Source organism: Cryptomeria japonica, chromosome 9 (genome assembly GCF_030272615.1).
Source record: "Cryptomeria japonica chromosome 9, Sugi_1.0, whole genome shotgun sequence".
NCBI classification, from domain to species: domain Eukaryota; kingdom Viridiplantae; phylum Streptophyta; class Pinopsida; order Cupressales; family Cupressaceae; genus Cryptomeria; species Cryptomeria japonica.
In genome coordinates, this window is record NC_081413.1 from 641,423,768 (window position 1) to 641,495,856 (window position 72,089).

At 34.2% G+C, this 72,089-nt stretch overlaps 1 protein-coding gene across 1 annotated transcript; it reads left to right on the plus strand.

Annotated features, from left to right (window-relative positions):
* The first annotated feature begins 35,540 nt into the window (after nt 1-35,540).
* On the plus strand, nt 35,541-37,000 carry LOC131030981 (GRAS family protein RAM1-like). The gene has a single exon (XM_057961969.2). It carries the CDS (start codon nt 35,562-35,564, stop codon nt 36,717-36,719), a length of 1,158 nt encoding a protein of 385 aa, XP_057817952.1. The 5' UTR covers nt 35,541-35,561; the 3' UTR covers nt 36,720-37,000.
* Nucleotides 37,001-72,089: the final 35,089 nt, after the last annotated feature.

Genomic DNA, 72,089 nt, shown 5'->3' on the forward strand with positions numbered 1-72,089 from the left:
TTTAGACTAGTTCCTAATTTAAAAGAGGCTAAATGATGAGCATAAAAATGATATGAAAGATTGAATGTATTTGAGCATAAGTGTGATGCTACAAATTTGAAGGATGATTCTTATGGAGGAATGAGAGCTCTATTTATAGCAAGAATAGGGCAATGGATGGTCAAGATTGAATGGTTTAATCAAGGGTTGAGTTTGAAAGTTGGGGATCCATGTTTGTAATTGGTACCAATGAAATGGTGACAAGTGTCAACATAGGGTTGGGTTGAGAGAAGGGGTTGGAGACATTAAATGCCTGAGAAGACCTCATGGTTATCTAGAGGGTAAGGGTCAAGCTTAAATTAGGATTACCCACTAGATTAAGAGTTAATCCAAGGATAAACCTTTGTGCAAATGATTAAGAGATAATCATGGTCAAAGCATTAAAGGCCTGATGAGACCCTTGGGTTGGATGAAGGTTGAGTCAAAACAAATGTTTTAACCATGTAGGAGGGTTTGAGTTAACCATTAATGGTTATTGGAGACTTTGGGGGATTAAGTGGTTGAAAGTCGGAAGCCTTTAATGGTTATCAAAGACTTTGAGGAATTAAGTGGTTGAAGACTTGAAGCCTTTAATGGTTATCAAAGACTTTGAGGTTTTGAGAAGTGACTTCCCTTTGCTTAGGGATGTGACAAAGTTTAGAGGAGGGGTCAGGTTAATTAGAAGCGATTAGAAGATTCTAGAAGGGATTAGAAAGGGGTTTGGGATTTTGCAAATGGATGGAGGGATAATAGGATTTAATTGAAATAAAGTAATTTAATTCAATTTGGTTGCAATTTGGAGAAATTAAATAAATTAGATTTATTTAATTTAGGATAACTATTTAATTAAATTTGAATTTAATTAAAAGTGGATAGGGGAGTTTTATTGAATAAAATGATTTATTCATTAAATGGGTATAGTGAATTTAATTTAAATAAATTGAGTAATTTACTTAATTAAATAGAGGAATGCGGGTAATTTAATTAAATTGGATTTAATTAAATAGAGAAATGAACATAAAATATTCATTTAGGAATATGGTCATTTTTATACTTCTACAATAGGCTAAAGGTTTATGTAAGAAGCAGAGTAGCAACTGGTACTAGATCAGGCATTATAGTTGCTATTGTAAAGAAGTACAAGATATTGGATTTGTATAATCCTCATTGTAAGTCAGTGAGACTTCCCATTGAGCAGTGAGCTCTAGGCAGTTGGCCTTACTGCATGTGCAGGCCCCTATTGTAAGTAATATTCTCTTATTGGCCAGTAAGTGAATATTGTGGGTCACAAATCCCACTGAGGTTTTTCCCACACCGGGTTTCCTCATTAAAACTTTGTGTTATGGTGTGCTTTTCATGTGGATGTTCTTAATTCTGTTTATTTCATTATTTCTTGCATACCGGTACACTATTATAATATGTTCTGCATGTTTTAATTCAATAAATTCTCACTGGTCAGATACTGATTCACCCCCCCCTCTCAGTATTTGTGGGATTCCTAACAATTGGTATCAGAATCTGGTCCTCTATTTTCAGAAGCCTAACAACTTGAGGAAGATCTTGACACTGGTAAAGATGGAGAATCTAATGAAGCAACTTGAAAGAGCTCTTTCAGACTATGATGCAGAGAAATTGAAAAATATCAAACTAGAAGATGATTTAAGGGCAGCTCAGGATATCATTCAGGCACTTCAAAAAAATCTTACTGTTGCAAGAAATAAGAGAAGAGAACTTTGTGAAAAATTGCAAAATGAGAATGATGAAAAGGAATCACTTAATGATCTGATAAGCAAGTTGAAACAAGAGAACATGACAACAAAGAATGAGATGCAAGATATGACTATGAGATTTTGCAAAGAGATTGAGGATAGGAAGAAGAATGAAGAAGAATTGACCAGAAAACTAAGTGATGCAGCAAATGAGAACACAAGACTTAGCGATGAAAATGACATGTTGAAGACAGATCTGATGCATACTCAGAATGACTCAAATGAACTAATGAGACAAAAAGAAGTCTTAGAAAGAGAAGTAGAAACTGCAAATCAACATAAAGAAAAATTCAAGAAAAGCTCAGAGGAACTTGGCACCTTGTTGAAGAATCAAAAACATAAGGTGACACTTCTGGAATTGGCTTTGAAGTTGCTGAAAGCTCCGGTACTGCAAATACTCAGAATCACAGCAAATTGGTAAGACAACCTAATGCTTATAAATTCAATGGAAAATGCTTTAACTGTAATAAGTATGGTCATAGAGGAAATGAATGTAGATCTAGAAATTATCAGAATATCAACACCCACCGGTCAATGTTCTAAATGCAACAAAGTTGGTCACAACTTTGAAAATTGCAGAATGAATGTGAGATGTTATGTTTGTGGAAGATTTGGACATTTATCTAATAAATGCAGAACACAAACTGGCATAGGTTATGGGAAAGCTATTCAGAAGAATAATGTAACTTGTTATGCATGTAACAAGATTGGGCATATTGCAAAATTCTGTAGAAGTAAAGGAACACCGGTAGACAACAAAAGTTCTAGCTTGAAAGGTAAAGAAAAAGTTGAAGAGGTTAAGCAAGAATTCTCAAAACAATGGATTAGAAAAGATTATCTAAATATTGGGAATACTCTTCCACTGGTAGAACAAATCAATACTTCACCGGTAGAACAAATTAATGCTTCACCAGAAGGACAGAGTGATGCTTCACCGGTAGGATAGAGCAGTGCTCCATTGGTAGGAAGCTCTTCATCTAATTGAAGAAAGTTTCATTGAGGGTTTGGAAATCTAATGACACATGTGCTATTATTCCCTCGGTTAGAGATAAGAAGTTGAAAATTACTTTTTACCGACAAAGAATGTTAAGAGAATACTTAACCAACATGCATTTAATATGGTAGATGGCAAAATACACTATAAAATTAAGATTTTGGCTCCATTCCATTTCACCGTGATATCAAACCTACGAAGAGCGCGAAGATTCTGAGCTAAGGCATCTCGAGCAAGAGGCAAGAACACTCCAAGCATTCATCCATCCTAAAAGAAGTAAAAGGCATTTTATCATGGCATCCACCTTTGCAATTGAATATATAGCAAACCCTACTATTGTTGGAGTAATAAAAAGACCTGGGCTCGTATTTCAGTTAGTTCCCGAGGTAGCAAAGAAAAATGATACCTTAGGTGCTTTTTCTCAAATTCCCAAAGGAGTTGTTTATGCTGAAGACCCCAGAATGTACATCCACTGCAACATTGAGGAACTAGGAGATGAAGAGATTAAAACCATGTTTAAAACTATGATATGTGATAAAACCAACAATATAAAAGATGAACACAAGATCATTGAAACCCTAGGATTTATAGAGATCCTTAGCATTCCTGAATTCCCCAAGGATGTGATTAGGATAGTCTTAAGCAGGGTACATGGTGAATTTTTCTGGTTAGATGTAGTCCACAAAATCACTAAGCTGTGAAAGCTGTCACAGGGTTAGCGACCACCGGTAAAAGGCCAGATAAAACCAAGAAGGTATCCAATGACCTAGTTACAAACCTAATTGGTGCAACATTTGACAAAAGGTCCCTAAGAGTTAATGATGTAACAAACATTAATATGAGATTTATCAGCATGATATTAGGGTATAAAGCTACTCATGCAAATAGACTCAATTCAGTTTCAAGTTTATGCATTAAGAGTGCTTATGATATGGTCACAGATAATGCAAAGATTGATATATGTGAGTGGTTAAAAGATGAATTAATTGACAACCTTGGAAAGATTAAGAAGGACAGGAAAGGAACTTTCAGGTTTGGAAATCTATTAGTATGTCTGATGCTACATATAACCAAACAGGTTCCTGGTATAGGCTACAAAGAACTTGGATATGATATACCGGTAGGTAAACAATTAACATAACTATTCAATAACATGGGAGAAAATAAGGAAAATAATATTCATGACTTCTTTCAAGCATTAAAGGCCAAAATGAAGAAAAGAATCAGGTTATCACAAAAGATTGTCGACAAATACAAAGATGAAATATGCTTTATAATCAAGAAGGATGAAATCTGGATGGAAGCAATCATCCCTAGGACAGTTTGGGTAATCAAGATGGGCTATGAAACAGATGATCATATAATTGAAACATATGCTAAAGCACTTCTAGAATCCCCCAGAGAACCTAAGGAAGAAATATTTGGTAGTGCAGAAACTATTGAAAGCCAAATACATTCAAAGAAAAGAGTGAAAAAGGTTGAGGCAGTTGTAAGGAAAGGTTCCAGACAAGCAAAGGCCATCAAAGAAGATGTGTTGAAGAAAACTGGTATAACAGAGGATGAGTTAGCAGCTCCACAACCTGAAATTCACCTATCACCGGTAGGTACTTCTTTGGGGAGTGACATGCTTGCAACTTTCAAAAGAGTTGTAAGGAAAAGAGATCCCTCACTGGCAACCACACCCTCACCCAGGAGGACAAGACAAAAACAACAAGCAGTGAGATCTCCGGTAAGAAAGGCTACACCAAAGAAGAAGAAACTGACACCCAAAAAGAAGAAGAGGACAAACAAAGACTTGGCCCCTCTTGATATACTGCTGAATGAAATTACAAAGGAAGGTAAATTGAAAAATATAGAGAAAATATATGACACTTTAATAGCTGATGAAAAAGAACAAGCTGAAAATAGTGTTATATTGCATATGGATATGTATAAGAAGTTTTTGATGGAAGTAATAAATGAAATTCCAAATGAACTATTTAAGAGACTGGAAGCAAGAAGACAAGCAGTAATAGAACTGGACAAGAAAATAAAGATTGAAAAGCTACTTGTTGTTTATCTAGTAAATTCACCCAAAGAAATTGATGACCTAATTGCTCAAGCCAACCGGTTAGTATTTTCTACTGCACACCAACACATTGCTTTAATGGTTAGAAGAGTTAATGAGGTGACTGAGGAAACAGAAAATGGATGGGATATATTCCTAGTTGAAAAAGAAAAACAAGAAGAATACAAGAACCCCAAACCCATAAAAGTTTATCAGAAAGATAGAGACAAGGGTAAAGGTAAAGTTGGTGGACCACCTAGTATCAAGGTTAGAGACAACTTACCCCCACCTCCTTTGATTGCTCCACCAGTAAAAACAACAGCTACAGAAGATCAACCGACAACTGGGAGTATGGATGTAGAGGATGGTAATCCTAATCTTGAAGCCTTATATACTGTGGATGTTGATACTCAAAAGATCAACATAGTGGTAGACAAAGATATAGTTGATAAGACTGACATGGCTAGTGAGCCTCTGGTAGCTAAGCAAACTGAAAACACACAGGAGAAACCGGCATAAGACAAAGAGAAAAAGGTAGAGACTCAGACTAAGATAATGCAACAAATGGAGCAAAAGGCTCTGGAACAGGAACAACAACAATAGCAACAGGAACATAAGGAAACAGTGTCGCTGGCAACTGGAGAAATAGAAAAACCATTGCTTAAAGAAATGCAGACACAAACAGACCTACCAGAGGTCAATACAAGCTTGGTTACTTCCACTGACGGTACTCAGAATGTTGGTTCATCATCAAGCTACAAATCAACTAATGTGACTAAGGTACTATTAGATTTAATCAAAAAGATAACAGACTGCAGCTCACAATCTTACAAGGTAATTGATGATACCATACCAATTTTGAAGGTAATTGCTCCTAACTGTAATATAGACAATAAAGATTCTTTAGGACAACTTGATACACTATGTAAATGTATCACAGAAAACATTGAGAAAATAAAGGAAGAGTCATTGAAGGATAAAGTAGAAATTGAAAAATAGAAATTCTTTGATGAGTGAATAAAGAAGTGTAACAGAGATTTTGACAAACTTCTACCAGAATTGTGTAATTTATTGAAAGAGTACAAAACTCTATACAAAGACACCTGTAAGACAAACTTTTTGACTGTAGATATAGACAAAAAGATGAGCAAGGTACAGGATGAGATCAATAAACTTGCAGACAATTTTGTTAACTCACCTGATACACTATCAGTTTTTGAGGAGAAGATAACCAATTTTGAAGAAGATTTACTTAAATTGGAAAGAGAGAGAGAAAGAATAGTGAATAAGGAAAAACATTTGAGATTAAAACTAAGTCCAAGATTGGACTATCTAGCATCACTATGGAAGGAAGTATCTGAAGCACTAATACAGGGACAAAAAACACCGACAGAGCATTTGCAGCATCTCACCGGTACAGTGAAGAGAACAAAGACAACAATAAAGGATAGCAAGAAGTTTATGGACAGTATAAACTTGATTTTGGGAGATATTTTTCAAATTGTAACCACCCAGTTACAAGGTTGAAACTACAAACTCTACTGACATCCTGACAACCTTTGTCATTGATGCCAAAGGGGGAGTAGTGGGATGGGAAAATTCAATATCACGAGAATCATATGCTCAAGGGGAGCACACACATTTTTGGTAACATTTTTTGGACTTCACATTTTTGGATACATTTTTGAAATTTCTCATGAGTGTTGCCATCAATGCCAAAGGAGGAGATTGTTGGCATATGCACACTCCAATGATACATTGTATGTGATTGAAGGTTTTGTCATTAATGGCAACCTTACAATCCTATGGCACCGGAAAAGGCATTATACCAACATCAGTAGATCACACTCTACACCGGCACTCAGGACACCGACACCAGCACAAAGAAAAGAAGTATACCGGCACAGAGGCCGACAGGATTTTGTTATATTATATTTTGTTTATTATTGTAAAAAATTTGTAAGCCAGCTTGGCAAATTGTAAAATGACTCTTATATATAAAAGAGATCATTGTAGACATTTGTAATAGGTGAGGTAGCAAAAAGGGAAAAATATTAGGCAGACCTATTATGTGAAATATAGGCTAAGGGTTTATGTAAGAAGCAGAGCAGCAACCGGTACTGGATCAGGCATTATAGATGCTATTGTAAAGCAGTACAAGATATTGGATTTGTATAATCCTCATTGTAAGTTAGTGAGACTTCCCATTGAGCAATGAGCTCTAGGCAGTTGGCCTTCTTGCATGTGCAGGCCCCTATTGTAAGTAATATTCTCTTATTGGCCAATAAGTGAATATTGTGGGTCACAAATCCCACCAAGGTTTTTCCCACACCGGGTTTCCTCGTTAAAACCTTGTGTTATGGTTTTCTTTTCATGTGGATGTTCTTAATTATGTTTATTGCATTTTTTCTTGCATACCGGTACACTATTATAATATGTTATGCATGTTTTAATTCAAGAAATTCTACTCACCGGTCAGATAATAATTCACCCCCCCCTCTCAGTATCTGTGGGATTCCTAACAAATATTTGGATCAGAAGTGATCATGGGGTCTATATCTCAAACCCTTTTTGATGTTCATGAGTTGCCTCTCATGGAACATCTTTTTCTACCTGGGGTTTTTGATGTAGGAGCATCCCCGATCTGTGAGCAATTTTGCATCAACCAAACATATTTTCTTTTACTTTTTTTCATGTTCAGTTCAGTGTTGCAGTTTCAGTGTTCTTCCATTTTGTTCCAGTAGTTGTTCCCTTTTTGTTATGGATCAAATTTTCTATTTCTAGGCTTGTTCTTGTTCATCTTTCTATATTTCTAGTTCATTTTGATCCTTTTCCTGGCAAGTTAATCCTTCCGGAGTATCTATTTCTACGTTCATGAGAAGTTTTGAGCTTAATGACTAGTTGGAGATTTCTTCTCTTGCAAAGTGATTTCATGGCTTGTGGATCTAATTGACACCACCTGCGATGTTCCTAGGCCCTTGGCTGACCTTGTTTGGTGGTTCACACTTCATTATTGTCTTTGGCAGAGGATATCTTCACATTTTGGGGCCGACCTATATTACATGTTTCAATTTCGTGTCTTGGAGAATGTGATCTTTTGTGGCTGACCCGAATGTGTTCTAGATGATATATATATTGTTGTATGTGATCCTTTTGGATATACTGAAGTAGTATGATGATCTAGATTCATAATTTGTAATTTGGATATGTCTTGGAGATCTAGATGAATTGTATTCTAGAATGTAGTCTGTAACTGGGCATGTGAGCTTGCATGTAACCAGATGTTACCAGATGTTCTTTGATGAATATATGATGATGCAAATGTCTGATTTTGCATATTTCATATGTTATGTTATTGGTTCCATTGTGTTACTCTTACTGCATGATCTAATTTTTTTTACTTTGAGGATCCTCTAGATCATGGTTGTGCCAGAAAGTTACTTGTAGCAATCCTATTGACTATCCATGACAAGTGACATAAGAGGTGACTAAAGCACACATGTACCCCTAGAACATGGTTGGAGATTTGGTGATTCAATTTATTGGAGATAGATAGTACAGATCAATTTCATAGCAAATATGTGGTATGGAAATCCTATAGAGGCATGGTTGCATGGTCCACAAATAGGATTGAGCTACCTAGGATGCAAAAAGATCAATTATAAGCATATTAATATGATCACATCATTATAAAATTATACTAGAAATGAGTAGCATGATAGTTAAACCAAGTGTAGAGAGTGTCCAAGGCCACCCCTATGTACATGCACTTGCATCAAAGCACTGTGAGGGTAGGGGTTTAGCCTCGATCATTGAGGTTGCCCTTAGCGATGTAAACAAAAATGATGATGATGAAACACAAACACTTTATGGACCAATGACATAGAGGTTACACTAGGTTTTGCACACTAGTGGAAGACTACAAGTCTTATTCCCACTTTTCTAAAGGATGCCCCCAAAAGGTATCCTAGGGAATAAGGGCTAGACAGAGACTAGAAGAGTAGTGAGGGGAAGGTGGCAGAACAAGAACCTTCAAAGACTCAAGATATGCCCAAGAGATGACAAAGACTATCCTCTTTAGTTAGAGCACCTATGATCTTAGTAGTTCCTCTAGGAACATACACAATGGCTCCTCCTTTAATTGTAGCGAGAGGATTGAGTGTGGTGTTGAGAAACATGACTGCTTTTGGGGATCCACACTAGCAGTCTAACAATATAGCTAGAAATTATGTTTTATTTTTTAGATGATGTAGAATATTTTAGTTTAGTTTACATACAAGCCTTGATTATTATGATTAAGTACTAATATATGTCACACTCTCGGTGTTTGTAGTGTTCACACAAGATTAGCATGAATTTATCGATCAAGTCACAACAAAGATGGTCCCAAATATCCAACCTTGGGGTCCCACCTTAGATGCTTACATGCTAAAATAGATGGGTGGATGACAAATCTAATTGTTCAAGCCTATAGTATAGTTGAGGATGGACTATGAGGAAAGTCAAGTCCAAGTAGTCTATAGAGCTATAGAGCTGAGCATGATGGTGCACTAGTGAGATGAGAGGGACAATACCAACTGTACTCATTGGGAGATATCTAGAAATGATGAGAACAAAGAGTGCGGAGAGGACACATGATGCTCTATAGAGTTAGATTGATGATCTTGAGTTGTGGGTCGATACTGCATGTAGTAGTGTCCCCATTGATTTACAATATCCTTGAGTGAGTAGTTGATGGATGACTTGATGATAGCATGAGAATGAGATGACAAGTAAAGAGATCAGATAGCCACTCTAAGAGAGTAAATAGTAAAGTTGAGAGGGGAATTGTATAGGCTATGCTCATGTAGTTTATCTAAGGCATGCTCATGGTCAAATGTCTTAGTATGCCAACCACCTCCTTTTGACCTAGATCCACCAAGCCTATAGATCTTTGGGGTACATGCCCCTTGATGTAGATTTTTGTACCATTTTTGATATATATATATATATATATACATACATATATATATATATATATACATATATACATATATGTATATATGTATATATATACATATATGTATATATGTATATATATACATGTATGTATGTATATATATACATGTATGTATGTATATATATACATGTATGTATGTATATATATACATATATGTATATATACATATATATATATATATACATATATATATATATACATATATATATATATACATATATATATATATATACATATATATATATATATACATATATATATATATATACATATATATATATATATATATATATATATATATATATATATATATATATATATATATATATATATACCACATTTTGTCATAGTGGTGATAATACATGTACATTAAGACCATTATATATTTTAAGATATATTGATGATATTTTGGCTCTATATGATTTAAGCATATATGTTTCTTTATGTATGTTATGTATGTATATTTTATGATATATGATCATTGATGTATGTTGGATTAGATGCTATTATGATTTAATTAAACACGCATGAGACATATGATTAAATAAATACAATGATGATCTAATGATGCATAATGTAAATGTACAAGATAATATACTTATACAAATATAACGTTGAAAATGGAATTTAACATATTTGAAATGCTAACCATAACAAGATATGTTACATTACGGTAAATTGAATTACTTGATGCATTATTGAAATACATTGTATAGAATGTAACACATGTAATTATAATCCTAATTAAAGAAATACAACATACACACACATTATATAGCATGAATAAATATAGATGTGTTGATGAAGGAATGACATAACACAACAAATTACAAACCTTAAGAATGGATGATTGATGCACATGTCAAGTTGAACAATTCTATGCATACTATCAACAAAGGTGTATTAAGTTAGCCAATTCCTTTAAGGGCTTACCATCTATTGAAGATAGGTCATAAGTACCAAAACCATAATCTAAGGTGATTATGTAAGGTCCTAATCAGTTAGGGCTAAAATAGCCTTTTTGATATGGAGGTGCATTTATATTTGTCTGGTTTGAAGATCATAGAGAGAAATATCACCTACTTTGAAAGTTTGAGTGAGAATGTTTTTATTATAATGTTTAGAAAGATATTTTTGATATGCTTGAAGGAGTTTGAGATCCTTTCATTGATGCTCATCAAGAAAATCAAGATGATGAAAGTGCTATTCATGGTAAGTATCATCATCAATCAAACATTTAAGGGAAACTCTCAAATATGGAATTTCTAACTCTAAAGGAATAATAGCATTAGTGTCATAGACAAGATTTTATAGAGTTTTACTAGTAGATATATGAATACTCATGTGATAGTCCCATAATGCATAATTTAATTGATTATGTCGATTTGTATGTGCTTATTTATAGTTTTTCAAAGAATTGTTTTAATAGTTTTATTGGATGCTTTAGCATGACCGTTATATTTAAGATGATAAGTTGTAGATAATCGATGTTGAATATGAAATTTCTCTAAGAACTAATTCACTTCTTCTTTTTTGAATGGTGTACCATTGTTAGAAATAAGAGTAGAAGGAAATTTAAAATGAGAGATGATATTGCCTAGAATAAAACCATACATCGTCTTATCATTAGTGGATCAAAGTGGAATAGATTCTAGTACCCACTTCGTAAAGTAATCTATAGTTGTTACGATAAATTTGTGTCCTTTAGAAGAAGGGGAAAATACTTTTTCAATAATGTATAACCCCCATGTTGAAAATGGCCAAGGATAAGCTTGAGTGAAAATTTCCTATGCAGGAGCTCGAATGAGGTTGCTGCATTGTTGAAATTGAGGATACTTTTTTGACAAATCCAAATGAGTCTTGCTCTAAGTAGTTTACCAATAGTATCCAATAAATGCAACCATTTATTTACTAAGGATTTACCACCAGAATGTCCACCCTTATATCCTTAGTGGTTATCTTGAAGAGCAAGAGGTATCTCACACTTAGTAAGGAATCATAAAAGAAGAGCATTATAAGACATGATAGTTTTTTTAGATAGAATAATGTATTGTGCACTAAAATCATTCTTATCTAAAAATGAGTATTTTACTAACATTATTAGGAAAGTTTCCAGTCTTCAAATAGTTATAGATATGAGAATACCATTCTCCCAATTCTATGTTTCCACACATAAGACTATCAGGATTAGGTTAATCCAAGACAACATGAGCCTAGGGTACGTAGATCACAAAATTATACACATCTTCCCCATCATCAGAGGGTACAAGGGAAGTTGATCTTACCATTATATTTGCATGACAATTTTCTTTGCTAGGAACATTATCAATAATGAAAGAAGAAAATTGCTTAAGCATGGATAAAGATAAATCTCAGTTTTAAGATAACTTATTTTTCTTAGCTTGATATGTCCCAATGATTTTGTTTACTATTAACTTAAAATCTCCATAGATATGAATATTTTTAATGTCTTTTCTATTACAACACATAAGCCATGAATAAGGGCTTCTTTCTCATGGATGTTTGTACAATGAAAATTCAAGTGAAAGGATCTAGAGTAATTGGTTTACCGTCAGGTGAGATTATGGCTACACATGCTCTGGAACTAGTTTGACATCTCAATCCATTGAAGTATGTTTCCCATGTGTAGAATCTTATTCCATTGTAAATATATTTTCATCAAAAAATATATCAAGATTGGGAAAATAATAAGGTGAGGGAGCTTCCACTAATTGATCGACAACAAAATGATTGCTTATTTCTGTTAAGAGATGAAATTAAGATCAAACTCAGATAGAAATATCGCCCATTACACTAATCTACTTGAGAGATTAGTTCTACATAATAAGTGTCTAAGAAGATCACACTTGACTATCACATGAGTTTCTCAATGAAAAAGATAATGCTGGCAGGGTGGACTCACAATACCGGTTTCCAATGTTTGACCAACTTTGATACTTAGATGAACATTTTGAAAAAAACCTTCACTTTCCAACACCTATAACTTTTAAACCGTTAAGAATTTGAAGATGATGTCAACTAGTTATTTATAACACCTTGTTTGTAGATTCTAAATATATTTTTTTCTTTTTTTTTTTGAATAAAATTTTACTAATTTTTCCATCTCCCTCAAAAAGTAGTTTTTTACATGAAACAATATTTTTTAAGAGTGATGTGCATCCCGTAACACATAAGTTTTTTTTATAAATAAAAAAAACTTAATTCTTTTGAATTTTGGTTTGTAACATCTATACCCAGGACATGCAGTTGGTTTGATAGTGATTTGTTGAATATTTTTCATTTTATTAAGTTTTGAAGTCTGACTAATTATAAATTAGATATAGGTGTACATTTGAACACACAACTTGTTTTATATATATATATGTATATATATACATATATATATACATATATATATATATACATATATATATATATATGTATATATATATGTATATATATATGTATATATATATGTATATATATATATATATACATATATACATATATACATATATATATACATATATATATATATATATATACATATATATATATATATATATATATATATATATATCAAAATTCAATTTTTTTTTTTTGTTAGAAAGAAGACATCAATACCTAGGGCATATATATTTTTTAGATTTTTTTGAATTACTTTACTATTTTTCCCAATGCATTGAACAAAGAAATTCATGTTCGATGAAGAACCTACATTCATAAGAAATAAAATAATGATATATTAATGAAATTAAATATATTAAAAAATATACTATTTATAAAGCTTAGAATAAGGACTAAATACTTATAAAAACAAAACTTCTAAATGAATTCATTTGACCCCCCAAAAGCTAATGTAAAATTGGATTTTTATCAGTATTTGATAGATGCAAAGGAGACTCCATTGCAAGTATGATTTAGAAGTAGAGAGGTTCTATCCAAGAAATTTTTATCTTGGAGCCTTTGATCTAACTCTCTTCAATTAATTACTTCAAATGAGACCTCTTAAAGCTTAAATCATTATATATTCTAAAAAATGTATGATTTCAACAAAAATCAGGATGTACCAAAAAGTGGGAACCAACATTGTGAAAATGAGAGCAATGTATTTATTTTCCATAGTAGAATAATGAGTTTCATGGTCAAATAAGATCTATAATTTGCAACTAATGTAATAGACCACTCTTTTGTTAACATGATCATCATACGAAGCTAGTAAATCTACCAAAAGGTGATGCTAAAATGTAAAGCATAAAGGTTCTATCTTACATATACAATATTAAAATGGGAGGTTCTATCTTCCCTTGAAAACTGTAAAGATGAGAGATATTCTTAGATGGAGAATGTTAAAAATTGCATCAATATCAACCTTGATTCCACAATGAGAGACAATAAATACCAAAAAAAATTCAACATCTATGACAAAGTCACACTTAAGGGGATTTAGTCTCATTTATAAATTTGAAGTCTTTCAAAGAGAAGACGAACATTCTTAATGTGATCTTGGTGAGTTATACAATTAGACAAGATGTCATCAATGTAATATTCTAAGATAATATGACTAAAATCATTAAATATTAGATTAATTACACATTCATAAATTGTACCAACATTATTATAGCCCAAAAAGACATCTATAAAATATAACAAGGAATGTCATGTAGTTGAGTCTACAATCATATTGATACTAGGAAGTGAAAATAATATTTAAGTAAAGCCTATTGGATATTGTTGGCATACGATGAACTGGCATGTTGATCTGATGATAATGTATGTTGTCATTGATGTCAATAAAGTATAAGTATATCAATATAAATGAAGTTGGTGAACCAATATGAAGAGGTATGAAGAGATCCAGTGAACCGTTGTCGAGATTTCACTAAGTGTGACTACTGGTTGGTAGTCTCAGCTCTAGGGTTTCCGATTTGGTAATCCAGCCTATGTGATGCAACCGATGATACTAGGTGATGAGTTAGCTAAGAGATGCGAGTGAGATCGAGGTGCCACGTCAGCCTTATGCACGTGAAGGATTTCTTTGAGGATCTTGCATGAGAAGATCAACTGCATTAAAAGCCTACCTCGGGAATGAACACTCTTCTTGGCGGTATGAGACGAAAGCGTGATGAGTTACTGATTCCCATGTGCGATGAAGAATGAATGATGGAGATTGTCTTGTGATCTATTTGAAATTGTAACACTCTATGCAAGTGATTGAACGATCAGGATTGGACCGCTTGTACTGTAAACCTAAGATGCTTAGGGTTTAGGGTTTATGCTACCGACCTAAAAGTTGTCTATAAGGTTGATGATGTTTGTTGTTGTAAGTTGTTGGAAAATTTTGTGTGTGTGTATTCGAGTGATGAGATACATGCCAGACCAGTAAGAGGAAAACTGCAGAGTGTGATTGCAGAGTAGAGGAACTGAAAAGGATCTGCCTTAACATGTAGTTTTGTTATCAGATCAGAGTTTTACCTATTGTCTTCTAATCATTTCAATAGTTTGAAAATCCCTTTACCAGGTAGCTTTAACAGGTTCGCTATAAATCCTCTAACTGGGTGACTCAAGATCATTGTGTTCTTCAAATCCTCTAGCGAGGTAACCTTTGACATGGTTTCAACCTTTAACAGAGTATATAGCCATCCCTTAACTGGGTGATCTTTAATAGGATCGGTTCCTAGCATAACCTTATTCTAAAGTCTTTAACTGGACTAGGCTCCTAACAGAGTGAGCTTCAAAAGAGTTCAAAACAAGCTTGTGGGTATTCATCCCCATCGTGGTTTTCCCATTTGGTTTTCCACGTGAAAAATCTGTGTGTCATGAGTTATGCAGTTTTTATGTGATGATTATGTATTCTTTGTTTGAAATATTATGCATGCAGAGTTAATAGGTTATGGTATTACTAGTATACCACATGCATATGTTTATGGGTAAAGTTATTATCAAGTATTGAATGTATTTGAAGTGTTCAGACTTATTAGTATATGTTGTTTGAAGTCTTACTATGTTTAACCGGTATTGCCATGGTTAAGTTCAGTAATGAAGACAACCGATTGATATTGCTTTAACTTGATAAGTTGTCGGGGAAAGTTTTTGTCTGTACTGATTCACCCCCCTGCCCTCTCAGTACCAATTAGGGTATTTGTTGTTCATCATTATTCATCAATTGGTATCAAAGCGCCTCTAGGTCCTCAGTGATATAAGCTTAACCGTTTGAGGTAAAAGATCTCGTTGTAATGATGAAGAGGGAAGGTCCTAAGTTCAATAGAGATAACTTCAAGATATGGAAGGATGGAATGAAGATTTACATCAAAAGTATGGGTGCTCAACACTGGAGATATGTTGAGAATGCCTATGTGATTCCCACTGGCACTCTGACCGATGATCAGAAGAGAGAGATTCGGGAAAATGGGCAAGTCATGGAAGCCCTTATCAACAGCTTGTCTAATATTGAGTTTATTGATGTACAAGACAAGGACACTCCTAAGGATGCATGGGATGCACTGGAAATCATTTATGGTGGTGATGAGCATGTAAAGCAAGCTAAGGAAGAAAGCCTTAGAGGAAAATTTGAGGATATGAGGATGGTTGAAGGAGAGACCATTCATCAATATGGCATTAGGATTAAGACTGTGGTTGGTGATATCAAAAGTGTTGGTGGAATGATTGAGGATGCCACCGTTGTTAGTAAAGTCCTTAGATCAGTGTTACCGATTTATGCAATCAGAGTTGTTGCTATCTAGGAACTAAGGTCTATTAATAAAACCAAGGTATCCTTAGACTCTATCATTGCAAAGTTGACTGCATATGAGTTGAATAGCTATGATGGCAGTGTTCATAAGACTGAGTCAACCTTTAGAGCATTTGTTGCACCGTCTAGAAAAGGAAAATAAACTAGTACTAGTTATGAATCTAGACAATGCAGAGATATGAATGATGAAGAGATTCTGATGGAATTTGAAGCTCTTCTAGCTAAAAGACTTCCAAAAGGAACCAGTAAATATAGAGGTAAGCTTCCTTTAAAATATTTCTCTTGCAACAAGATAGGACATATAGCTATTAATTGTCCTAACAATGATAAAAGGATAAACCAGAGAGGTTTATAAAGTATAAAGGAGGAAACAGGAGAAATTGTCCTGTTGATGTAGATGAAGGTGTTACTGATGAAGAATTGGAGGATGAAGAGAGTGAAGATATAGTGTTTGTAGCTGTAAAGGAAGAAGTGTCTGATAAGAAAGCACTTGTCTCTCGCATTGACAACTCCAATGAGTGGATTATTGATAGTGGTTGTTCTCACCACATGACTAGTGATCTGGGAAAGTTTTTGTTTCTAGAAGAATATGATGGAGGTGTTATCAGATTTGGAAACTATGCACCATGCTTGGTAAAAGGTAAGGGATCCATCTCAATGAATGGAAAGAGCAGTGCAGATGATGTCTATTGGGTAGAAGGTCTGAAGCATAACCTTTTAAGTGTTGCTCAACTGAATGACAAAGGACTCACTCTGAAGTTCAAAGGTGGAATCTACAGTATAATTGGAAAGAGTGGTGAACTTATTGCCACTGGTAAGCAGACTAGGGGTAACCTATTTCAATTGAATGCCAAGATAAGTCAGTGTCTAATGGCTAAGTTTGATGATAGTTGGATATGGCATAGGAGACTCTGTCATATGAACTTTGACAACATTGTTAAAGCCAGTAAGATCAAGGCGGTAAGAGGATTACCTTTGCTGAACAAACCTAAGAATTCTTTGTGCAGAGAATGTCAACTTGGGAAGATGTCTTCCTCAACTTTTAAAAGTAAGTCCTTCTCAAGAGAAAATTTACTTGACCTTGTGCATACTAATTTGTGTGGTCATATGAAAACTAGAAGTATTCAAGGAGATAGGTATTTTATGATTCTTATTAATGACTACTCAAGAATGATGTGGGTCACATTCTTGAAAGACAAGTCTGAAGCATTTGTAAAGTTCAAAGACTTCAGAGCATTAGTAGAGAAAGAAAGTGGTAAGAAGATAAAATGCCTAAGAACTGATCAAGGAGGAGAATTCGCTTCTGATGAATTCAATAAGTACTGTGAAGATAGCAGTATCAAGAGGCAGTTGTCTGCCCCAAAGACACCACAATAGAATGGCATAGTAGAAAGGAATAACATGATTGTAGTTGAAGCGGCCAGAACTATGCTGATCCAAGGAAAGGTTGCTCACATTTTTTGGAGAGAAGCGGTGAGCACTGCAGTCTATACAATGAACCAGGTACTTATCAAGAAAGGAAAAGATAAAACCCCTTATGAGTACTGGACTGAAAAGACTCCCACTATGTGTTACTTTAAAGTGTTTGGTAGTAAGTGTTATATCAAGAGAGGTGAGCATCTGAGCAAGTTTGATGCAAAATGTGATGAAGGAATATTTCTGGGATATTCCACCAAGAGCAAAGATCTCAAGTGCTACAACAATATAACTCAAAAAATCATTGAAAGTATCAATGTCAGGGTTGATGAATCCCCTAAGGAACCTGAGGAAACATGCAGTGAAGAAGTGGGAGATGAACTGGGTATAGCCTTCTGGGAACCGGTTAAGAAAGAAAATTGTAAAGATCTCAGTGTTCTTGTACCAGTAGAAGCTACAGTAAGAGAAGAAGAAGAGGTAAGTGAAGGAGGAGAAGAAAAGCTAGCAGATCAGGCTAGAGTCATTTCTAGATATGTGAAACTGCATCATGATCTGAAGTAAATCATAGGAGATAAAGATGCAGGGATACTCACAAGAAGAAAAGTGAAGGAGAACTCTTCCATGATTTTTAAATTTGAACCCAAGAATTCCAGAGAAGCTCTTACAGATGGAGACTAGATTAAAGCAATGGAAGAGGAGCTAGACCAAATAGAAAAGAATGCAACATGCTCTTTGGTGCCCAGACTAGAACACAAAAATGTCATAGGTACGCAATGGGTCTTCAGTAATAAGCTGAATGAAGAAGGCGCAGTTGTAAGAAACAAGGCTAGACTTGTATGCAAGGGATATGCTCAGGAGGAGGGAGAAGACTATGGAGAAACCTTTGCTCCTATGGCTAGACTAGAAGGTGTTCTAATGCTACTTGCATTTACAACATTTAAAGGATTTAAGGTATATCAGATGGATGTGAAGTCTGCATTTTTGAATGGAATCCTAGAAGAGGAAGTATATATAGAGCAACTAGAAGGGTTTGCCTTATCAGAAGATAGTGACATGGTGTTTTGATTACACAAAGCCCTGTATAGAATGAAACAAGCACTTAGGGAATGATATGAAAGATTACACTCTCATCTTGTGAAGATTGGATTTTAGAGAACAAGTGAAGATAGCAACATCTACTTGAAATCAGAAGGTGATCAGATTTTGGTCTGTGAAGTGTTTGTAGATGACATAATTTTTGGAGGAGATGATAAAATGAGTCATGTGTTTGCAGATGAAATGAAGAAAGAGTTTGAGATGTCTCTGATTGGAGAGATAAAGTTCTTCATTGGTTTACAGATTCAACAAATGAAAGAAGGTATCTTTATTACCTAGTCCAAGTATGTCAAAGAGGTATTGAAGACCTTTGGCATGGAGGAAAGAAAACCGGTTAGTACACCGATGGTGACCGGTTGTAAACTAACTAAGGAAGATGATTCAGCATTGGTGAACAAGAAGGAGTATCGGTCAATGATCGGTAAGCTGCACTATGTGGTGCACAACAGACCAGATATTGCTCATGTAGTGGGCATAGTAGCTCATTTTTAGAAATGTCCTAGAGAATCCCACTTAGTAGCAGTCAAAAGGATTCTTAGATATCTGAAAGGAACAGTTGACTATAGATTTTGGTATCCATATAATGGTGACTTCAATCTCAAAGTGTATACTGATGTCGATTGGGCAGGTAATGTGGATGACCAAAAGAGCACAACTGGTGGAGCATTCTTTCTTGATGGAAGACTAGTATCGTGGACAAGTAAGAAGTAGAGCTGTACTTCCCAGTCTATAGCTGAAGGAGAATATGTGGCAACATTTGTGAACTGCACTCAAGCAAGCTGGATGAAACATGTATTGAAAGTTTTCAAATTATCTGTATCTGAACCGGTGAATATATTTTGTGACAACACAATTGCAATAAATATTTCCAAGAATCTAGTATTGCAAGCTAGAACTAAGCACATTGAGCTTAAATATCACTTCTTGAGAGAGAAAGTTCAGAATAAGGAAGTTGTACTTCAACATGTTTCCAGTAAGGAGCAACTAGCAGATATATTCACTAAGCCCTTACCAAAGACTACATTTACCTATTTGAGAGGTGAATTAGGGGTTCTACCCCTTCATGAAGTCAACTAAAAGTTGTGTGCTCTACATTAGCTCGGTACTACAGTGACAAATATTTCAGGATTGATGTGTTGAAGGATGCTACTCCATAGGGGGAGCAGCATAGTGGAGTATGGAAGCTTGTGCCTCCACTTTGGTATTGTTGTCAAAGGGGGAGAAGATATCGGATGTATGGGGGAGAAGATATCTGATGTATGGGGGAGAAGATATCTGATGTATGGAGGAGAAGATATCTGATAATGCAGATACACTGGTCTATGATGTTTACAGTTGCAATGCTACACTGAGTATTTTCATCAATGCCAAAGGGGGAGATTGTTGGATATTATTGGCATATGATGAACCGACATGTTGATCTAATGATAATGTATGTTGTCATTGATGTCAATAAAGTATAAGTATACCAATATAAAAGAAGTTGGTAAACCGATATCAAGATGTATGAAGAGATGCAGTGAACCGGTGTTGGGATTTCACTAAGTGTGATTACCGATTGGTAGTCTCATCTCTAGGGTTTCTGATTTGGCAATCCAGCCTGTGTGATGTAACCGATGATACTCTATGATGAGTTAGCTAAGAGATGTGAGTGAGATCGAGGTGCCACATCACTCTTGTGCACGTGAAGGATTTCTTTGAGGATCTTGCATGAGAAGATCGACCCCATTAAAAGCTTACCTCGAGAATGAACACTCTTCTTGGCGGTATGAGAAGAAAGCATGATGAGTTACTGATTCCCATGTGCGGTGAAGAATGAACAATGCAGATTGTCTTGTGATCTGTTTGAAATTGTAATACTCTATGCAAGTGATTGAATGGTCAGGATTGGATTGTTTGTATTGTAAACCTAAGATGCTTAGGGTTTAGGGTTTATGCTACCGACCTAACTGTTATCTATAAGGTCGATGATGTTTATTGTTGTAAGTTGTGGCAAATGTTGTGTGTGTGTATCCGAGTGATGAGATACTTGCCAGACCAGAAAGAAGAAAACTGCAAAGTGTGATTGCAGAGTAGAGGAACTGAAAAGGATCTGCCTTAGCATGTATTGTTGTTATCAGATCAGAGTTTTACCTGTTGTCTTCTAATCATTTCAATAGTTGGAAAATCCCTTTACCAGGTAGCTTTAATAGGCTCATTGTAAATCCTTTAACCAGGTGATTCAAGATCATTGAGTTCTTCAAATCCTCTAGCAAGGTAACCTTTGAGAGGGTTTGAACCTTTAACATGGTATATAGCCATCCCTTAACCGGGTGATCTTTAACAAGATCGGTTCCTAGCAGAACTTTATTGTAAATTCTTTAACCAGAATATGCTCCTAAAAAAGAGAGCTTCAAAAGAGTTCAAAACAAGCTTGTGGGTATTCATCCCCACCGTGGTTTTTCCCATTTGGGTTTCCATGTGAAAAATTTGTGTGTGATGAGTTATGCATTTTTCATGTGATGATTATGTATTCTTTGTTTGAAAGATTATGCATGCAGAGTTAATAGGTTATGGTATTATTGGTATACAACATGCATATGTTTATGGGTAAAGTTATTATCAAATATTGAATATATTTGAAGTGTTCAGACTTATCAGTATATGTTGTCTGAAGTCTTACTATGTTTAACCAGTATTGCCATGGTTAAGTTCAGTAATGAAGACAATCGGTTAATATTGATTTAACTTGATAAGTTGTCAGGGAAAGTTTTTGTTTGTGCTGATTCACCCCCCCCCCCTCCCTCTCAGTGCCGATTAGGGCATTTGTTGTTCATCATTATTCATCAAAGCCTTGTTAAGATCATGAAAGTCAATGAAGACATGAATATGCCATGAAGTTTACTGACATCAATTATATTATATATCCAAAGTACCAATAGTCCATGGGATGGATAAAAATATCTTTTAATTTTTTTTCTTTCTCAAAATTGACCATTAATGTAACCTTAGGATTAGTTGTGTGGATCTTGTGCTTAACAGGATTGATAGTGGGTTATATAATGATATTATGAACCATACTAAATTATCAATACTATGCATATCCTCATAATACCAGACAAATATATCATAATATGAATGTAAAATATCAACATGTGTTTTAGATTCTTCTAGAGAAAGGTATTTCCTAGCTTTGATTACTTTTTTAGATGTATCTCCCTTAAGAAGAGTATTCTAGTCTTCAGGATATGGTGCAAATAGATTTTAATTATCATTAAAAAGATGACCTTTCTCATCAAAATTGTTAACAAATTATCCATAGTATGTTTGACTTTTCAGACAATACAAGAATCAATTCTTATGATGATAAGTAGGTAAACCATAATAGATCTGTAATAATTCTTCAAAAGATTCCTCTAAAGAGCAAAAATCTAGAGGAATTGCATTAGAATCTACATCACTTCCAATTTACTCAAGATGAACAAGTTTAAGTTAAAAAGGTTAACAAGAAACCATATGGACATTCAATCATAGTCTTTCTTTAGAAGTGGTAGGGTGGTATCCAAGTCTTGTCTTAGAACCTTGTGGATCAAGTTCTAGAAAAAATTTAATACCAAGTGTTCATCACTTCCACAACCTTTACCTCCACATCTAATTTTTTAAAGGATATCAAAGCCTAAGTTGTATCTCGATTATAGATCTTTGAAAGAAGGATCACTATTTATGACATAATTGATATTATATGTGTCATTATTCTTTACAAAAGCATAATTATCCTTTATAGCGGGTATAAATGAGATTTTTGAAATGTTAAGGTAGATTGGATTAACTTTATATTTTTGGATGAAAGCTTTGGTGAAGTCCAAATATCCCCAATCATCACCCAAAAATGCATTTTGTTAAGAATAAGGAGTAGATGAATTAATGTTTTTAGCTTTAGGAGGGTCTTTAACCTTAGGAGAAGTATTTTTAGATACATCACCTCCATTAGATACAATTAGAGTAGAGGTAACTTGCATATTAGAAGATAATGATGGAATGAGATTTTTAAAGGTAGGAGTAACCAAAGTCTAACCAACTACTATGATTTGACATATATGTATGGCATTAAGGTCAACTTTGATTGTAACTACCTCATTGTTAGTGATGAACTTGATAGAATGATGCAAAGTAGATGTAAATTCTTCTAAAGAATGAATCCATGGTCTCTATAAGAGGATATTATTACATGGTAAAGTTTCTAGGATAACTTATACTAGGGTGCTAATGAAACTAAGATAACATGTGCCAACTTCAAAGACAATATAACTATGCCTAAAGCTTGTTGACCAACGTTATCAAATCCACAAATAATCAAAGAAGAGGCTATAAGAGAACTTTAATTTAAATAGGAAATAGATCGATATTGCAAATCAATTTCTGAAATGGTATCAATGAGAGTACCCTTAATGCTATTGTAATTCACATAAACTATTATCATTAAAGGATCTATGTGATTCTATGTTTTGGGAATTGTAAGCTCGTGCAAATGGTATGTAATATTTTGTGTATTTTCATAATATGTTCCATTAATGCAATTACATCCATTGGACTAGTAGAATAAGGTAAGAGAATTATTTTCAAAGCTTCCTGAAGCATACCATGACAACTCAGACCAATCTAAGTCAAATCCCAAAGTGAGATATTGCCAAGAGTAATGCAAAGTTTCTCTATAATATCATACTCAATTTGTAGCCTAGTCACAAGTTTATGTGCTTGAGGAAGAGTAGGTTGAGATGGTGGTTCAAAGAAGTTGGTTGATCAACATTTTTCTTATTTCTTCTAGTATTGTAAGTATGGGCTATTTCTCCATAAGAATGAGGCATAGATGTTTGAGAAGTGATGTTTTGTGTGTATTTAAATAAAAGCTAATGTAGGTGATTTATGAAAGGAACATCATAAACATAGAGTACTCTCCTTGGAGATGGACTAGCTAAAGTAACGTAAATGACTAGTCTCTTATGCCTACTAGGAGTAGCAGAGTATGAAATTGCTTTAACAAATTTCTCATCTTGTGAAGAAAAATTATTATGAAGAAGTTTGTTTAATAATTTTTTGAATAAAAGGAGATACCTCTAAGAAAACATCCATAGCATCATCTAAAATGTCAAAATATTGCTCTGAATATACATTTTCAAAAACACTAAAACATTGAATGAAAACAGTGACATGGTTTACATCCAGTTCAAAAAATATATAAAAGAGGGGGTTAAATACACTCTAGAAAATAGGGTCTCAATGAGAAAATAGACATAAATTACATCAAATGATAAATTATTGTGCTAAAAGGTTATATTTTATGCCAACTTGGAAGGAGTACAAAGTAGAAAATATTTAATTACAACTATCTATAGAGAGATGAAAATGCTAAGTTTATATAAAATAAAAGTATAGAGAGAGGAAAAGTTATCACCAGACAAAGTGGCTCTCGACCATTGATTCCAATGCACCCACATTGTCATCCATCTTAGAAGGACTTGTAAGATCCTAGATAATCGTAATTTAATTAGTTGAGCCTTCAATCTTGCACACAAGAAGACATGAAAAATGTTAGGGGTTGTTTAGGGTTTTACCCTCTAGTCAAAACCCCATTTTGGCCTTTTGGCCTCTATCAATAGTAAAAAAAGATAAAATATAGATAATCTAAATGAAAGACATCACATAAATAGACTTGTGGTAGAAACAATCACCACTGTGGAGAAAAATCCATATCATGATAAATAAAAGACATTTAACTAACAATATCAAAGATAATGTGCAAGAGAGCACTAACAATACTCTCTGTGGTTCCCCCCTTGAGACAATATAATAGATGTGATATCATAGAAGACAAGGATGAGTTTAGCTATTGTTAATATTGAGATCCAAGAGTGTTTTGGCAGAGCTTCACTAGTGTGAATGAGAGTAGAAAATGAATGAGAACCCTCAAAAACAAGAGAAAGAGAAGGGATTTTGTTTCATCAAATGGATGGGGGGAGTTGTTACATTCCTGTTTGGTTTCTATGACACACATTATGGACAAAACATGTAGAATATTCTTCTTTGAATCTTGAAAATTCCTAGGATGCTAGTGTGTTACACAGGCGTCTATGCATAGTGATTTGCCGTCCACCAAATTTTTGTTGATTTTAAAACTAGAGGTTGTTTATGCTTCATAATTTCCACTTATGAGGTTAGGACTATTAAATTCTAAATAAAAGTTTTATCATAAATGATACAAGAAAAATGTGTAAGTGTGAAATGTCATCATGTGCAATTTTTCACACTACATACAGAAAAGGGGATACATTATAGTGGATAACTTGTGCATACATGGGTGTGGTAAATGAGTAGATATTGTGAATGTATGGGGACATGTGAATATATAGACGGGGATAAGGGGTAAGTGCATAAAATAATGTGTAATGAGTAAGTGGATAACATAAGGTAAGAAACTTGACTGGATACATAAAATTATGCCATTAATTAATTTATATTTATGTTTCAAATAATTATCCTAAATAGACAAAGAAATACATGAAAAATGGCACGAGTATGTATAATTTACCATTTTATTTCCCACGATAAGGTGCATTTGAATTTTAGAATGGTCATGCATCTAAAATTATGTAGTACTCACAAAAAAGAATGTAAAGTAAATATCTGAACACATAAGACTATCACCATGGGGTCCATATAAAGTAATGCATTAAGCAAGGATATGATCATGTGGGTTCACCTTTTGTGCATGTACTATCTACAAGAACAAAAGATGAGTATCTATAATAAATGTACTTTTTTTCATATATAAACATGAAAATATTAGTGATAGATAATGGTCCTCAAGTTTTTGTTGTATATATAAGATGTAAGAAATCATAAGAATATAAAAAATGATACATGGAAAATATATAGCATAATCTAAATTTGTAAGAGTGAAATCATGTAATCATAAAGGATAGAACAATTATTATAAGAGAATGTACCATGCATTGATCATTTAAATATGTCAAAAGATAAGAAAGATGAACATGTCTAGAGATAGCAACAATGACTAACAATGTTTTCCCTAACATGGGAAACTAATGGTGATTTGGCTCTTAATGAGTAGGAAAAACCATGTAAATGAAACATCATGAAACTATGTTAATGTATAAAGGGAAGTACAATACACTTAAATAGAATGATATATCTATGAGGGTGTAACATGTACAAAGATGAAGTGTAATGCAAGTTCAACTAGGAAGAGTCAATTCCCCGAATACAATAGTGAGGGAAGACGTGATTGAACCCCTAAACAAGAAGGCTTTATACCCCCAAATGTGATAAAGGGAAGGTGTGATACCATAGACACTATGATAAATGAAATGTGTGATACCCAACAATATGGTAAAGTGGATATGCAGTATGTGAATAGCTCACATGAGCACAATAATGTAAGATTTAAGAGTGAATGCTCATGTTTCAAATACTAGACCATGTATAGACAAGATAATATAGTAAAGAACAATGTATGGAAGAGGAAAGAAACATGATAGCCTCTCGATTCCCTCTCAATGTGTAAAGATATAAAAATGATGGATAAAATATAAAAAGGGGACATATGATGCCCCTTGGTGTAACTCAATATATACAAGTGTAAGCTCATAGTCATAGTGTAATAATGTAACAAGATAACCTTGGATAACCAACATTGTGTGATATAAATAATACTACCAATAATGAAAGTGTGTGTGTAAATATGATATAACTATATATTTTTCAATTAAGAATTAATATCATGGTCTAAGAAGGATTATCTAGAACATGCACATGGTGCATGGCATGAATGACATTAATGATAAATCATCACATATGTAGTCCTAAGATATGTAAATGTGTATAGATAAGTACCATAAGTTAATTAATCCTCAATATGTGTCATAGGTTGAAAGTATCATTTGTGTAAGATAAAGGGCTATGATAAATGCACTTTGCACAAAAAAGAGCATAAATAGAATTAATTCAAGTGGACCACCATGAATATTATATGAAATTACCTATAAAATTTTATTTTTATACATGTTTAAGATTTATACGCATGTATGTTGGAATATGAAATTTATTTTGAATAATAGTATCATACACATGTAATATATGGTAACTAATAAACTATAATACTATTATGAAACTCTAGAAAGATGAATTAATTGAAAGTCCAAAAGGAAATTTATAATAAATATCACATGTAATTAAATAACAATAAGCTTTAGGGTAAGTGCACTAAGATGGTGAACAAAAAGGGGGGTATAAGTGACCACTTTTTTTTCTTTTCTAAAATTCGCTAAATTTGAACTTGGAGGAGCAATTTGAGACTCGTCCACTCAAAATTTGTAGATACCAAATGAACACTTGAATTGTAGTACCTTGAATCTAGTTTCCAAACTACTGAAAGTTTTCAAAAATGGATAAGATTAAGGGGGTTTAAACTTTCATCCACACAAAAGTGTTTCTGATTTTTTCAGCAAAACATAACATAGTGTTTGGTGTGTGCATCAAAAACGTTATAGTTGCATTTAGTATTTTGAAAAACCATTTGGTAAAAAGATAGTTAAGAGTGATTATTAGAAGTTATGATGTATTTTTTTGTAATTTTTTTTAAATGAGTTTTCAAAGTGGATGCATCTTGAAAATCAAGTACCCGTTCATGTGTATCACATAACTTGCACCAAAAAAATTAAAAAAATCATTTTTAAAAAAATTATAAAGATTGAAGTGTAGAACAATAATATATAATTTATTTCAGCCCGTATGGGTAGGCGAGTTGGCTTGGGTGGTGGGTTTGCTCCCCATCGGTCTCGGGTTCAACTCCCTCTCGGATTTAAGAGGGAGGACTAGTTGTGGGCTCTGGATTCTCTCCCTAGGGGACTAGTCTCACCTTAGTTTTCCCCTTCCTAGCCCCAACTTGGCAATAAAAGTAAGCCCAAGGTAAGGCAGGTTGGGTCGTTGGACTGGGTCACGGGGATACCCCTGGCATACTGAATATATATATATATATATTGTTTATTTCAAATTTGGACAAGTACTTCAAAAGTTATTAAAAATATGGTACACATATGACTTTGAGTGCTTTAGAGACATTGGTAAAAGAAATAAATAACGTGTAAAAGTGATGATGATGAAGTTGAGAAACCAGATTTTAAGAAGAAAACATGTAAAAAGAAGGGAAATGAAACTCCCAAGCATAAGGATTTTCATCCAAGGCTAAGTACAAGGAAAAACATGTATGTGTTATTTGAATTAAGAACACATACACATTATTTGAAAAAAAAAAACACATACATGCTTTTATGAGAAAAAAAACAAGAACACATTATAACACCTACATGCTATGGTAAACAAAAAAAAACATGTACAAGTTTTACTGACATTAAGCTAGAATTTAAGGAACATGGCCTTAGATGCTAAATACTTTGGCTTTCCCTTTATTTTTTCATCAAGATATATACATAAAATATAAGATCTAAGTAGAAGTTATATTTGATAGAGAGAGAATGATAATAGGAGCTTAGTGATTATTGAAATTTGACTAGGTTTGAGAAATTATAAGATCTAGAGCTTGGGGAGAGAGGAGAGAGTGGGTAGAGAGAGGTAGAGAGGGAGGAGAAGGAGAGAGATAGGAAACTAGATAGGTCTAGAGCTTGGGGGAGACAAAGAGCATGAGATAGAGAGATATCAAGAGAATGATGATAGAAACCCACTGATTACAGAAATTTGACTAATTCTAAAAAAATGTAAAATCTCCTAAAATCTAGAATCTACGTTATGACTCCTAGAGATTTGAAACCATTCTCAAACATCCTGCCAATATATACATAAAATATAAAGACAAAGAGAAAATATAACTTATACTTAAATATTATATTTTATGTACATATCTTGATGAAACAAACTAAGAGAAGGACAAAGGAATTAGGAAATAAGGCCATGTTCCTTTTCTATCTTAATGTTAGCAAAATGCGCACGTGTTTTGCTTGTTTACCATAACATGTACGTGTTATAACACATGGATGTTTTTTCTCATAAAAGAACATACATGTTTTTATTTTAAATACCACATATGCATTTTAAATTCAAATAACATGTATGTGTTTTGGCTCGGATTTTCCAAGCCTTAAAACGTACATGGTTTTTTAATTTATCAAAAAGATGCACGCGTTTCATTAGTTTTAGGTGTTTTTTTGCTAGCGACCACTTTTTTTGTTCACCATATTTGTGCACATACCCTTCATTAAGATTAGAATTAGTTACAATGTGAAGTTCTTTTTTATTTATTTTTTTCCACTCTTTTAACCATCAATTCATGTCCTTAGTTTGGTACATATGCTTTATAGTTTTTTTGGTTCAAGAATTTCATTTATAACCTTTTTCATTATTTTCAATTTTGGTTCCTTTTATATTTATTATTTTCATAAGATTTATCTTAGATCATATATATGTTTAAATGATGGTTTAGGAGGAAGTGTTGGTGACAAAAAAGACATATCACTCTAAGAATCACTTTCTCTTACACATTTCCTTTATCTCCTTATATGTCTCGAGTATTTTTCCATAGATAAAAAGATCCATGTACAAATATGGGATAACATAAGCCTTTAATCCACATGATATTCACCAATATCACAAGCTAAAAAATATGACTAGGTAGTTGTCGTAATATAAAATTTTATCATTTTGTTGTTAACAAATTGTTAGATTTCCCATTAATTAATATTTTTTGTAGAGTTGAGGATCAAGAGGCAGGTGAAAAATATTCCGTTTATAATAGCATCTAGTTCACATTGGTGTAGAGTAGAGGGAATTGATCTCATCACATGCAATAATAAATGCCCAAGAAGGATATTATAGTTTAATTTTAAAGGAAGCACATGAAACACTATATCTAGTTGTCATTAACTAGCTTGGACTAGAAGAGCAATAGTATCCAAACAAGGTCCAAGTATGTTATCGAATCCTCTAATATTAAGATCCAATATAGTTGTATTTTAAAACTTAGTATCAGTTCTAATTGGTTTAACCAATACCTAGTATATATATGTTAAGGCTAGATCTATTGTCAAATAAAGGTTATTTAATTTGCTTGCTTTACCATATTCTACCATAATATGCAAAGGCCCTGCTTCCTTAAGTACTTTGTCAAGTAGAAGTTCTTTATTATTAAATGATATGTCATAATTTTCTATGTGGCCAATAGAATTTATCAAATATGTTACTCAATTCTAAGGACTAGTGTCACACATAGACTAAATTTTGTCTATGGTTTTTTGCATTATCTTTATAAATTAGTGATGTATACACTAGGTACCATAGAGATATTTTGGCTTGAGTATTTTGTAACTATTGAATGATGTTATACTCCTTTATGATAGATGTATCTTGAGGTGCATGTAAAATATGTACATTAGTTGGCAAGATATGTGGTGGTGGGTTAATATCTTTCCCTTATCCTAACCATTGATTAGTGTTCCCATAAGATATATAGTCATGTGAATTATGGGGAACATAAAAGGTAAGTAGAGGAGATGAATAAGCTATATTTATAGATGATGAATAGAGATCAAAAGATATATTATGAGGGGTCATATGTACATTCCCAATACACGAGCATGTAAATTAGGCCTAGAAAAATATTCAACAAAACAAGTTTTATCTAAAATCTCTATGTAAATAGTTTATCTTTATAAGATTTTTGTGAAAGCTATGAAATATTAAAAAAATTAAATCTATCTTAATTTACAATGTAAGACTTTGTTTTTATTTTTCCAAGGCAAAAAGATTCTTTTCTCTTCTCTTCTCTTCTTTTTGTTTCCCTCACCTTCACAATTTAAGAAGTGACATTCCTACATTATTTTATATTTAAAATATTTAATCAAAATATATTTCCTAAATATAAATAACATTAATTAATAAAAACCCAAATAATCTCTAATTTAGTTCACCTCTAAATTTAAGTCACACTCATTAAAATAAATAATCTGAATCATATTAATTTATGTTTATGTAAGTGTGCACGATTATACCAAACAGCTGAACTCAACCAAAACTCCAAAGTGAGCCCTTGCGTGAGACACACAGATTTTGATTTTCTCTTTAGTTGCTTACACACAAAATTTTAACTGTAATGAACAAGGCACTTGAAAAGTTGAAAGAAAACCTTTATATTTCCCTTTCCAACAAAATGGGGTCTCCATACAAAAGAAAAATTTGGTCTATTACTTGTATTTTTCTGTGATTCACAAAAGTATATTTGCAACCATTGTTGATTTGGATAAATCAGTTTTATCTTTTACTAGTTTTAATATATTTGCCTTGTTCATTTATTTCCTGAATCGAATTAATTACCTAATTGTCACAATCTAATATATATATTTGTCAGAGTCTAATAGATTGAAATCTTGGAATAACTTTTGTGGATGATTGTATTGATCTCCAAAGAATATTAGAAAAATGGAGGCATACCAACTCGTTTTTGTAGCATCGAAAAATATGAGGCAGTCCATCACCATTTTCTACGTGGATTCTATCTTTGCTTCGTCAAATTCATCATGCAAAACCATTTTGTCATATTATATTCTCCTATCAGAGTTCATTCTCTGCAAAACAAGAATAAAGAATAATTCTTTCATTTAGAAAATGTTTATCAAAGATGTCAAATATTTTAAAATAGGAAGTTTACATTGACGAGGAAAGGTAGCAGAAATTTGTCTCTTTTCTTGGGTTTAAGCATTTGTATAGAGAGGAACGTCCACATACATACATTGTTGGGATCGGCTAATGGCCTTTGCGGGGTCGCCTTTGTTTTGTACTCAAGTGCACAAGTAAAGTCCAAATCTCAGACTGCGGGTAAATCCAAGAGAAGATTTACGTGCAGACGACTTCTCCAATACAATGCTTTGTCTTTGTTACTTTTAACTGTTGTACCGCCCTGTATTCATCTGTAGCCGGCTTTTGGATCGCGGATTACTCAATATAAGTTCAATTATGGTCCCATTCATAAGCTAGTTCAGTGCTCTTGTATGACTCTGTATTGGTCTAGATCCATTTCAATGCTCCAGTTGAATTGAATTCATTTGTGTAAGTGTTTTTTTGGTTTGAGATCAGATCTATTATCAGTTAAATATATACATACCCATTATCAATTGAATTGAATTCAACTGTTTATTTTGTATCAACATTTTGGATCTGATCCATCATCGCTTCAATATATATATATATATGTGTGTGTGTGTGTCCATTTGGTTGTGTGTTTTGAGTTGTAATTTATTTGGTCTGTAGTGTGTCAGCCTCTGGTTGGCAAGGTGTTTGTGGGTTAGTAAATATATGTCAAAATGATAAACTCTCTGTGTGGCAGCATGGTAGTAGTTGGAGAGTCTCCTAAGTCGTCGAGGCAGCCAGTGTCTCCCACAGCATCTGTCTCTGGTTCGAATATCTCTGGGGAATACGACAGTAGCATGGTGCAGTCCAAGTTCAATGGTAACAATAGCAATAATGCTCAGCCACAATCTCATGATAATTATTTCCTTGATAATTCACTATGGGACTCAATTTTCAATGAAGTGATGGTGGATTCTCATGGGGATTTAATGATATCCTCTCCTGCACGGATCTCTGCAATAGTCAATCAGAACTATCCTGGGTTTTCTGATCATTTGCAGGCTGAAAATGGCCACATGTTGGATTCCACCACTTCTCCACCGATAGGAGGTTTCAATTATGATGACCACACAATATTTAGTTTCGACCAGCACAGCAAAGTAAATCAAGTTAAGCAGGAAGAGTTATCGGATCTTCCATCCATGAGGCAGTTTGATAAGTCTTACTCACCTTCCAAGAAGCTCACCAATGCAGTCTCAAATTCCTCTTTGTATGTCGATTGTCCAGGAAATTCAGAGATCAATTCTGGCCTGCATAAAGTTCCCAGTGCTCCTCAGCTGGGCCTGAGCAATCATCTGCGTTCAAGGAGCCTGAGTAACAATGTAAATAACAGTCATCATCAAATGTCTATTGCAGTTCCAAATCGCCATGGAATGCATGCTAGAAGTGCTAGCAATGATTATGGTTATGGATATTTTACACCCACTTCTACGCTCAGTCCAGTCAGTCCTCAAACCTATCATACACAATCTCTGAGCCCAACTGCTTCCTCACTGGATTATTCCAGCCCAAATACTATTAGTAATCATCACAGGAGCACGCAGCAGCAGGCTCTCAGTCCTCCAGGCGCCATGCAATATCACAATAATTTGCATGCAATGCAACATCTGAGTCCCAACTCCTCTAGTCCAGAATCCCCTGAGGTACACCATTCTCCCCCTCCTTTTAATTGCTCTTTTAGAATGAAACAGTGTATATTTTACATCACAAGAAATAGGCTATAATTATCAGCTCTGTACTTTCTGAAAGATCCATTTTTTTTTAGTTTATTGCCAACTTTTGTTGGTTTTTTCTTACGTAAGCAAATGTCTAGTTTGTTATATTACCAGAGCTCACTGCGTTGTTATTTACTTCTAGAAATCGAATCTTATGTGTATGAAACGGTTAGTTTGGCTGCAGAGACATTAAATTTCTATAGTTTATGTTGATAATAACTGTTTCTTGGATTCAATTATGTGAGTTTTTTTGTATCAATGTTTCGGATTACAATTCATAGATCTATTTCTTTCAATTTTCTTTTTCATTGTAATGATAGATCATAGACTGTGATCCCAAATATTAATGGAAAAAATTCACATAATTGAATCCAGAAGATACAAGATTAAAAATATATGGGTTGGGATAACAGCACCGTGATTCAATTATAATGATTGAACTCCTTTTGGGGTTGGGTGGGTTTCACAAAGCCAAATTATCTTCATACAGTTTCTGTCTCAGATCGATCTTCTAGTTCAGTTTGATGAATCATATTAATCCGTTTTAAAATAGAGTTAGCTGTGAGTAAGTCTTTTAAAGAAAGACGGTTCCTTTATTCCCCTCGGTTGGCTGTTGTTTGTTATTTTAGAGATCAAATTTCTTTCGACATTTAAAATAATAAATAATATATACATCAAATTCAGATTGTTTTCTGTAATTTGTTGATATTAGTCAAAACAGAATTTTTTTGATTACGAACAAAAGACCGGAGAATATTGATTCCATCATACATTGAAATGCTTTATTCATATAAAAAATAATGAGGTCTTTGATGGGTCCAAGGAAATTTAATTTAAAATCTCAAGATAGTTTAATATTTCCTAGTTTCAATTTTTTAAATTAATTTTTGATATTTATTAAACCATAGGAATCCATATATAGACTTATTATTAAATGTCAATATAATGGGACAATTATATAATATATATTTTTAGATAGAATACTATTGTTATAAAAAATATCACTAAAATAATTGACAGGAGTAATAGTTTGATAATTATTACATGCTAGTAGCCTTTTCTATTTGGACAATAATGATACAGAATAAGAGAATCCGTGAACAATATAAACACAGGAGATTTGATTCTGAGCAATATAAACACGGGAGACGAGTGTAGATTTGCTAAGAATGGTGGTTAATCTATAAGATCGATTTTGAGAAGTGTGGTGATCAGGAGATTTGTAATTATTTTTTATTAAAGGGAGATTTGCTTAAAAAAAAATTCAGCCATAGAAACTGAGGAGCAACACATGTTAATCATGGTAAGTTGTTAGACCACACATGTTTATGCCTGTTCTAAGTATTACAAACAGGGCTTAAAAGGAAAATAGGTACACCATGCCAATCAGTATAAATTCTCTACAAGCTAATCTAGCAAATACCAATACTTACAGTCATATCTGATTACAAAACATGGTGACATCAGGTAAACTACCACTTGATTTAGAATTTTAAGCCTACCAATTGAATTCCTGTATTTGATCAAGTTTTTCCTCTGATTCTGTTGGCATATGCAAGCAATAGAATTCCTGTATATGCTAAACATACAGTCAAAATATATGAAGTTAAATCCATGTTCCAGGTAAACAGAGGGGTATATAATTTGAAGGGTATATAACATCTGGTTAAAAAACATGGTGACATCTGGTAAAGTACCATTTAATTTACCTGATTCAGAATTTTCAGCCTACCAATTGAGTTCCTGTATTTGATCAACTTTTTTCTTTGCTTCTGTCAGCATATGCAAGCAATAGAATTCCTGTATTTGATTAAGTTTTTTCTCTGATTCTGTCGGCATATGCAAGCAATAGAATTCCTGTATTTATCAACTTTTTTTTCTCTGATTCTGTTACCATATACAAGATTTGCCCTGAATTAATTTCAGTGAATTGGGTTGAAGTGTTTTGGATCCAACTCTTGTAAATTAGAACCCAGTTGTGAAACACAATAAAAAATCCTTAAACAAAGACCAAATATTTGAATTCAAAGCATAGTCTGAAACACATGATAAGTATGACCTGAAATTATGAATCATAAAAATTGTGCACTTGTGATACAGGAAGTGGACGCTCAAGACAGCGGGCTGCAACTGGTGCATCTGCTACTGGCATGCGCAGAGGCGGCAGCGAGAGAAGACTACATGGTGGCGCACAGAACACTACTGCAGCTCAAACAAGTAGTCACCCCAAGTGGCGATTCCATGCAGAGAGTGGCGTCCTGTTTCACAGAAGCCCTTCACGCCCGGCTAATGGGCACAGGCGTGCGATCATATGCAGCGCTGAGAGCATACGACCTGGCCTCCTCTGAAGAAGTCCAGTACGCATACCAAATCCTGTACCAAGCCTGCCCATATGTAAAATTCGCGCATTTCACAGCAAATCAGGCCATATTTGAGGCATTCGAAGGGGAAGAAAGGGTGCACATCATAGATCTGGACATAGTGCAGGGCTATCAATGGCCTGCGTTTGTCCAGGCTTTAGCAGCCAGGCCAGGCGGTGCCCCTTTTCTGAGAATAACAGGGGTGGGCATGCCTCTGGAGGCAATTCAAGAAACCGGCAAAAGACTGGCCGAATTGGCCGAGTCTCTACACGTGCCCTTCGAATTCCATGCTGTGGGCGAGCGTCTGGAGAATGTACAGTCTCATATGTTCCAGAGAAGAATTGGGGAAGCCCTAGCTGTGAATTCCGTGAACCGGCTGCACAGGTTGTTTGCAGATCCTGCTTCTCTGGGAGGGCTTCTGAGCATGATAAGAGAACAGGCCCCAAATATAGTAACCCTTGTGGAGCAAGAGGCGAGCCATAATGGGCCCTTCTTTTTGGGCCGATTTCTTGAAGCCCTACATTACTATTCCGCCATTTTCGATTCCTTGCACGCTACCCTTCCTCAGACCAGCGCCGAGAGGAGAAAAGTCGAACAGCTCATCTTTGCCCCTGAGATCTGCAACATTGTGGCATGTGAGGGTTCTGAGAGAGTTGAGAGACATGAGAAGTTGGAGAAATGGAGGAAACTTATGGAGAGCAAAGGGTTTCAGAATGTGGCACTCAGTGCCAATGCAGTGAATCAGTCGAAGCTACTGTTAGGGCTTTATCCCTGTGATGGGTATAAACTTAGTGAAGAAAAAGGGTGTTTGTTGTTAGGTTGGCAGGACCGTTCTTTAATTGCGGCCTCTGCTTGGCATTGTTAGTGGGCAAGATTGGAATGTTTGCGAGAGTGCTTTGTGAATACATTTTTATCAGAGTTTCTGTCTGTAATTAGATGCGCATTGTTGCCATCTTCTGGTTTGTAATGTGCTTAGACTCTTGTTCTACATTCTTGGTATTTGTATGGGTGAGATTGAGAGATGAATAAAGATGCAGGTCACCCAACATGAAACTGGTTAATAACTCAGATGGATTGGATGTTCCCCACATTGTACATGATTCAATTTAAAAGGATTCAATGCAGATTTTATCTTCTGGTTGCGATTTCCATTATAGGCAGTCGTAGCAGTTATATGGTTTTTGTTGTAATTTTCAATCAGTTAACATATATTAATTTAACAATGTTTGAATTTTAATATTTTGGGATGAACATTCAAGGGATTTTTGTAATTAAAAGTATTTGAAAAGTCTCATAAGCTATGAAAACTTGGCTTTCTTGAAATTGTTCTGGATTTCATAATTGTTTTCCATTAATCATTATTCTGAAAAAAAATTACACATTTTTAATTGATTTTTAATTGTGAAATTATGTTATTTTTGTATCAATCATTAATGTTAGTTTATTTTATTTTATTTTGAAATTGTTTTATTTATTATATATATATATAATTGCATAAATTTTGATCCATATTTATGATTATTTAGGACATTTTCGAATTTCATAGTTCATCAAGTTCATTTTATCTACATCAATTAACATTAATCTTTAACAATAAAGCTAAGTGATAGCATCTTTTGATAATTGTTATTTGAAGCATGATTGCATTTACTTTGGTGAATGCAACAAACATACTCAACCTTCCAACATGAGATCCATAATTTAATTTTGATTTTCTGTTTTTTTTAATTGGATTTATTTATTAATTCTTAAAATATCTTCATTGATTGCCTTTTTTCTAATGTTTGGTGATTAACGTTGTTGTCTGGGTCATTAGAACCATCATACACTCTTTTGATTTGACTTAGAATTTCCATCATTAACATCTTTTTAGATCTATTTTTTTTCCCCATTTATATTATTGTTTATGCTAAAGGCTCCATGCAATGACCATGTTCCATTGAGAAGAAATCGCAACTTAAAACTTAATGTGACCACTCATTTCAATGATGATGACACCATTACTAGTGGTCAAATTAAGACAAACCTAGGTGACAGTTATAATCACGAGGCACACATTAAAAAATAACATATATTAATCAACTTGTTAGTTTTATTAATGTAAAAAAAATCAAGCATCTAGTAAAATTTCTCACACATTGTTTAAAAAACTTGATTATTGGAAAGAGGCATTAGATGCAATTTATGCTAAGTTTACATCATCTCTTAATATTAGTGTGCTACTACCTCTACCTTCACCATAGAAACCTCAACCATTGCTACTTCTGCCATGAACCCTGCTTCTACCATTGCTTCATCCTAATTACATCCCTTAGCAAAGCCTCATCCATATAATATCTCTAAAGCTTATGATTCCCTTAGAAACCTCCATTGCACCATTCCATTATTTCAAACCATTGGATCCTCTATCCCTTTCACATCTTATACATACACTAATCAATCCCATGTTCCCATGCCACTCTCCAGCTAAAGTAAAAGATTGATGAAGTGAACAAGAAAGTAGATAATAAGGATAATATAAATAATAAAATTTGGATCCTAGAAAATGTCCACTTGCTTTTGATATTGTGATATATCCATTTAAAATGGGATTTATAGCATCATAATTTTCTATATGTGATTGTAATGGTGATCCTAATACACATCTTGACTCTTATATATTTCATGTTTAAATTTTATACAAGAAGAAGTATGTTAGTAAATCTATATCCTTTGTCAATGGTTTGAGCTTAATTGGTTATAATAAAAGTGGATTTCTAAGTAGTGACTCTTGGCCTTCTATATGTGATTTCTAGTGTGTTTGTTCATAAGGAACTTGTTGGACATTGTTGCTGCTAGGATATGTTGTTGTCATTGATGTCAACATATTCCTTGTAGATTGGTTCATTGTGATCTTGGTTTGATGTATGGAGTATTTCTAGTATCACTATATTCTTTTATATTTGTTTTGGTGATCTGGGAAGCCTAATTGATCATGTTATATGATCTGGTTTTGCAGTTTGTTTTTCTGATCAGTGCTTTACAGAGTTCAATATTTCTTCTAGTATATTCCAGTGTGATCAGATCTTGTGCTAAAATTTTGGGATATTGTTTGGGATGGTCTTGTGTATCTTCATTTTAGATGGTTCTTGATTTGGTACTTCGCAAGTTATCTTTCTTCGTGACAGTTGCTGCTATTTGAGTGTTCTTGAGTTTTAGACGTTGACAGATGAGGATTTGATAAGTGGTGTTGGTGCAGTTGTTTCTAATGATTCTAACATGCTTGATGGTGTTTCATAATTGTGTCCTATTTGTCTTGATGATCCGCATTGATTGTTGTGCGAGTTATTGGTGATTTTGCTAAACCGGTGATATTCTTCATGTTATGCGGTTTTCCTGGTGGTGTAGTGTGTTGTGATTGATCTTGGCATGATTTACGGTGGTGATGCGTATTTGGGAATTTGAATTAGGGCCATGTTATGTCAGGTATATCATTATATTGGTCTAGTGGTCGATCTTTGTATCATGTGATGTAATTTTATAATTGTGAGTTGAGAGTTTAGCCACCCTTGTTATCAAGGTTGATGAATTGTATAAATAGGTGATATTGTCATATAATTTGGGTGTCAAGGTTGTGTCTGCATTATCGGAGAGTGGTTTATGTGCAAATAAGGATTCATCTTTCATCATTGTGATTGAGGAGAGATTGGTGTTGTAGAGGAGACAACTGTGCTTAACCAGAGCTGTCATCATGCATTTGGAGATGATATTATTGCAGTTCATTCCTTCTAGATTGTAGCCTGAATTTTGTTGTAAGTTAGTGAGACTTCCTTGAGGGTTGTAGTCTTCTGGGTCATTATCTTTTGAATAGTGAGCTCTAAGTAGTGTGTTGAATAAATGTACATTCCCCATCGTAATATTTTCACATACTACAACAGAGTGTCATCTTATTGTGGGTAGGTTCCCACCATGATTTTTCCCTTAACCGGGTTTTCCACATCAAAATCTTGGTTTTGTGTGTTGTGCTATCAATTTTCTTATCTTTTTTATTATGCAGTTTATTAGATCTGTTTTTGTGGTTAAGTTTGTAGATCTGGTGAAAATTGATTCACCCCCCCCCCTCCCTCTCAGTTTTCCTCCATTGTTGCTGCTAACAATTGGTATCAGAGCTAGATCCTCTGGAAGAAGTTTAACCGCTTGAGGAAATCCGAGATGACAACTGAAACTAGAGGTGTAATTTTTAAGAAGGAGAGTCTGATATTTGATGTAAGTAACTATGCTATGTGGAAGAACCGAATAGAAGTGCACTTGAGATGTCTTGGAGAAGATTACTAGAAGATTACAAAGAATGCCTATTTTGCTCCTCTGAATGGACTGGTTACTGCTGATGAGATCAAGGAAGCAGAATATAACATTAGAGCGAAGGAAGCATTGTTGAGTGCCCTACCTAATTCAGAGATGACAAATGTAATGGGACTTCAAACTGCACATGAGATCTGGGAGAAGCTTGAGACCCTGTATGAAGGAGATAAACAAGTGAAAGTTGCTAAGTTGTAGAGTTTGAAAGGGAAATATGAGATGCTGAAGATGGGAGATGAGAACATAAATACCTTTATGGCTAAGGTGAATGGCCTTGTCCTAGGTATCAGATGTGTCATTGGAACCCTTGAAGAAGATGAAATTATTGCTAAGGTGTTGAGATCCTTGTCTCTTGCTTATAAACATAAGGTAGCTACTATTGATGAGATTGGGAGTGTGACTACAATAACAAGAGATATATTGGTTGGAAAGATTGTTGTATTTGAGCTAAGTGAATTTGGTGAATCACATGGAAAGTCTAAGACAACATTTAGAGCATCTATATTTGGAAAGTAGAAGTATGATCTTAAAGAATGCAGAATATCCAAATATGAAAGAGAAAGGAGAGATATGGAAGAGCAAGAAGAGAAATGGATGAGCTTGAAGCATTGATTGCCTAAAGGAGTTGGTAAGTATGATGGAAAATTGCCCTTGAAATGTTTCTCTTGCAATAAGGTAGGACATTTTTCTTCTAGGTTCCTAGAGAGAATGGCTAAATATGATAAGCATGACAAATTTGATAAGCTTGAGAAGTATGATAAGCCTTACAAATCTAACCGAAAGTATAGGAGTCAAAATAATTGTTAGTATGTTGTTGATGAAGGTGTTACAGATGAAGAATCAGAAGGAGATGAAGTTGTGTTTCTTGTCATTAAAGAAGATGGATCAGTACCTGCTAATTCCACTAGCTGCACTATTGAGGAGAAAGCTTTAGCTGCTAAAGTTGAGAAAAGAGATGAATGGGTAATTGACAGTGGTTGTTCACATCATATGACCGGTGATAAAAGAAAATTTGTGAGTATGGAAAGGTATGATGGTGGAATAGTGAGATTTGGAGATGATAAAGCCTGTGTGATCCATGGTAGAGGTTCTATTTCCTTTGATGTTAAGCATAATACTGATGATGTCTTGTATGTTAGAGGTTTGAAGCATAATATTTTGAGTGTTGGACAGATGGTTGACAAAGGTTATGATTTGCAATTTAAGAAATGTAAGATCCTAAATGCCTCTAGTATATAGATTGCATTTGGAACTAAGACTAAAGGTAATATTTTTCATTTGAATGCTGGTGAGAAAAGTTGCTTGATTGCTCAGATTGATGAAAGTTGGTTGTGGCATAGGAGAATGTGTCATGTTAATTTTGATTCAATGATTAAGATCAGTTCTATTCAAGTTGTTAGAGATTTGCCTAAGATTGTTAAGCCTGCTAATCTGGTATGTAAAGAATGTCAATTGGGTAAGAAAGCAAGAATTTATTTCAAGAGCAAACAGTATACATCTGATGGATTGATAGATCTTGTGCATACTGACCTATGTGGACCTACAAATGTTAGAAGTGTGCAATGAGATAAATATTTTATGTTGCTAATTGATTATTATTCCAGGATGATGTGGGTTGTATTTTTGAAGGAGAAATCAGAAGCATTAGATAAATTCAAGATATTCAAAGCAAAGGTTGAAACTGAGTTAGGATTGAAGATGAAATGTTTGATATCCGATAGAGGTGGTGAATTATATTCCAATGAGTTTGATTCATTCTATGGGAAGCATGAGATTAGAAGAACCCCTCAATAGAATGGAGTTGTTGAAAGGAAGAATAGGACCGTCTTTGATGCTACAAGGACTATGCTGATTGAAAGGCATGTTTCGAAGATCTATTGGAGAGAATCTATTAGCACTGTTGTTTACACAATCAACCGAGTTCATATTAAAGGTGATACCGGTAAGACTCCTTATGAGCTATGGTTTGGTCATGTTCCTATTGTGAGATATTTCAGAGTATTTGGTAGCAAATGTTATATCAAGAGAGATGACGAAATAGGAAAGTTTGATGCAAGAAGTGATGAAGGAATTTTCTTGGGATATTCAACAAAGAGAAAAGCCTACCGGTGCTACAATAAGAGACTGAGAAAGATAGTGGAAAGTGAAAATGTGAAGGTCGATAAGAACCATGGAAAAGAGATCAAAGCTTGCGGATATGATGATGTTCAACATGTTATTTAGAATCTTATTCAGACTGAAGAATCAAAGAAGAATAATTTGGTAGAGACAACTAATATAGATGTTGTTGCTCTTGGTGGAGAGGTGCAGGAACCTGAAAATTAGAACAATCAGAAGACTCTGAGGTATGTAAGAATCATCTTGAAAATCAGATTATTGGAGATAAAAATAAAGGTGTGATGACAAGAAGAAGGCTAGCTACTAAAGAGGTATGTTTGATTTCTAAAGTTTTACCTAAAGATGTTGTTGAGGCTTGCAAAGATGAAAATTGGATGAGAGATATGGAAGAAGAATTAGATCAAATTGAAAAGAATAACACATGGGATCTTGTGCCTAGACCTAAATATAAGAATGTGATTGGTACTAAATGGGTCTTCAGGAATAAATTGAATGAAGTCAGTAAATTTATCAGGAATAAAGAAAGATTGGTATGCAAAGGATATTCATAGAAAGAAGTAATTGTTTATGAGGAGGTTTTTTCTCTGGTGGCTAGACTTGAAGCTGTTAGACTATTGCTTGCATATACTGCCTATAAAAATTTCAAGGTGTATCAGATGGATGTCAAATCTACCTTTTTGAATGGTGATCTTGAGTAAGAAATCTACATTGAGCAACCTGGTGGATTTTCATTATCTGATGATGGAGACATGGTATGCAAACTTAATAAATCTCTTTATAGATTTAAACAAGCCCCTAAAGCCTGGTATTCTAGATTGGATATGTAGTACCCCTGCCCTAATCAATTTCTAATCTCAGTTTGACCTTGGTTAGTTTATCATAATATAATGATTATAGTCAGATGTTTTGATTTTAGTGCATACCTGTTAATGTGGTTTTCACACCAATTTGCATGCAAGTTATTAATTCTCCTATTTCATGTTATTATCTCGGGCTAATGCTTTCATTAAGTTTATATATGTATGCATGTATGACTCTTTGTTGCGGGAGATTTCAGGTACAGTACCACATAGGTGCGAGGTTCGTCTCCGCTTGAATTCGCAAGTTTGAGTGTACCTCTTTGGTCCTTAGAATTTGGATTAGGTGGTCATAATATCCTTGTTTGACCATAGTCATGCTCAAGTGAGCATCATCAGTCATCGTTGGTATTCCCTTTGGGTTGGGTTTGCGGGTCGTTTGTTCGTTTGGCTTTCTTGGGTTGTGTGTTTTGTGTGTGGTTTAATCGAGTAATTAATCCTTAATCTTTAATTTGATTTAATGTGTGTTTTCACATTAGTATTTTGGGGACTAAATTAAATAGGCTCCCTTTTTATGTGATTAATCGTTAATTGAATTGCTCAATTCAGGTTGGTAGCAAGTTCAATTAAATAGTTAATTTTAATGTTAAATTTATTATGTTTTGATGTTGGAAAAGAAAGATTTAAATTTAATTGAAATAGAATTAATTTAATCTTGTTGGCTTTTTGAAATAGAAAGGTTAATTTCAGTTATTTGAGAAAATCAATTTTAAATTGAAAAGCAAGTTTAATGTATTGATATAGTTTAAAATAATGATTTTTGGGATTTATTTTAAATAAAATATTTTAAATCCAAAAATGGAATTTTGGTCAAACCTCTCCCATTTAACCTAGATTTTTGGAAAAATAGAGGAGGTTGATTTTTTTGGAAAACATTTTTGGATGGAAAAATTTGGGGATTTGGGGAGGAGAAGGAATTTCTTGAGCTGGAGGATTGGGCTCCTCAACAAATCTCATCCACAATTGCAAATGGAGGTAGGATTCTTAATTGTTCCTTTGTTGCAAAAAAATTTATTGTTTGGATTTTGAAATGTATGCATTTGTTGTTGAAAAATCTCCCAGATTGATTTCCTAATTGATTTTGGATTTGGGTTTTTAAAGTTATGCATAATAGCTTGTGTTCTTGCATAGATGGTTGAATCATTGTGTAAAAATGGTCCTTTTTGCCCAAATATGGGTTTTGGTTGAAGAAATTTTCTGATAGTTTTGGTTATTCATCAAATTTTTTAATATTTGATAACTTGCGTTTTTTTTTTTTAAAACCATGTTTGTTGGGAAAAAATTAAAATTAAAAATTAATTAATTTTGTCTCTGCTGAGACTCTGTTTTTGGCTATTGCTGTTAATTTTTAACAACAAATAAATTAAAAAAAAACATTTTTTTTTACGTGAGGTGGGGGAGCCAAGGCTCAACCCCAACCTCACGCCTTGGGTTGCCAAGAGAGAGTCATGGCGTGGAGACCATGGCATGGTCTCCACACAACTGTGGCTGTGGGGAGACCATGACATGGTCCCCACATCCCTTCCCAAAGGAAAGTGGAACCATGTGGGTTTCCCCTTACCCTTTTAAAAAAAATAAAGTTTCTTTTTATTATTAAAAAATAAAAAAATAAAAAAATGTTTAATTATTATTACTTTTAAATTAATGTATATTATTAATAATATATTAATTACTAATTACTAATTAATGTGTGTATATATATATATATATATATATATATATATATATATATATAGTAGTGAATTATAATTAATAAGTATTATTAATTATATATTTATTGTCTTTATTAATTAATGTATATATATTTTTAAATATATATTAATTACGGTTGAAATATTGAATTTATAAATTAAGGTATATATAGTTAGAGATATATATACTAATTAATATCTTAGGTTTGTATATTTGTTTAAATATACGTAAGGAAATATTTTGGGTAATTTGGGAGATGTTTATCTATTTTTTGTTTCTTTAAATGTATATTTCTTTAATCTGAAAAGAGTAACTTGGTTCTCGAAAAGATGAATTTTGAGAAATTGTTTTCGAACCAGTATGAGAATGATGTTTTATTTTGATGAATAAATATCATATTTTAATTGATTAATGTTTATTTAATTATATTCATGTGAATTTGGTTTGAAAACTCATGATGACGTATTTATGTAGTTTTATGACGCAAATGAACTTTAGTGAGTTAGAAACCATGAACGACTTGTGCCTGGACAAGGTAGACAAACTGCAATCAAACTTAGATCAATTAGAAAATTGGATCGATTTTATTGTTTAAATCAATAGGAAAGAAGATTGTCTTTTCTGGTTATTGCCTGTACAAGTTTAATTTCAATATTCGTTGTTGCTTAAGTAATGACAAGACCTTGTTTTGTTTGATAGGACCCTATCGTATGGATTGATTTGGGGTACCTGTTTCTGTCCTCAGTCTCGAATTTGACTGTTGTTTTGTGGTGGTGTTGTAATTGGTCATATCCTTTACGCAGGTGTCAAATGATGTTTCATGGTTGACCATACCTGGTCAGGTCTCTAGTTAGAGTACCATCAGCCAGTGCACCTCTTATGAAGTCGTGTTTGACCAAATGGTTGTTTCATCCATTTTGAACTCGGTTTGTTTGACCATGTGTATTCCTTGGTTTTTGAGTTCGTTTGAGTATAGTCTAGTGTCGTATGGGAAAGTGGCTTTCGATTGGGGGTTGTGCCCAAAGTGGCTGTTGGGTAACCCATTGAAAGTGTGTCTAATAAGTGATAACCTAATAGTACATTAGAGAGTTAGTTAATGAATCACTAAGTAAGATAATTGTGCCTCACACATGGGATGAGTGCTAGTACAGACTCGACAAGATGTGAGAAGGCCTGAAATGGCAACCATCATTCTTGTCTTCATGAAAGAATGTGTGGGTCCACATGAGACTTGGATGGGCCAGAGGTTCGGATTAGGTTGCTAGGGTAACCCAGTGGATGGGGCTAGAACCTATGAAGACCTACCATGGTAACCATACCAGGTTGTGTGATGACACTTGTCCCCTACGTTCGCTAGTGTGTTGTTGTATTGTCTTGATAGGAGCACTTTTGTGGAGTCATCATGTTGCTTATGCCCTTGTGAGAACCTGATATCATGCTAGACCTTGGGTTGAGATGACTTAGTTTTGTGGATGCTCCAATGGACCTTTGTATTTGCTTTGATTATGTTCAGCTGGATCCTTTCCTATTCAAGGATCATTTATGTATTTATTGATTGATGTGGTCGTTGTATATTGGTTATGTTCACCTTGATGGCAGGGTTGTAAATGATGTGAACCTTATGTATTCTTAACTTATTTAATGATCAGAGGGGTTTTGCAGTTGAGCAGACCCAGAGATGTAGCCCTTTAGGGGTGAACTCTGATATCAATTTGGTGTTATGTGATGCTTATTCTCTTATGTTTCCTTTTTAGTTTTAGTATGTATGGATGACATTATGTTAGAATGTATAAAATGGATAAGATGAAATTAATCGTAAATGCTTGTATGTAGTTGTCTTTAAAATGCAGCAAATTGGATCATGAAAGAATGTAGATTAGAATAATGGAATATATTCAATTATTGTTAAGGAAATTAAGTATGCATGGAAATAACTCATTAGTTTATGATGAAATTTAAGTGTGTTATAAAATTAGATGCATGGCTTATATTTTAATGAAAGCTTGAACGTAAGGTATGAATAAATCTTAATGGATGAACATTATCGTGTGATCTATATTTTTATCTTACTGAAAGAAATTATCCTTGTTTAAAGTATTATCTCGTTATTAAGATAATTAACTTATTGGATTAATTAGCATGAGTTAAGTTAAATGTAGAATTAAGTAATCACATTGGGAAACCCTTTAGGTGTTAGTTGGTGTCTTCCATTGTGTAATCTGAACTTTGATATCTTGTTGTATCATTGTGTTGTGTTTAACTTTAAAAAAAAATATTGCACTCTATTCTTGTATTTTAGCTTAATCCCTTCGGGGTTTCCTAGCGGGGCATTACAGGATAAGTATTTGTTGAAATTGGGATTTGATAAAGGGACTGCTAATAGTAATCTATATTTTAAAATTGAGAATGATAACATCTTGATTGTTGAAGTGTTTGTTGATGATATTATCTTTGGTAGAGATGATGACTTGAGCATGAAGTTTGTCGCTGATATGCAAAAAGAATTTGAGATGTTTATTCAATAGGTGAGATGAAATTTTTCTTAGGTTTGCAGATTTCGTAGGCTGGAAAAGGTATCATTATATTTCAAACTAAATATGTGAAGGAATTGTTGAAGAAGTTTGGATTGGATGACTCTAAACCGGTTGGAACTCCTATGGTGATTGGCTGCAAATTGTCTAGGAATGATGAATCTCCAAAATTTAATCAAAGTTTGTACAAGTCTATGGTTTGTGAACTGCTATATCTTACTTAGACTAGGTCGAACATTATGCATGTTGTGTGCATGGTTGCTAGATATCAAGCTGATCCGAAAGAGAGTCATGTCACTGCTATGAAGAGAATATTCAGATATTTGAAGGGAACTATGGATTATGGTTTGTGGTATCTAAAGAATGATGATTTCATGTTATGTGCTTACACTAATGCTGATTGAGCCGGTGATGTTGATGACTGGAAGTGTACCTCCAGTGGTGCTTTCTTTTTAGGTAAGAAATTGGTTTCATGGGCTAGTAAGAAACAAGATTTAGTGTCCTTATCTATGTTGAAGCCGAGTACATTACTACTACTGGTAACTGCACTAAGGTAGTTTGGATGAAGCAAATGTTGAAGGATATCAGATTTATCTATGATGAGCCTATTGTCATATATTGTGATAATTCCAGTGCTATTGACATGTCAAAGAATCTGGTGCAACATTCAAAGACTAAACATGTATCAATCAAATATCATTACTTGAGAGAAAAAGTTAATGAAGAGGAAGTGAAGATGGAATATGTATCTACAAAGGAATAGATTGCTGATATTTTCACTAAGCCTTTGCCTGCAGATACATTTGTTTATTTGAGAGACAAGTTAGGGGTATCCACCCCTCCTGATGAAAACTAGATGCATTGAGTTGCATCAATCTGGTGGACTTCACATTCTTATTCCTTTTATTTGGATTGATGAGTTGGTGCTAGTACTCCTTTGGTGGAGTAGTCTGGTTATGTGTTTAAGGGGGAGTGAATCATGATTTGCTTATCTATGAGGGAGAGTTTGGTTTTCTATTTTGAGATCTTTGACATTGTTGTCAAAGGGGGAGAGAAGCATGTGAAAAACTATTTCATCTTCTTGATCTTAGGGGGAGTCTGTTGGAAATGTTTTCTTTCTTTGCATTGGTTGTTTTTCACATTCATATGCCATCAATGCCAAAGGGGGAGATTGTTGGACATTGTTGCTGCTAGGATATGTTGTTGTCATTGATGGCAACATATTCCTACTCCAGTGATTGTAGATTGGTTCATTGTGATCTTGGTTTGATGTATGGAGTATTTATAGTATCACTATATTCTTCTGTATTTTTTTTGGTGATCTGAGAAGCCTAATTGATCATATCATATGATCCAATTTTGCAGTTTGTTTTTCTAATCAATGCTTTGTAGAGTTTAGTATTTCCTCTGGTATATTTTGGTGTGATCAAATCTTGTGCTGAGATTTTGGGATATTGTTTGGGATGGTCTTGTGTATCTTTATTTCAAATGGTTCATGATTTGGTGCTCTGCAAGTTATCTTTCTTCGTGACAATTTTTTTCGTTTGAGTGTTCTTGAGTTTTAGACGTTGACAGATGAGGATTTGATAAGTGTTGTTGGTGCAACTATTTCTAATGATTCTAACGTGCTTGCTGGTGTTTCCTAATTATTTCCTATTTGTTTTGATCATCTGCATTGATCGTTATGCGAGTTATTGGTGATTTTGTTGACCCGGTGATGTTCTTCATGTTATGCGGTTTTCCTAGTGGTGTAGCGTGTTGCAGTTGACCTTGTCATGATTTCAGGTGATGTTGCACATTTGGGAATTTGAACTAGGTCCATATTATGTCATCTATATCATTATATTGGTCCGATGGTCGATCTTTGTATCGTGTGATGTAATTTTATAATTGCGAGTTGAGGGTTTAGCCGACCTTGTTATCAAGGTTGATGAATTGTATAAATAAGTGATATTGTCATATAATTTGGGTGTCAAGGTTGTGTCTACATTATCAGAGAGTGGTTTATGTACGGATAAGGATTCATCTTTCGGCATTGTGATCGAGGAGATATTGGTGTTGTAGAGAAGACAACTGTGTTTAACCAGAACCATCATCAGGCATTTGGAGATGTTATTATTGCAGTTTATTCCTTCTGGATTGTAGTCTGAATCTTGTTGTAAGTTAGTGAAACTTCCTTGAGGGTTGTAGCCTTTCAAGTCATTATCTTTTGAGTAGTGAGCTCTAGGCAGTGTGCCCGAATGCATGTGCATTCCCCATTGTAATATTTCCACATACTACTGCAGAGTATCATCTTATCGTGGTTAGGTTCCCACCATGGTTTTTCCCTTAACCGGGTTTTCCACGTCAAAATCTTGGTGTTGTGTGTTGTGCTATCAATTTTCTTATCTTTGTTACTGTTGCAGTTTATCAGATCTGTTTTTGTGGTTAAGTTTGTAGATTCAGTGAAAACTGATTCAACCCCCCCCCCCTCTCATTTTTCCTCCATTGTTGTTGCTAACAAAACTTGTATTGGTCTCACATTGATGCTATTAAATGGTTATAGGCATTACCTCATGGATCTAATCATTTATTTAGTGATTTGGAAGAAAAAATCTTTAAAATTTCAAAATAAACATACGCCTTACAATTATATTTGCAAATAAATTAATTACAACTTTACAAGATTTAGAGCTTCAATCTATCTTTATCAAAGGGTTTAAATCAGAATACTTTAGAATGATTTCTATCTTTTTTTTTCTCATTTATAAATGTTCTATGTGTTCATGTCAAAATAATAGAACTAAATGACTTACAAGAAATAAATTTAATTATAATCCTCAAACTAAAATACTTCTTACCCTTCTATATATAAAATTTCAAGTTATTTTTCAAAGTGTAATGAAAAGAAGAGAAAAGCAAATTAAGGAAAACATGAATTTACTCATCTTTCTTTAGAGAATCTAAGAGAAGGGGGCTTACTAAAGTTGATGCTTTTATAAATAATGTGCTTAAAATATTGTTAAGTTGAAATCTTTTAACTTTTCATCATGTTCATCTTATAGATACTTCTCTATCACCCCCTAGATGGTATATTGAGAATGCATATTGTAACTATCATCATGTTAATGGATAAATTGTAATAGAATGTATAGGTATTAAACACAAGGTTCAAGATATAATGGAGAGAAACACAATCATGTAATTGGAATAATGAGTAATGTTATTCCATGAGGTTGGCCTACTAATAATCATCTAGAAACATCACTAATGAATTTCCAAAGCATTTAAATAGTAATGATTATCATTATGATTTTGTGGGAATGTTGATGCCACATCTTCTTCAATGCTGATTAAATTTTATGATGAAGATATTCCAAAATATAGTTATTGTGGTCAATTGCAGGTTTTATATTTATGCCAATATATTATTTGTATATCTAAGAACAATTTTTAATAGTCATATATTCAAGAGTTTCATTGAAATAAGAAGGTTGATGCATACATTGAATGCAAGATGTATTTATTTTATTTTTTCTTTGGATAGTTTTGGTTTTTATTACAATATAGTTTTTTTTCCTTCATTTTAACATTATTGTGTTAAATTTGTACATGAAGGAAAAATGATCAAATTGGAAAAAGATTATTAAAAGTCAATTTTAGATACTAGTCACTTTACCTCAAAAAAATTTTGAGGTGCCTAATTATGTTTTATATGAGAGAGATCATTATGTTCATGATTTTTGTAAGATTATCTAGATGAGCTAGTAATAATCCATTTGAGACTTGAAAGATAAGGTCATAGTTTTAAGAAAGAAGAGTGAAAATAAGCAAATGTAGAAATGAAGAAAAAAATTCCAACGAAAATTCAAAATAAATTTATTGATTACAATCATATCAAGAGTAATAGTAACCAAAGAAACAAGCTATATTACTATGACCAAAGTCTGTTGCACATAGTGTTAAGAAATATATATGCTCAATACTAAAGGTTACAAAAATCAATCTCTATCCAAATAATCAATCAAATGATGAGACACAAGGTTTGGACTACTACCACATGAAAATTGGTAACTTATATGAAAATTTGAAATTGAGCTTCCTTAATATGGAATTACCATGCTTAGATCCTTCTTCTTTATGATGCTAAAAATAAGCCTACATATCATGCTTACTAACACCACCTTATGTGAACTCATAACAACAATAAACAAATAATAACATCAACATAAGATAGCAACAATGAGACACAAATCAACAACATAAAATCATCACATAACAAAGATTAACATGTAGAAACCCTTGTGGAAAAAATCCACCAAGAAGAGAGGTCAAGCATGCATTATCAACAAATAAATGTGATTACAATACATTCACTCACATTCTCCCATTTTCCTCCAACATGGAAATGCCTATGTGCCTATGAACAACCTCACTATTTCTCCCACCTATTTCTATTCTTGCAGAGTAACCCTACATTTAACTATTCCTCCTTAATTCTACATCTAAAGAGTTGTTTATATAGAATGTCAGGAGCTCCAAAACTACCAAACATGGAATCCGAAGATGGATATCCATTCTAAACATACTCAACCTTTATATTACCTCCATGAAAATTAAAAAGACATAAATTTTGGCTCCAATACTTTTCCTCCAACTTGGGCACCCAAACATGAAAGATAAACACTACATTAAATGCAACAAATGATGGAATACCAAGAGACACATATTGCCTTTTCCAAGTGTCCACTTGGAGAATCCAAAAGGTAAATCATATTTCCTCTTCCCATGTCATTAATTATCACATTATAAGAATTCACATGTGGGGGAAAAAAAATTAAATAATTGTGTTCATAACTCACCTTTATTACTAATAGTGGAACCCATCACACTTTATGAAAGTATTACAAACAATAGTGTGAATATATATCAATATTTTCCCAATACACCCTAAGCGCCTTAGATGTTTTCCATGGATGTTGGAACCATGACAAAGGATTTGCAAGGTAGATGTCACCTTGATCCTAAAAGAGAACGACAACAATAAGTGAAGCAAGCATGGGTTAAGAAAAATATTCCAATAGTTGTTAAAGTGTTTGAACCAAGTACAAAATCATATGATCAATAAGAAACACATGCAATAAAGATAGTGAGAAAATAAGAGCATAAAAATAAGACACAATCTAGGATAAATTTAATTATTCATTTTGGACATGGACAATGATGACCTCACAATAGAGGAAGAAGGGTTTATCAGTTGATAATCCCATTAATATGTCACTATCACGTCCTTTTTCTTTTTCTTTTATTTTATTTTTAGTATTTGATCCTTCTTTATTTTCTCCTCCCTCACTTGGGGACATAAGTGATTTTACATTGTCTTTCACACACACACACACACACACACACACACATTGATCCTTTATCTTATTTTGATTGGCATTTCAAACTATCTCATTCCATGCAATTAAATTGATTGATCTATCTATAATGAGAACTATATCTATGATCAATGATTTGTATTGTCTTATCATTCTCTATACATTCTATGTATTCTCATTGAAATATCTAGCTATTATAAGCCTCTATGATCTAGTGTCCATACATCTTGCTACAATATATCATTTCCATCTTTGATCTCACATTTTTTTATTTTTCTTTCTTATAACAGATCCATAATAAATCTATATTGCTATTTTTTTATAATCACATTATTTCCTCCTACTACCACATCAATAGGCTCTCACATTATTATCTTATGATTGAAAGAAATTTATCTTATGACTATATAATATTACATTTCCATGTCTACTTTGAGAGTGTTTATGATTGATCGATTACACATCACTACAATGGGGGCATCATACTTTCCCCCCTTATCATATTGATCTTCATTAAAATACTTGATTATCTAGATGTACATCATTTATCCAATGATCATATTCATTACATTTGAAGACATGTCAATATTGGGTTCTGTGCTATTGATCCCACCCTTTGTGTTCTCATACTCATGGATGATACATTGGGGTTGTTAATATACTTTCATGGGATTTTTTAGCCATATGTACAATATCATATTAGCATTATCTTGATCCAATTATTTAACTTATCTATTATATATTTTCTTGTGATCATAGATAGGTCACATTGGGCATTTTAGCATTTTTTCATAGATATTTTGGCCTTCAAGGGTTGTATCAACAATATGATGTCAATTGTAAGGACAATGATCCTATTTTAAAATCTATCTTAAATCCATTTCGAGGCTTATCACAATGTATTTTTCTAGAGCCATGTTTTCTATACTTCCACACTTATATGATTATATGTACTTACACATTTAACATTTATCATTTATTATAAAAATTGTACACATGAATATAGTTATTATTCTCTAAAGGTGCATTTTATAGTTAATCAATTATACACCATTGATGTAGTCAATTGAAAGGGAGCATACATGATCACCCTGTTCTCATTATTAATTTTGGTTTACATTGTGATTTAGAAGCTACTTGTGGAACATCTTATCCTTATCTTGCAAAAATTCAATGAAGAAACTTGTGAAAAAGAAACATATTTAGGAGAATCTTTGTCATTTGTGGATCATAGATTTGTCCATCTGTTAATTTTAATATGTTCATCTATAATAATAACATACTTGGAGATGTGTGATTCATACCTAGAAATTAAAGTTTACTTCAAAGAGGGTGGAAAATGTAATGGTGAAAATTGATTCTTCAAGAAATTTTCCCATTTAGTTTTATTCCTAGTATGGAGCAACAACGTAACTCATTTAATAGCAAAAAGTGGTGCATTTTTAAAGTGTACCTCAAAGTGGAGGAAAAATTAATGGTGGAAAATGCATCCTTAATGCATTTTCCCATTTCCCCCTAGTTTGGTTTAATGTTCTAATATATTTATATAGCTACAAATAATGCATTTTCATCCATAGTTGGGATTACATATCTAGCCTCACAATCACCTTTTCCTATGATTATGCTTATGCATTTTCTTATGTCCATAATTTCCATGTTTATTTGTCTCATCTATTTGGTTTTTGATCATTTATCCACTCTAATCCTTCTCAAAGATGAATCTAGCCTAGTTGTTTAGCCCAAGCAACATTTGCATACATGATTTCATACTAATTACTCTAATCTTTATATTTTTAAATGTAAATTGGAGTTCCATTGGGATGTGTCATTTTGCCCCTATCGTTGACTCACTCTAGTTCCTTAACAAACATTCTACTTGATCAACCCTCTCTTACATTTTGGTCACGTGCTAACATAGCTCAAATATTTATTTTGGTGTTATCCTTAATATTAACAAATATTTCTTATATAAATTTTGATGATCAAAGAGCCTAAAAATAATTCACAATTCTTGTTTATTGCAAGAGAACAATTATCTACATATGTACTCAAATATGAAAATCAAGCAAAAAAATTGGTCATACTCATTCTAGCACATGTGAATCACTTAGTGATCATTCTAGAATTCATGTGATGTTTGAATCTTGTTGTGTTTAAATTTCTAACATAGTAGAATCCAAATATCATCAAATATTGAGTTCATGGTTACAAAGTAGGTTACTAGTTAGGAGTTAGATCCAAATCCATGAAGTGAATCCAACATAATACAAAAAGGAGTATTATAATTGTGATCCATACACATGTATATCTAGTATATTCTAGATTTTGAGGCACATCAACTTTAGTGTTTATACTAATTAGTTAATATTTATTTTTTATCATATAATTAAGTTGATCTCATTCTTTATTATTTTTTATTTATGGCATGGTTACATTTATTGGTTGATGTTAATTAGTACATTCTATTCTACTTGATCTAAACCTAACTCTAATCAACCTTTTTACTCTCCTTATTTTAATTTGTGTTTCTTTCCTAGTAAACCTTAGGAATAACATATTTATCTTTTCAATTTTATTACATTTCTCCAATAATTATATTCTTTTAACAAGTTGTTAAAAAATATTTTTATTATTATAAATTTAATAATACAAATTAAAAACTAACTATTACATAACATTATTCATTAAAAAACTAATAAATATAAAAAAACTCATTTACTGATTACTGTGCAATCTTCCACTTTCCCTCCTACACTCTTAATTTCACCGACTATCTCTTTTATCCTTTGACCATACTATTGGATATTCTCACCTTCAGACATCCTCATGTCATCAAACTTTCCTCTTAGACTCTCCTCTTTAGCAATCTTGACATGTTCATCACTGCTATAAATCTCTTCAAGTTTTTTCCATACTTCACATGTAGTTTCAAGACCATGAACATCTACATATTCAACATCAGACAAGGAACTGATAATAGCCTCCAATGCTTGATGATTTTCTTGTTGTTCTTTCTTCTAATAATTAGTCAAAACTCCAATAGGTGTCTATATGATCCCAATACTGACTTCCCAAACTCTTGATGTAAATCTTCATTCTGTCGCTCCATATCCTATAGTTTTCTCTATTGAACTTCGGACCTTCCTTCTTCATCATGATCTAGAAGATCTTTTCCTCAAGCTGTTAGGCTTAGACCTTAGAGGACCTGAGACGCTCTGATACCAATTGATAGTATGATAAAAGAATAAGTATCTGGTAGATTACTGAGAGGGGGGGATTAGTAAATAGAAAAACTGATACAAACTTCCCAAACTCAAACTCAAACATACAGAGTAAACTTATCAATGAAATACCACTGTCAAGATCAATACTCATAAGAATATCGGTTGACTATTACAACAACTTAATAGTAAACAACATTTAACTTGTAAACATCCAAATGCTTTATCATATGCCAATGCTTCATTTCTCAATGCTTTTGGTTATCATGCCTTATCAAAAATAGTTAAATAGTTAATCAAATCAACCATAAGATCATAACCACAAAAACATTCACCACATGACACAAGTATTTATACGTGGAAAACCCAAATAGGTAAAAACCACGGTGAGATGAAACTCACAAGATAATATCTAAACTCTTTTGAACTTTGCCCTATTAGGAGCCAAGCATGTTAAAGCTTTTACAAAAGTCTCGATTAGGGGATTTCAATTCTGTTGTAATTGTTAGAAAACAATAGGAGTTTCTTCATCTATCTGAATAGCACTACACTTGCTCAATCAGATCCATTTAAGCTTCTATCTGCCTTTACTTAAACTGCAGACTCATTCTCCGATTCGGCAACCACACACTCAACAGATTTATGCCAACTCTTGCCAACTCTTAACAAAACAACTTCATCAACCTTAAATACAAATCAATTAGGTCGGTAACACAACAAAAATCTAATCCTCTCATCAATATTACAAACAAGTCAATACAAGCATGAATGTTGGATTTCATAGGATTCTCTACACATCAATCAAGAAAACCTCAACCGCTCCTTGATTATTGCTTCATCGATCTTAGTAACTCATAACGCGCTTTGAATTAGATGCAATACACTTTTCTCATTCCCTAGACAAACAATCGTGCCAAAACATTTTGAACTTGTCTTCATACAATGACCTTACGTATCACCATCATTACCGCTCAACATCAGATCATAAATCAACATAACCAATTCAACAACCTTAATCGGTTAGGGTTTAACAAAAACAACTAGTAGGGTTTACCGGTTACATAACATAGAAATGGTTTAACCTTTTACTCCAATTACCGGTCCAACTCACAAACTTACATACCAGTTTACAATATCCTTCACAAAGCTCTTCCTACCAATTATAAGATAATATCAACAATAACAACAATACCAACAATATCATTACCGATTCAATTGACATCAATGACAACATAACATATCATTAATGCAATCTTTATGCAAATTCCAACAATCTCCCCCTTTGGCATTGATGGCAATACAAATATCAACACCATTGCTTGTTGTTGTGATTGTGAATAGGAATCCTAGTTTACATTACCAAGTATTCACATGCTCTCTCTGTCTTCAGTTTGTCACTAGTTTTCCTTCCCATAATCACATAATTCTTCTCCCCCTTTGACAACAATGCCAAATTGAAATTAAAACATGTAATGTTAAATTTTCACTATGCATCAACAACAAAATGCAACTTGATTCTCCCCATGTAGAATACATCCACTTCTACATCAACCCTTGTAAAATTTTGTAAGTGATTCAGGGACTAATGCAGTCAACATCGTGTTCAACTAACTCAATGAAGAAGGACAACCCCTCATTGACTTCTAAGATACTCAAAAGTAGTCTTAGGTAGAGGTTTGGTAAAAATATCTACAAGTTGCTCCTTGGTAGAAACGTGCTCTAAGATAACATCTTTGCTCTGAACTTTTTACCTCAAGAAATGATACTTCAATTCAATGTGCTTGATTCATGCGTGCAAAAAAGGATTCTTGGAAATATTGATGGCACTTGTGTTATCACGTAAAATCTTTATAGGTTCTGAAATCTTCATCTTAAAACCTTCCAAAATATGCCTCATCCAAATAGCCTGTGTGCAATTCATATAAGTTGCAACATACTCAACTTCAACTGTAGATTGTGAAGTACAACTCTAATTTTTACTACTCCATGAAACAAGCCTTCCTCAAAGAAAAAATGCTCCACCGGTTGTGCTTTTCTGGTCATCAACATTTCCTTCCCAATCAGCATCTGTGTATGCCTTCAAATCATAGTTTCCTCCATATGAATACCATAATTCATAGTCAATAGTACCTTTCAGGTATCTAAAGATTCTCTTGGTTGATATCAGGTGTGTCTCCTTAGGATTCTTTTGGAATCTAACAACTATGCCAACCACATGGGCTATGTACGATTTTCTATGGACAACATAGTGCAATTTACCAATCATTGACCTTTATTCCTTCTCATCAACAGACTTAGATTCATCTTCCTTGGACAACTTACAACCTATAACCATTGGTGTCCCAACTGGTTGACAATCACTCATGCCAAATCTCTTCAAAACCTCTTTCACATACTTAGACTATGTAATGAAAATACCATTCTTCATTTGATGTATCTACAAGCCTATGAAAAATTTTATTTCCCCTACGAAAGACATTTCAAACTCATTTTTTATTTCATCTACAAAACTATTTCTCATGAAATCATTACCTCCAAATATAATATCATCAACAAATACTTCACTGACTACTATTTCATCTCCTTCTGACTTGAGATATATGTTACTATCATCACTGGTTCTCAGAAAGCCTATCTTCATTAGATGTGTATGAAGCCTTTCATACCATGCTCTAGGTGCCTGCTTTAATCCATATAAAGCCTTATGCAATTTGCATACCATGTCTTTCTCATCAGTCAAAGCATAACCATTTGGATGCTCTATGTATACCTCTTCTTCCAATATCCCATTCAAAAATGCAAACTTAACATCCATCTGATATACCTTGAACTTTTTATAGGCTACAAGTGCAAGTAAATTTCTGACACCTTCTAGTCTTTCTACTGGTGCAAAAAAATTTCCATATTATTCTCCTTCTTCTTGCGCATAACCCTTGCAGACTAATATTGCCTTGTTGCGAACTACAACACCATCTTCATTCAACCTGTTCTTGTATACCCATTTAGTACCTATAAAAATTTTATTTACCCGTTGGGGTACTAGGGTCGAAGTGTTGTTCTTCTCAATTTGATCCAATTCCTCCTCCATAGCTTTAACCCAACGATCATCACCAAATGCCTCCTTAACAGTTCTTGGTTCAATGGTGGAGATCATGCAAGAATCCTCTTTGATTCTTCTTCTGGTTAGCACTCCAACATCCTTATCTCCAATAATCTGCTCAGGGTTATGATTCAGTCTCACATATCTAGGAATAACATGATCATTATCTTTAGGTTTATCTTCTTTGTTGTCATCATCTTCTTCTGAATTTATCTATTCTGGTTGGACTGGTGCATCAGAATTTGCTTTGCCAATTTCAGATTTCACAGTTTCTAGTTCCAAAAACAAAATGCAAGGATCTTCATCCTTTTTCTTTGAACTGGTTCTTTCTGAGACTTCAGGAAATTCATCCATGTGAACATCAACACTCTCAACAATTCTCTGTGTCCGGTTGTTAAAAACTTTATAGGCCTTACTCTTGGTGGAATAGCCAAGAAATATGCCTTCATCACTCTTAGCCTCAAATTTTCTAATGTAATCACCTCTCTTAATAAAACATTTGCTTCCAAATATCTTAAAATAGCTAACATCAGGTGATCTTCCATACCAATATTCATAAGGATTCTTTTCCTTCCCTCTCTTTACCAAAACTCGGTTCATTGTGTAGATAGTTGTGCTGACAGCTTCTCTCCAAAAGGTTTTCGCTACACCTCCTTGTATCAATATTGTCCTAGTAGCTTCAACAACTGACTGGTTATTCCTTTCTGCGATACCATTTTGTTGTGGTGTCCTTGGTGTAGAAAGTTGTCATTTGATACCGTTCTCTTCACAGTACCTAGTGAATTCCTCAGAAGTAAATTCACCGCCTTGATCTATCCTCGAACATTTTATCTTCTTACCGCTCTCTTTCTCAGCTAAGGCCCTGAATGCCTTGAACTTACCAAAAGCTTCAGTCTTATCCTTCAAAAATATGACCCACATCATCCTTGAGCAATCATCAGTGAGAATCAAAAAATATATGTCACCTTGAATGTTTTTTGTTCTTATTGGTCCACAAAGATCTGTATGAACCAAATCTAACAAGTGTTTTGCTGAAAAGGATTTTCTTTTGAAAGTTGAAGAAGTCATCTTTTGTAACTGACATTCTTTGCAAAGGGCATTAACCGATTTGTCTAACTGAGGCAAACCTCTCACTGTCTTGGACTTACTCACTTTAACAATGTTATCAAAGTTTATTTAACAAAATATCCTATACCAAAGCCAACTATCATCTATTTTAGCAATAAAATAGTTGCTAACTTTAGAATTAAGATGAAATAGGTTACCTTTAGTTTGTTTCTCGGTTGCAATCAATTCACCTTTGTTGTTTAAGATTTTTCACATGCCATTTTAAAACTCCAGTGGGTATCCTTTGTCATTGAGTTGTGCCACACTCAAAAGATTGTGCTTTAGTCCTTCAACCCAGTAGACATCATCTGCACTGCTCTTCCCATTAAGAGAAATAACTCCTTTACCTTTAACCATGCAGGGTGAGTCATTGCCAAATCTAACAGCACCACCATAAAATTCTTTTAAAGAAATAAATTTGCTCTGATCACCGGTCATATGACATGAACAACCACTATCAATGATCCAATAATCATAGTTAACCATCCTAGATACTAATGCCTTCTGGTTTGATATCTCTTCCTTAATAGCCACAAACACAATATCTTCACTATCATCACCATCAGATTCTTCATCAGTGATACCACTATCAATAGCAATAAGACAATCTCTTTTGACTTTACCCTTATACTTCTTGAATCTATCTCTCTTGTGTTCATTTTCACCATTAGGACAATTAGCCGCTATGTGACCAATCTTGTTGCATGCAAAACATTTTAAAGGTAATTTACCTCTGTATTTACTAGTGCCTCTAGGAAACTGCTTTGCCAATAATGCTTCAAGCTCCACTAAACTGTCTTCATCATCGACATCTCTGTTGGATCTAGATTCATAACCATGACTAGTATCTCTACTTTTTCTCATAGATGGGTTAGAAACAGAAGCTCTAAATGCAGACTCAGATTTTTGTACACTACCATCATAACCGTTTAATTCAAAAGTAGTAAGCTTGCCAATGATGGAGTCAAGAGTTACCTTAGTTTTGTCAATGGACTTCAGCTCCTAAATAGCTCCAACTCGAATAGCATAGACTGGTAGTAGGGTTTTCAATACCTTATTGATTACTATGGCATCTTCCACTTTCCCTCCTGCACTCTTAATTTCACCGACTATCTCTTTTATCCTTTGACCATACTGCTGGATATTCTCACCTTCAGACATCCTCATGTCATCAAAATTTCCTCTTAGACTCTCTTCTTTAGCAATCTTAACATGTTCATCACTGCTATAAATCTCTTCAAGTTTTTTCCATACTGATAGGGAGCTTAAAAGAAAAGTGCTCACAAGGCTAATTTTGTTCAATAAAGGTCAATTTAATAGCCAAAGACTTGTAGAGTCTGTTGTGTATGACTACTCAATCCATCTTGTTGTTGTAATTCCAAGTACTCCATGGTTTACTTGCCTATTAAACTCCCTTTTGGGTGGTGACTCTCGCCCATCCACAGATCTACTCAAAATGGTTACTCCTTCTAACTACACTTTCTCATGCTTGGCTCTTGGGGCCTTCAACCTTAGGTTTTAGAGTGAACTAGGGATCTTCCACATGGAAATGCAGGGGTAGTAAGGTATTGTTCACCTTTGAATGCTCATAATCTTGTTTGAGGTCTATAGCCCTTAACTTGCTCAAATTCATTAACAAGGCTCAACTACCCCCAAATGAGGTTGCACACTGTCTAGGAGTCCCAAGTAAACCTGTTGGATTTTTGGGATTGCTCTCAATATGTTTCATAAGTCTCCAAGTTTCATTTTTCCATCGGGTTCATCCATTTGACAAAAAGCAGTCATTTGTGTGTTATGGAGTCCTAGAGGGCTACTAGCTCGTAGAGGCCTAATTAGCCTTATTTTGCTCCTACCAGTCAACGATGGTCATTTTCTCCCTCAAGATTATTTTTAATGATTTATTAGGGGTGTATGCTCAAATATTTTTTAGGTTTAGCCCACTGTTAGTGCATATTTAAGACTGTCCACCTTTTGTGGCATTTTTGGAGGGTTTGGTAGGGTTTGGAGCAAGTAATGTTAGAAAGTCTCTCTAACTCCACTCTTCAAGCCTCCACAATGGTTTAGGACCTTTGCCACATCTTAAAGAACCTTCCCCTTCTTTTTTCCTGGAATCAAAATTTCAAACACTTGGCAAGCAAGTGGGAAAATAGTAAACTGCCCTATCACTGTCCTTTTTCTCCCTTTAACCAGTCAAACTACTGCCCTCTCTTTAGACCTGCATAAAGAAGAATTTTGTATAGGAAGAAGACCTCAAAGAGGTTTACAAAATGCTAGTGAAACTTCTATTACATTTCCTTTTGACTTACAAGGCATGGATGATGCTTTTGGACACATCCCAATGAGCCTTTTACAAGACACCAATCACAAAACAATGAACACACTGTTTGTTTACAAAAATAGAAATTTTTGATAAAACAAGATTAATCCAACAAGCCAAGGTAATGATCAACACTCTATACCATACTTCCATATCACTGCCTCGTTGGTTTGTTCATTCCAAATTACTTTTGGATGACAATCTTGAGTTTTAACCATGAACTGGCCTAGTTGATCCAACTTGCCTAGTTCACACTCAAAAGCATCTTCAAACCACTTTCCTGGCACAAAAAGAAAGATATGTACATTATATACACATGAATCAAATTGAAATAATCCATTGGAGGGATCCCAGACCTGGATCAACCAAGTTGATGCATTCTACAACTCCAAACCCCTGGCAGGGCAGCAGGTTCCCAGTTTACAAATATTTTTGTACAAACACCTTGCAAATGAAAAATTAATGAAAAAATTACATAAGAAGCTTTATTACATCAACATTTCAACTCCCAAAAAGGTACAGTATGGATTTGCATAGCTATAGTACAAACTACTCTTTAAAAGGAAGGAAAAACAGTCATAAAAGCCAAAAAAACATGATTTCTATTAAGTTTCACTTGTAATTACAATCACCAACCCTTTCCAAGGAAAAGGGAGGCCTTATATAGTTTCTCCAATTGGTTTTCAAGCCCTATTATGGACATGAGGCTTCAATAACTTCATTTTGCAAGAAAATGACAATTTTGACAACTTTTCAAGCCAAATGACAACTTTTCTTGCTCAAAAAGGCATTTTGACAACCTAGCCTTATCAACTTACCTAAACAACTTATAAATTCTTAAAAAAACTAAACAAACATGTTTCAATGCTCTTGAAGACATTAGGAGATCTTTCTGGCAATTTTTCACATTTTTGCCAAAAATTGTCAACTCAAGGCCTAAAAGGTCAAAACTTGATCTCTAGAGCCCAAAATGAGATCAAAACCACTAAACATGACCCAAAACAACCTAAGACAACATAATCAACCTAACACAAGACTTTAAAAACATTAAAACATTAAATACTCAAAAATGGGAGTTTTACTCAACTAGGTGCTCCTGCACCATACTCCCCCAAAAACGAAGAAGTCATGTGACTCCTTGAGGCAGAAAAGAAGAAGGAATGCCAACTTTCTGAAAGGCATATTTAGTTATCCATGTGGCCTCTGAGATTGGCTACTCCTTCCATTTGATGAGATGCTCCATGTAGGTGTGATTCCTTGTCTTTTTGAGAATTCTGGAGTCTAGAACCTGTTCAACGTGGGGAAAAGAAAGAGAAGGTGGAGATAGATCAGAAAGGGATTGAGAAACATATTAAACTCTTTGAATCTCCTCAGGTGGCTGCCCTTTGAAAGCAATCAGATCTGCAACATTAAAAATGGGGGACAAAGAAACATTAGTAGGCAAATCAATTTTGTAAGCATTAGACCCATACTTAGCCAAGATCTTGCAAGGGCCTATCCTCCTCATCTGAAGCTTGCTTGGAACTCCCTTTTGTAGCCTTTCCTTATTCAAATTAACCATCACATAATCACCTATGGCAAACTGAACATCTCACTTTGTAGCATCCACTCTTGCCTTGACTTTTTGAGAGGTATCTTGGAGAGCTTCTCTTACTTGTTCATGAACCTCCTTCATGGAGTGAGCCATGTCATCTGCTATCTCACTCTTATGCTACAAGTTAGTGATATCCCTCAACTCCATTATACCCCTTGGATGCATACCATAAACAACTTCAAATGGACTTTTACCTGTAGACCGGTTAACACTGTCATTGTAGGCATATTCTGCTTGATGAATGAGCTGATCCCAACTCTGCCCATTTTCCTTTGTCAAGCATCTAAGAATGTTTCCAAGAGACCTGTTCACAACTTCTATTTGGCCATTAGTTTGTGGATGATAAGCTGAACCAAAAGAGATATTAGTACCCAATCTCTTCCATGATGTTTTCCAGAAATGACCAAGAAACTTAACATCCCTATTTGAAACAATGCTAGTAGGAAAACCATGAATTCTAACAACTTCTTTGAAAAAAAAATAGGCAATATGACTTGCATCATGTGTTGTCTTGCAAGGAATGAAGTGAGCCATTTTGCTGAATCTATCAACTACTACAAAGATGCTATCAAAGCCTGCTTGAGTTCTAGGTAACCCTACTATTAAATCCATACTAATTCAATCCCAAGGCCTATGTGGAATGAGAAGAGGTTGATATAAACCAACATTAGAGGAGTTACCTTTTGCTTTTTGGCATACCAAACATTTCTCAACATACCTCCTGATGTCTCTCTGCATCTTAGGCCAATAATAGAACCTTTGAACAAGCTCTAAGGTCTTATTGAGACCGAAATGTCCACTTAAGCACCCATTGTGCTTCTCTTGAATGAGGTTCTCTCTCATAGAACCCTTTAGAACACACAACTGTCCACCCCTGAATAACAAACCATCCTGCAAAGTGAAATCAACATATGTACCATGGAAGTTATTCTCAAAATCTTGACAAACTTTATAAGCTCCAGCAAAATCATTATCAGTAGGATACATGTCTTTGAAACTATCAATACCAATGCTCTGAACTTGAATCTCATGAATAGTTAACAACCTTCTACTCAAAGCATCTGCTACTTTATTCAACTGACCCTTCTTGTGCTTAAGAGTAAAAGTGTAAGCTTGCAAGTATTCTACCCACTTAACATGCCTACGATTCAGTTTATCCTGTGAGTTCAAGAAACTGAGTGCTTGATTATCTGTGTATACAACAAACTCTTTAGGATGAAGATAGTGTCTCCATTTCCTAAGTGCTTGTACTAATGCATAAAGTTCTAAATCATAGGATGAGTACTTTTTCTTTTCATCATTCAATTTCTCACTAAAGAATGCAACTGGTCTATTTTCTTGACTTAAAACAACTCCTACTGCAATATTACTAGCATCACATTCAATAGTAAAAAGCTTATCAAAACTAGGTAAAATGAGCACTAGTTGAGTAGCTACTTTAGTTTCAGTAATTCAAACCCCTTATTGGCTGCACTTGTCCATTGAAACTTTATCTTTACACCCCCTTTGATGGTGTCCAACATTGGAGCACAAATCTCATTGAATCCCCCGATGAACTTTCTGTAAAACTGTGCCAAACCATGGAAGCTTCTGACATCACTGGCTGTCTTAGGAGTTGGCCAACTGGTTATTGCTGCAACTTTAGATTGATCCATTTTCAGATTGCTTCCTGATACAACAAAACAAAGATAGACCAATTCTTGCTTCATAAAATCACATTTTTCAAGATTAATGGTTAGCTATTCATCAGATAACTATTTCAAAACATTAGCTAAATGTTGTAAGTGCTCTTCCTTAGTCTTGCTGAAAATAAGAATATCATCTAAATACACTATAACAAATTTGCCAATGAAATCATGTAAAACTTCATTCATGAGCCTCATGAATGTGCTGGGAGCATTAGAGAGTTCAAAAGGCATGACTAACCACTCATAGAGTCCCTCATTTGTTTTCAAAGTTGTCTTCCACTCATCCTCCTGTTTGACTCTTATCTGATGGTAGCCACTCTTCAAATCAATCTTACTAAAATACTGTGCACCCCCAAACAATCCATCAAATCCTCTATCCTAGGTATGGGAAATTTGTATCTGATGGTGATCTTGTTTATGGCTCTAGAATCCATACAAAGTCTCCATGTTCCACCCTTCTTAGCTGCCAACACTGTAGGCACTACACAAGGACTAATGCTTTTACCAATCAGCCCTTGGTCTAAGAGTTCTTGTATTTGTCTTGCTACCTCCTTGTTTTGTTCAGGGGTCATCTTGTAGGCTGCCTTATTGGGCAAAGAGGCTCCATGTATGAAGTTAGTTTGATGGCTAATGGCTCTAGGAGGTGGTAAGGCTATAGGTGTACCATCACTGATTATTTGTTTGAAGTCATCAAGGATTTGTTGCACCTCATATGGTATCTCAACTTTCTTTTCTACCTTTTCTTCCTTAGGCTTCACTATGAGTGCAAATCCTACTCCCTCACCCTCTTCTAGTATTTTTATGAACTCTTTCTTATTCACTAACAAGATGTTAGGTACTTTGTTGCTTCTCTCTCCTTCTTCAATGAAGGATTGAATCTGATAGCTTACTCCATCTTTCTGAAAAGAATAGGAGTTTCTTTCCCCATCATGTTATGCTTTTCGGTCAAACTGCCATGGTCTACCCAACAGCAGGTGGCAAGCATCCATAGGAAGGATGTCACATAGGATCCTATCTACATATCCCCCAATGTGGAAATCTACCCAGGCTTGCTCATTTACCAACACATGTTGTCCATTACTCAACCAGGTGACTTTATATGGCTCCTTGTGTTGTATCCTAGGTAGTTTCAATTTTCTTACTACTTCTTCTGATATTATGTTATCTATGGATCCTGAATCTATGATCACCTTACACACCTTTCCCATGATTTTACACTCAATCCTGAACAATGCTCTTCTCTATGAGGGCTTTGTACTATGTGGCTTCTTCATTAACACTCTCTTGATCATCAAACTCTCACCATCTTCTGAAGCTAGGTGGTTCAATGCTGAAGTTATGGTACTACATCCATCTTCCTAAACATAATTTACCCTCTTTTCACCTCCATAGGATGAACTAAGCTTCTTTGGGAATCTATAGGCAGGGTGGCCTAACCTTTGGCAGCTGTAGCATTTCATGGTTGAGAAGTAGGACCCTCTCCCTGGTCCATTAGATCTACCTCTACTCAGGTTGCTTGATCCCCTACCCCTATAGTTGGGTTTTCTCTGAGAATCCCCACTTTGCTCAATCAGTCTAGACTCTCCCTGGGATCATTGATCTATGTTCCTTCCCCCAAAACTGCCTCTATGGCCTCTACCATCTCTTCCCCTACCTCTTCTTCTATTATTTTGTTCTTTCTTTCTCCTACCTTTCTCTTCCACCGTAAGTGCCAATTTATAGCACTTGTGTACTGTTTGTGGACATAACAAGCTCATCTCCTCCTGGATGTTCTATCTTAACCCATTCAAGTACCTTGCCACTTTGATACTCTCATCCTCTACTACTCTAGATCTCATGCACAGTTTTTGAAACTCTTTAGTGTAGCTACTGACATCTAGGTCATTTTGTCTCAAGTTTTTTTTTCTGGTGAAGTTGTATCTCATAGTCTTCAGGAAGGTAGGTATATTTGATTTTGGCTACGATTGCTTTCCAGGTGGCTAGTGGTTGCTTACCTACTTTCACCCCTCTTGGATGAACTTCCACCAAGTTAAGGCTACCCCTCTCACCCTTGATTTTGCCACCTTGACCTTTTGTGCTTCAGTCACTCCATCACACTCAAAATGGTTTTCTAGCCCTTCAATCCACTCTATTAGAGCATCTAGATCCATCTTCCCACTGAAAAGGGACACTCCTTCTAAGGTCTTACCACTCATATCTCTCAAGGCTTTCAAGAATGGTTCTTGCTCAATGACAGGGTCGGGTATGGGGACTTCATCCTCTATTGCCATCATTTTACCCTAATCTCCAACCTTATCCTGGACCTCTTTAGTTTTGACTTCTACTTCAGCTAGTTTCATTGCTAGTTGATCTAATTTTTCTCTGAGTTCCCTATTTTCCTCTTCTTGGTCCTCAACCTTCTTAGCCAGTTCTACATTGGTCACCATTTTTTCCTAATGTGTCTTTCTCCTAAATCTTTTGTTGGTTCTAATACCACTATGATAGGGAGCTTAAAAGGAAAGTGCTCACAAGGCTAATTTTGTTCAATAAAGGTCAATTTATTAGCCAAAGACTTGTAGAGTTTGTTGTGTTTGACTACTCAATCCATCTTGTTGTTGTAATGCCAAGTACTCCATGGTTTAATTGCCTAATAAACCCCCTTTTGGGTGGTGACTCTCGCCCATCCATAGATCTACTCAAAATGGTTACTCCTTCTAACTACACTTTCTCATGCTTGGCTCTTGGGGCCTTCAAATTTAGGTTTTAGAGTGAACTAGGGATCTTCCACATGGAAATGTAGGGGCAATAAGGTATTGTTCACCTTTGAATGCTCATAATCTTGTTTGAGGTCTATAGCCCTTAACTTGCTCAAACTCATTAACAAGGCTCAACTACCCCCAAATGAGGCCGCACACTATCTAGGAGTCCCAAGTACACTTGTTGGATTGCTAGGATTTCTCTAAATATGTTTCATAAGTCTCCAAGTTTCATTTTTCCATCGGGTTCATGCATTTGACAAAAACCAGTCATTTGTGTGTTATGCAGTCCTAAAGGGCTACTAGCCCATGGAGGCCTAATTGGCCTTATTTTGCTCCTATCGGTCAACGATGGTCATTTTCTCCCTAAAGATTGTTTTGAATGATGTATTAGGGGTGTATGCTCAAATATTTTCAAGTTTTAACCCACTGTTAGTGCAGATTTAAGACTGTCCACCTTTTGTGGCATTTTTGGAGGGTTTGGTAGGGTTTGGAGCAAGTAATGTTAGAAAGTCTCTCTAACTCCACTCTTCAAGCCTCCACAATGGTTTAGGACCTCTACCACATCTTAAAGAACCTTCCCCTACTTTTTTCCTGCAATCAAGATGTCAAACACTTGGCAAGCAAGTGGGAAAACAGTAAACTGTCGTGTCACTATCCTTTTTCTCCCTTTTACTAGTCAAACTGCTGCCCTCTCTTTAGACCCGCATAAAGAAAAATTTGTATAGGAAGAAGACCTCAAAGAGGTTTACAAAATTCTAGTGACACTTCTATTACATTTCCTTTTGACTTACAAGGCATGGATGATACTTTTGGACGCATCCCAATGAGCATTTTACAAGACACCAATCACAAAACAGTAAACACACTGTTTGTTTACAAAAATAGAAATGTTTGATAAAACAAGATTAATCCAACAAGACAAGGTAATTATCAACACTCTGGACCATACTTCCATATCACTACCTCATTGGTTTGTTCATTCCAAATTACTTTTGGATGACAATCTTGAGTTTTAACCATGAACTAGCCTAGTTGCTCCAACTTGCCTAGTTCACACTCAAATGCATCTTCAAACCACTTTCCTGGCACAAAAAGAAAGATATATACATTATATACACATGAATAAAATTGGAAGAATCCATTGGAGGGATCCCAGACCTGGATCAACCAAGTTGATGCATTCTACAACTCCAAACCCCTAGCAGGGCAGCAGGTTCCCAATTTACAAATATTTTTGTACAAACACCTTGCAAATGAAAAATTAATGAAACAATTGCATAGTAAGCTTTATTACATCAACATTTCAACTCCCAAAAAGGTATAGTATGGATTTGCACAGCTATAGTACAGACTGCTCTTCAAAAGGAAGGAAAAACAGTCATAAAAGCCAAAAAAACATGATTTCTATTAAGTTTCACTTGTAAATACAATCACCAACCCTTTCCAAGGAAAATGGAGGCCTTATATAGTTTCTCCAATTGGTTTTCAAGCCCTAGGATGGACATGAGGCTTCAATAACTTCATTTTGCAAGAAAATGACAATTTTGACAACTTTTCAAGCCAAATGACAACTTTTCTTGCTCAAAAAGGCATTTTTGACAACCTAGCCTTATCAACTTGCCTAAACAACTTAGACATGCTTAAAAACACTAAAAAAACATGTTTCAATGCACTTGAAGACATTAGGAGACCTTTTTGGCAAATTTTCACATTTTTGCCAAAAATTGTCAACTCAAGGCCTAAAAGGCAAAACTTGATCTATAGAGCCCAAAATGAGATCAAAACCACTAAACATGACCCAAAACAACCTAAAACAACATAATAAACCTAACACAAGACTTTACAAACATAAAAGAATTAAATACTCAAAAATGGGAGTTTTACTCAACTAGGTGCTCCTGCACCACATATTTCATATGCAGTTTCAAGACCATGAACATCTACATATTCAACATCAGACAAGGAACTAATAATATCCTCCAATGCTTGATGATTATCTTCTTGTTATTTCTTCTAATCATCAGTCAGAATTCTAGTAGGTGCAATATACTTAGTATCTATATAATCCCAATACTAACTTCCTAGACTCTTGATGTAAATCTTCATTCCGTCGCTCCATGTCCTATAGTTTTCTCTGTTGAACTTCAGACCTTCTTTATTCATCATGATCTAGTAGATCTTTTCCTCAAGATATTAGGCTTAGACCTTATAGGACTTGAGATGCTCTGATACCAATTGATGGTATGATGAAAGAATAAGTATCTGGTAGATTACTGAGAGTGGGGGGGGGGAATCAGTAAATAGAAAAACTGATACAAACTTCCCAAACTCAAACTCAAACATACAAAGTAAACTTATCAATGAAATACCACTGTCAAGATCAATACTCATAAGAATATTGGTTGACTGTTACAACAACTTAATAGTAAACAACATTTAACTTGTAAACATCCAAATGCTTTATCATATGCCAATGCTTCATTTCTCAATGCTTCCAATTATCATCCCTTATCAGAAATAGTTAAATAGTTAATCAAATCAACCATAAGATCATAACCACAAAAACATTCACCACATGACACAAGTATTTATACGTGTAAAACCCAAATAGGTAAAAACCATGGTGAGATGAGACTCACAAGATAATATCTGAACTCTTCTGAAGTTCGCCCTATTAGGAGGCAAGCCTGTTAAAGCTTTTACAAAAGTCTTGGTTAGGGGATTTCAATTCTGCTGTAATTGTTAGAAAACAATAGGAGTTTCTTGATCTATCTGAATAGCACTACACTTTCTTGATCAGATCCATTTAAGCTTATATCTGCCTTTACTTAAACTACAGATTCATTCTCTGGTTCAGCAACCACACACTCAACTGATTTCTACCAACTCTTAACAAAACAAATTCATTGACCTTAAATACAAATCAATTAGGTCAGTAACACAACAAAAATCTAATCCTCATCGAGATTACAAACAAGTCGGTACAAGCATGACCATTGGATTTCATAGCAATCTCTATGCATCAATCAAGAAAACCTCACTGCTCCTTGATTACCACTTGATCGAGCTTAGTAACTTATCATGTGCTTTGCATTAGATGCAATACACTTTTCTCATTCCCTAGATAAACAATTACGCCAAAACATTTTGAACTTGTCTTCATACAATTGTGTGTGTGAAAAGTAGACCTGTATCTATATCTAGAATACACAACACTTCAATTAAGTTATTAGATGCATGGTTAGTAAATCAATAATTAATGAATAATAAACCATTTCAAAGCGACCCATTGCCTTCTAGTAGATGTGAGTTTAGATTGCTCTCAGATTACTAAGCTATCCAGTGACTAGACAACTCCTAAACGAAGGATTTAATCTATATGAGCACGAATATGAGCTAAATGGATGCAAGATTTAAGCTAGATATGCAAGATTAATCTAACATGATTTAAGCAATATATGAATATTTAAGCTAAATGATTTAAGCAATATGAAATAACTAATATGCAATATCTCAATGCAAATGCTCAATGAACCTAGAGTAAAAACAACATAATAACAATATATTCTCCTAG

What these genes read in the sequence shown, in the direction of transcription:
- LOC131030981 (XM_057961969.2), top strand. Translation starts at nt 35,562, where the DNA reads ATGAATCATAAAAATTGTGCACTTGTGATACAGGAAGTGGACGCTCAA.